The sequence below is a fragment of the Mustela putorius genome, unplaced genomic scaffold (genome assembly GCF_011764305.1).
Source record: "Mustela putorius furo isolate JIRA1106 unplaced genomic scaffold, ASM1176430v1.1 tig00000508_pilon_pilon_pilon, whole genome shotgun sequence".
NCBI classification, from domain to species: Eukaryota; Metazoa; Chordata; class Mammalia; order Carnivora; family Mustelidae; genus Mustela; species Mustela putorius.
The window spans coordinates 1,909,284-1,979,619 of NW_025421402.1; the positions used below are offsets into that span (position 1 = coordinate 1,909,284).

The 70,336-nt window shown below is 53.0% G+C and overlaps 1 protein-coding gene across 1 annotated transcript; it reads left to right on the forward strand.

The window, feature by feature from the left end:
- Positions 1 to 1,448: 1,448 nt before the first annotated feature.
- Positions 1,449 to 51,759, forward strand: PKP1 (plakophilin 1). Its single transcript, XM_045080994.1, has 14 exons — positions 1,449 to 2,010; positions 12,050 to 12,156; positions 32,193 to 32,587; positions 34,977 to 35,121; positions 36,026 to 36,233; positions 37,058 to 37,235; positions 38,512 to 38,626; positions 40,267 to 40,422; positions 41,249 to 41,425; positions 42,694 to 42,847; positions 43,225 to 43,411; positions 44,026 to 44,110; positions 47,559 to 47,665; positions 48,852 to 51,759. Exons 1-13 carry the CDS (start codon positions 1,809 to 1,811, stop codon positions 47,631 to 47,633), a joined length of 2,184 nt encoding a protein of 727 aa, XP_044936929.1. The 5' UTR covers positions 1,449 to 1,808; the 3' UTR covers positions 47,634 to 47,665; positions 48,852 to 51,759.
- The last annotated feature ends 18,577 nt before the right edge of the window (positions 51,760 to 70,336 follow it).

Here is a 70,336-nt window from a genome sequence, read left to right on the forward strand (position 1 = left end):
GAGAGCCTATGGCTGGAAGCAGAATCTTAAAATTTTAAGGGATGATAGAGGTGTAAAGGTGTTGAACCTTTGTATCTATGACATATTGTTGGTCACCTCTCTGACTGATTTGATGCTAAGTTCTTATGAACAACAAACCCTCAATTATAAAACTATTTCTATTGGAAACTATGATCTGCTTTACAACATTCTGCTCGGCACGTGGCTACCCCATGCATTATGGGGAGAAGGAGGGACTCCCTGCGTGTAACACCCACTTCCCAGGGAATGAGCAAGTGACCTTCATGAGGTCCCTGAGACTGTCAATCTAGCTTTGCGATCCTTCATCCCATAATTCCCAGGAAGCGTAGCCTCTGACCGCTCCCTCCTCTGCAGATCGGAGACAAACTAAAAAATGAAGTATGTAAGCCGTGAGTGGCAAATACAAAAGACAGCTCAAGGGACAGCTGTGAGAGGGTAACACCGCAGGAGGACTCCCCAAAACTAAGGAGCTGATGGGCTGCTCTGCTACACAGTTCAGAAATGATGTCCAGAAGGAGACTCCTGAGTCATTAAGAAGTGTGTGAATTCTGTGACTGTCTTTTGCTTAAGGAGGAAAGGCAGGGTATGATGTCTTTTAGGAAGCGTTCCATCAACGTGGTTTTTTAAATTCTCAACTCCTGGTGGGGCTACCTGCTTGCCTGGGACCTCGCTCTGTGAACGTCACTATACACGTGCTCCCAGGGGTTTGTGTGTCTAGGAGAATGCACACAGAAGTCCCAGAATAGTAAGTCCGCATAGTGGGGTAGTTTTATGGGCAGGCAGCCTTCCAGGTTTCCAGGAAGGATCTGAGTAGGATACAAGGTACTTAAATTTACCTTAAGTTGGCTAGCTCTCATTCATCCATTCAAAAGTACTTTTTATTGAGCTCCTAATGTGTGCCAGCACCATTTTACAGGCTAAGTCTGGAGTTTCAAAGAGGACCCACTGTTCACATGGCGTTTTCCTCTGGCATGCCCACGCATGACAGGTGTACTTCTGTGGTTTTCTATCTCCAGTCTGGTCCTTGGGATTACATGCCTCTGCCCCCACCCCTCCCACCCTCCACCCTACACACACACACACACACACACACACACACACACCATTCCTTCAGGTGGAAGCTGCCTAAGACTAGAATACCCCTTTGGACAGGGTCTGTACCTCATCCCTCGGCCTGGGAGTTCTCCCCACCCCAGGCCATGACCTCAGGACAGAAGAAGGTGGATTTCTGGCTCTCCCGGGGACCTGGTCAAGAAAGACTCCTTTTTCCTGGAGAGAAGTCTCCCTGGGTTCCTGAGCTGAGCACATACTTTCTCCATGAGCGAGCAGGGACAGGATAGAGGGGCGTCTCCCTGGGGGCCTCACCTCCTGCACGTCACAGGGGAGGGAAGCGAGAGAAAGGAGTGGAGGGCCCGGAGACGCCGAGGTTCCATAATCGGGACTCGCAGCCCTGCCCCTCAAGAGCGCTCGCTCCCGCAGCGGCAGCGCCCTGCAGCTCGGCCCCGGCGGCGGCGCGCAGCCAGTGGAGTGGGTGGTGCAGGGCAGGGGCGGTATATCCAGTCTGACCGAGGGCGGGCCTCGCCAGTGCCAGCAGAGGGACAAGCCGGGGCGGAGGCGCCAAGAGCCGCCGCCGGGAGCCTCACCAGGACCACTCACTCTATGGCCCTCGGGAGCCGCTGAGCGCAGCAGAGCCGCGCCGCCCGCTCGCCCGCCGCCCGCCTGCCGCCCGCCGCCCCTCGCCTCCCCTCTCGGCTCTCTCGCAGGCCCGGCCCGCGCCTCCCGACGCCATGAACCACTCGCCGCTCAAGACCGCCTTGGCGTACGAATGCTTCCCGGACCAGGACAACTCCACGCTGGCTTTGCCGTCGGACCAGAAGATGAAGACCGGCACGTCGGGCAGGCAGCGCGTGCAGGAGCAGGTGATGATGACCGTCAAGCGGCAGAAGTCCAAGTCTTCCCAGTCGTCCACCCTGAGCCACTCCAACCGAGGTAAAGGTTCGGCGCCCGCGCAACCTGGGCGCCCTGGCCCCGCACCCCGCGCCCGCGCGGCGGGGACCCAAGGTGGCGCGCCTCCCGGGACTGCCGGGAGGCGAGGGACCGCGGGGTCTGCGCGGCCGGTCCGACGGGGTGCGGCGGCGGCGGGGGCGGGCGAGCGGCTGGCGCAAGCCCCAGGCTGGGGGCGGGAAGGCGGTTCGCGCGGCGAGGGGAGGGTCACGGCCAAGGCCGTCTCTCCAGCGCGCCGAGGCTGAGGACGGCCTGCGGGCCGGTACACCCGGGCCCAGAGTCGGGGAGGCTTTCTTACCCCAGGCTGTTCCGGGAACAGCACCCCCCGCCCCTCAGCTCGGTCTCCCCCGACCCCTCACTCCCCGCCCCTCCTTTGCGCTTCGAGTTACGCGGCGCCATCGGCAGGTAGCCAGGTAGCCGGCGCCCGGGCCGGCAGGTCTCCCGTCCAGGTGGGACCAGTGCGTGGCCGCCGGTCCGGGCGAGGGAGTCACGGTGGCGGGAGCAGGGGCTCAGGAGAGCGCAGCGGGACGGGGAGGTGCCGCAGGGAGCGAGGACCAGCGCTAGGAACGCGCAGCGCGTTAGCGGGAGCCTCACGCCTGGAAGAGGCGAATCTGGTTCGAAGGTCACGTCAAGACTAGTGCGCTCCGGAGGCTCCCCGAGGCCCGGAAGGGTGGCTGCGGATGCCCTCTTTGCTCAGTAGCTAGTGCAGAGGCTTTCTTTCCCACCGGATTCTCCCTGCCTCACTTGGCTTAAGTAGAAAGGAACAAGTGTCTAGAGGAGGGTAGGAAATGAGGTTGGCCAGGCTGGAAATCCCAGAAGGCGCCCAGCGCTGAGACCTCATGGTGAGCGCTTTTCCAGTTCAGGTGCTCAGCCTGACCAGCCATCAATGCCCTGGTCCCCACTCTCGGTGGAGAGGTCCCCCACACCGGGAGGTTAGGAGAAAGGGATAGGACTCCTGAAACTCAAGGAGGAAGGTACAATATCTGGCAGGGAGGGTTGTGGAGAATTTATAGACCACATACGTTAATACAAAGGATTCCCATAAGAATTCCACTCAAACTAGCAAACTTTCTGCTTATTTGTGTGTTTAGGTAAATTTAGTAAATGCTAATAGAGATTCTACAGACTGCAAACCAGCACCGGTCAGCCAACACTTGTTTATGGAGCCAGGCCTCTAAGAGAGAGTAAGGGGAGTGGGGGGTAGTAAAGAGGAAGGAGGCAAAAGAGACAGACAGACCCCTGCCCATCCCTCACACACACACACACACACAAACACAAACCAGCTCACGTGTCCTACTCCGGCTTGGTCTCTCTTCCTCTCTCTCTCACTCCCGAGAGGCCCCTGTGTAAAGCTGAGGGAGAGAAAATGGCTGGCCAAGGATTTCCCTGCATCCCGAACCTAAAAGGTCTTTGCGGCTGTGTGTGCCCTTTGCCCTGGCCTGGACTCCTGGTTGCTCTCCTGCCACACTTCTGCTCAATGTCATCCAGACTCCGGAGTATTTGCTTCCTCTTTTAATTAGTGCTTTGGTAGCTGCTGACCAACCTTTTTTGGAAGTAGGTTTGGGATTAAAAAAAAAAAATGTCCCCATTTCTGGCCACAGCGCAGTCACAGCTCAAGACAACCTACTCTCTTCTTGGCACAAGACTTAGCTGTCCCTCTCCCACTCCCATGCCATCCCCCGCCACAGCTCCATAAAGATCTCAAAAATCCCGGATGCTCCAAACACCCCTTCTCCTTCCCACCTATGGGGATGCGGGGCGTGTGCTCTGTTTCTGACCTTGCCCTTTGATGGTAACACCTACTCGATGGGCTCTCCTTCTCACCATCCCAAGGTCCTCCAGGGGACTCCAGCCAGGTGAGCTTCGACTTCCTCAGCTAATGCCTCCCTCTCCAGAAACAGGCCTCTCCAAGGACTGACCCTGTAGGTGTGTCCCCTCTGCCCTCAGCTCTGGCGAGCTTCCCACAGGGGCAGTTTCCCCAGAGGCATCCTATGTGGAAGAGGCGGTTGGGTCACTTGGAGCTGGTGTTTCTGGTTTATCTGGCTTTGTTTTCATCAGATTTCCCTCCTCTCTTCATCAGAACCGCCCAGGCATTCCCTATTTGCTCAGTGGCCATTCCTGTTAACTTTTCTCTCTTTTTTTGTGTTGGTTTATTTAGCACGCATCTGCTCTGGTTGCTGGGAGGGGTGAGCTGGGAGTTGTGGAAGGACCATACCTGGGGGTCATTGCTTTAACCAACTCCCCAACCCCATCCCGGGCACACTAGAATTCTCCTTCAAGAGAGAAGAGTCTAATTCTCTAGGGGATTTGGTTCTCTTGGGACCCCAGAATCCCACCAGGGCTCCTCGGGTTGAGAACATCCACCCCGGAGAAGGCAAGTCACACCTCACAGGTTCCCTGGCAGGTTGAAACCTCTCCTTGTACCCCGTAAAGAACAGTAAGGAATCGGCCACTGGTGGTCCCAGCAATAGAACCTGCTTTTCTCCAGAGTCTGTCCCCAAGAGGGTTCTCTTCTGTCTTGTTGGCAAGACAGAAGTCCCCAAGTCCCAGTCCCCAAGGGCTGCGAGAGGAGCCCCTTGAAAGGAGCCTGACTCTCAACACCTATTTCCACCCATGCCTTCCCCAAAACCAGCAGATGTGATAAAGGCCTCGCCCTGGTCAGGACGTCCCCAGGGAGGGAGGAGGGGGCTCGGTTTGGGAGACCTGCAGAAGGAGGCTGTTCTGAACCTGCCTGCCCATCTGGGCCTTTTTCTGAACTGGCCGCTAAGTATTGCTGTCCTGTGTTTCCAGAGTGTCCTTGCGTCTGCACAGCAGGGCGTCTTCTCAGACTATGGGAGGCGGAGAAAACCCGAGGCGATGATGGAGCTGTTCAGCCAAAGATTTTTTTTGCTAGGGTTTTCCCTTTGCTAGGGAAGATTTTCCCTTTGCTAGGGAGACTTGACCAGCCTGGGACGGGAAAGTCCCCACAGGTGTTTATCCTGAGCTGCCCTGGTGGGGGGGGGGGGGGTCAAGGGTTAGTGCATCAGTTAGGCAACCCACACGGAAATATTTTCCCACATTCCGGTTCTTTAGAACATCACTCGGAACCTCTTCCTAAAGCTTAACCTGAATCTCACTTGGTCCAACTTCAGCGTCACCATGAATACACATCCCACAGACAGTCTAACGACACCGCCTTTCTTTTTTGTATCACTTCTTATTCCAAAGAAATCTCAACAGGAGCAGAGCAGAGTCATTGTCCTTGCTTGTTTCACTCCATGCTGAGACATCTGTGATTGCTCACTTTCAACCTTCTCCTTTCTTCTCTCTGACATGGCCAAACCTGTATTTCCCCCTCATCGGAGATAGGGTTGGGGCCACTCTGAGCCTATCCCCCACTTCGTCATGCTCCATCTGTCCCTCATAGGGCAGTTACTATTTAAGGCTGTCCTAGGGGGCAGGCTTGTGCTGGCTTGGTGGCCGTGGTGTGCACAGGTGAAGGTCCCTGCCTCGGGACCCGCCTTTGTTGGCCTTTCTGTATCCGCTTTTGGCTGTGTCTCGGCAGGAACCTCTGCCCGTGTGAGGTTCTGCTCATTCTACTGTCTTGAAAGTTGCCCGTTCCTGACCACAGACCATGAACGGACATCACTCCTGGGGTTGTTTTCTCGGGACCAAAGCTGGCATGGGAGAGGGTAAAGGGTGTCTGAGCTTTAACTTGTCCCAGCAGCGAAACGGCCTCATTAAACTGCAGATGAACCAATTCCTATTTCTTTACAATATATCTTGGCTCGAAGCTGAGGTTTTACCAGAATTTCCGTTCGCCTGTTACAACACATACAAAAATGCCAGGTATTCCAGAATGTTGTACAGCAAATGCTGTTTACCTGGACCCTGCTCCTTAGTTAAACTCATTGGCAGAAGTTTAAAAAAAAGAAAAAGAAAAAGAAACAAATGTTTCTCCCCATACGCCAGATTGTAAATATCAACAAGCCAATCATTTCAGGTCTACAAATCTGAAAACTATTTCTATCACGGGGATGGCCCCGAGAAGGTGTGTGATGTTTGGACAAAATAAGATGGAAGCATGTTAGCTATCCTCAGGTGATGTTCTTTGCAGATGCGCACTGCACATGCACACACACTTACATGCATATATACTCATAGCCATGCACATACGTGCATGTAGGCACATTCTTACACACACACAGACCCCACCTTGCAGTCTGTGCGAGGGCAGGAGTCCAGGCTGGTGTCAGGAAACCTGAGTTCTACCTGGACGGATTGCTAACTGGTGTTTGACCTTGGACAAGTCATTGCCTCTCTCTGGGTCTCTACAACTGTACGAGATCGGATTAGATCATCTCAAAAGTGTGCTATGATGGTAGCCATCTCTGGAAATAGATCCCATTACTCCCTCCCTTGGCAGACTGTGCCTCCACACTGTCTGTAGCTGTCCTACAAAAAAACTCGTCCCCTCAGTGATAATCCCATGGTTTCCTTCTTGTAAACATCCTAATATACCAGAAGCCATCCACTCTGCTGCTCTCAAACCTGACTATATGCTGAAACCATCTGGGAATTTTTAAAAAGGCAAATGCCTCCATCCCACCTCAGAGATTCTGATTTCACACACGTACACAGAGACAGGCATAAAGACGGATAGTCATCTAAGGTGGTGATTGCTGATGACCGTGTTTTAGTCTGGATCCCCAGCAGGGGAGCTGTGTCCTCTTCTGACCTTTGTCCACACGAATCCACCACCCTGCCCCCATGCCAGCCCTGTCCCCACGAGATGCTCCCACTCCCTGCCCAGGCCTTGGGTTTCGTGGTGGCCAGGAACAGAGGATCAGAAAGAGAAAGGGGGGCTGCAGCAGAGCTGGGCTCGAACACGTCCCAGCAGAGCTTGGGGGAGAGCCCTGTGGCAGCATCCCTCTTCCATACACGTGCCCAGGAGAAGGGCAAGAACCACACCAAAGTGCCTGGTGAGGTTGCGCTGAACTCCTTGCCCTTCTTAGGCGTGGAAGCTTCCAGACAGGAATGTCGACAACACTCCCAGCTGGCCTGAGCAGAAGGAAATGGGAGGACATCTGGCCATTCCCCTCCCTTGGGCACCTGAACATTCCCACGGGCACCCTTTGTGCCCAATCTTGAACCTCCCAGAGGTATATCCTCCCAGAAATGTCTTCAGGCAGCTCTTCCTAGTACCTCATTTAAATTCTTCTGGTGATGGGTTTAGCCTTACTGAGCACCATGAGTAGAAGAAATTTCCAGGGGTGAAATAAGAGCATTTTCAGCGCTGAAAGATAATGAGCTTCCTTTCCCAAGTGTTCTGCGTCGAGGAGCAGATGGGCTTTACATCAGCGTAGAAGCCAGAAGAGCTTATGGGACATGGGCCTTATGGGACACAGACCAAACAAGAGACTCACATGCAGTGCGGCCTGTGCTGTGGCAAGGCCACCTGACCAGCAAGGGAGAGGGATCAGGGGAAGGAGGAAGTGGAGGAAAGCGGTTTCAGATGAACTCTGTCCCTGTGGGCAGCCTGTTGGTCAGGCAGGCAGAAGTCACGAGTGCCTTGTCCAGGCAGACCCTGGTCCTGGGGTCAGGAGTAGGGGGCAAGCAGAAGATCTCTTGCTCCAGGGAGTTCTCAGCCTCCTTGCTTTCTGGGAGAAGGGCCCATAAGCACATGTGCATGTACACACACACACACACCTGTGTACAGAAACCACACTGAGGAACACACAGGCCAGCACAGAGTGAGTGGAGCAGCTGGCCAGAAAGCCGACCTGGTTACGCTAGAGGGTTTGGAGTGCCCAGAGCTGGGTGGGGTCACCTCTAGAAGAAGCTGATTTTGGTGCAGGGTGTTGAATGCAGGGAGAGGGTTTGGCTGAGAAGAAGAGAAAGAATGTTTCAGGTGCGGTGGGTGTGACCCATTTGAGGGCTTGGAAGGTAGAAGAGGATGAGTCATTCCTGCAAGGGTTGGCCCATCCCCGCCAGAGAGAGAAGCCCGTGTATCCCAAAAAAGAAGTGGCCTTCCGTAAAGCTTTGGTAGCCAAGAAAGCTTGCACTGCCCCCTGGGACACCAGAGAGAACCAGACCCTCGTCATAGGCAGCAAAGGCAAGCGGCATCCAGGGACACTGACGATCTGAGTGGTGGGTTTTTTGAGATGGCTTTTCACCCTGGAACGCTGACCCAGATGAGACAAGCTGTGTGGACAGAGCAGCTGGAACTGATGGTACGCTGGAGAAAGCAATACGTTCTCTGAGACCTTTGCTCTTTGACCTTGGGGTTCTGAGGGTAAGCAGATGCCTCCTAGGGTCAAGGCACAAGTTTGTCTGGCAGGCAGCTCCGCTGAGAAGCCGCCACCCTTTGCTTCTGGCGTGCGCACCCTTATGGAGGAAACAGTGGGAATGCGGGCGCTCGGCTACAAGAGTCCGGGGTGATTCTGTGGGGTGAGCTGGGTGCTGGGATCACCTCCCTTTACCCACCCCCCCCGACACCAAGACTCCTCCTCAAGGACGTAGATGTGCGTCTTCTCAGCTCCTCTCAGATCCTCCATCTTCCTGGATTACCCCACCCAGCAGGATGTCTTTGGGTGGGAGAAGGGCCTGATTGAGTAGCCTTCAAGGACCCCAGTCCCATGCTACAATCTGGGGGACATGGAGCCTCCAGGCATCAGGCACCGAAGCCCCTCGGCCATGAGGTGTGAACTGGTTGACAAAAAGGACCCACTTAGTCCAGGTTTGGCCCGGCCCCAGCCAGAGCCATGCCCTGTGCCCAAGATCCCAGGGAAAGGAGAGACATGATGCCTGCTTCAGTGAGTGCCCGAAGTACATGATGGTGGGTACTGTCACAGTCATGAGATGGAGAACCGACTACACCTGACAGTACCTCTGTTATAAGGAGGCGGTCAGCCAGGGGTGATGGGACCAGGTGGAGTTAATCTGGAAAGGCTACCTAGAAATGAGTTGTGAAGAAGTCAGCAGACTTGATAGAGAAGGAAATGCTGTCAGAGCTATTACCATCACTGTCATGGAGAACCCCCATGTTCTTGCTGTTGAACCTGAGTTTCCAAGGGTAATGTGTACCATGCAGACACCCTAGGGTCAGGAGAGGGGAGCAGCACTCTTATTAATAGAGCTTACCTCACCTCCTACCTGCATGTCTTTGGTCATCGGGCACAATGCAAAGTGTGAATCAAGTAGGTCACTTCTCTGGACTCCTCTTAGGCCTTACCAGAACCTTTGCCAGAGAAGCAGTGCTGGCTGGTGTGATGGCAGCCTCTTTATCACGAGGAAGCCAAGCAAAGCATCTTAAGGTGGTGATCTTACCCCCAGTTGCAGATGGATCTTAGGGATTGCCTTCAGAAGCCACGTGGAAGGGCCTGGAGGCCTTGGTCCCACCAGAAGTAAATGCCATAGCCCACACCTGTTATCACTAAAGTCACCACTCTGACACAAGGACTGGCTTTTGGAAGCATAGAGCATTCCAGAGGTCTTATTCACCCCTGCCTCCATGGCAGAGAACTCTCTGCCTCCCACATGGAGGAGCGAGGGAGGCGGGCAGGCACAGGGCATGGAGGAGGTACTTCATCTGATGACCAAGAGAGTCAGTGATGTCACTGCTGACAGATTCCCTTTTGAGAAGAAGTCGAGATCCCATGGGAGCCTGCCTTCCACTGAGCCTCCTGGGTTATGCCTCCCCTAGCAGAAGGCCTCCCTGGGGCTCCATAGAACTCTTTGTCTGTCACCATCCCGGATTTTCCTTCTAAAAGCTGCTGGCTGACCCGCAGCTGTCCTTGGGTGAGACATCCCTGCTCCCGGGCCAACAGCCAAGTGACCTCTGGCCCGTGAAACCCTGGAAGGGATGATAGAAGTAGGCTGTATGGAGGGGAGTCAGACAAGACCAGCTGTCAGCTGCCTCAGGGCCCGACTGTGCGTGCCTAGGGTCCTGCCTATAGCCCCTTCCCTGGAGTAAGCTGGGTCTGGATCTCAGCCCATGAGACTGCTTCTAGACTCCTCCTGACAAAGTGCAGCCTTTCCTGGGCGGGCAGCTTCCCAAGAAAGGAAGAGGAACCAGCTGCCTGCACTTAGTAGGGAGCTCGGATGAAGTCAGAGGCTCAGGGAGAGTCCCCTCAGGAGCCAGGCCTGGGCCCGCAGGATACCTCAGGGAGGACCCTGAGGCAGGCAGCAAAGGAAGTGGTGGTGTAGGCTTTGATGTCTCCTCATCCTCCTTGCAAGCTTCTATGGATGCCATGGGGCACGCACGGGTCCCTGTAATCACACAGCCATGGAACGCTGGCGCTGTATGGGGCCTTCGGGGCATAGAGAGGCCAACCCCTTCTTTCTACAGAAGCAGCTGAGGCCCAGAGAGAACAAGTGACTTGCCCAAATGTCAGAGCCAAGACCAATGTCAACAGCTCTGCGCTCCCAGGGCAAGTTATCTCTGCCACAGCCGATAACACTAATGGCCTGTTGATCCTCCATGATGGCAGGGGAGGGGATGGGAATCAGGGCCGCTCACCCCTCCTGTGTGCAATGGGGCAGTCCTCTAGGTGGCTTCAGACAGAAGAAATGGCACCGAGCAGAGACACCTGGCACATTCCAAAGCTGCCGCCCTCCCCACCCCTGGTATTCCTTCTCTCAGTACTACCCGCCCCCCCCCCCGCCACCCATTACCCTAAAAAGGCTTAGGAATCTGAGTGGGTGTGGCAGAAGGGAAGGAGCTAATTTGGCCAGGTAAGATCACTGTCAAACCCTTCCCACTAGACGGGGCTTCTGACCCTGGAGTCTGACCACCACTTCTGAAAAGAAGTGCCCATTCCCCTTAGGAATGGATCTCTGGATCCCACTTTCCGTTTTTCCCCAGAAAGCTCATCATGTAAAAAAGTGTAGGGCAAGCCTTGCTCTGGATGCCTAGGCCACAGAGCCCTGGCTTCCCCCTCATGCCGATCCCAGTGTAGGGAATGGTGGGACAGCAGGCAGGATGTGACTCAGGGTCCAGACAGCAGAGAAGGACGTGTTTAGAGGTAGAAGAGATCACCCTGGGCAAGGCTGGACAGAAGAGGCTTCCCCAAAGGGATGAGATCCCGAGCTTGGCCTTGGAAGATAGGTGAGATCTGAATGTTGTGGCCGAGAAGGGAAGGCAGACTCGGCCAGGGGCATGTGTGAGCAAAGTCATGGCTCTGTCCCAGTCAGCTGTGTTTCAAGGACAGTAAAGCAGCCAACAGACCAACTTTTGCAGAATTGGGGGACTGTCCTTTAGGGCCCACCTGGTGAAGGGGAGAAGGGAAGGCAGCCCCACCAGGAGCCCAAAACCCAGTTCGGATTTCTATGATTCAAAGCCATTTTGCCGCTAATAACCCTAATGACACTCTGTCCTCTTACTGAGCCTGTCATTTGTGGGTCTCCAAACACTCTGAAAACATTAATTAATCCTCACTGGGGCCTTTGAGGTTGGTGGCCACCCCCCTTCCCCATCTGGAGCATGTAGGAGATGAAGGAAGGGACAAGAGACCGTGTCATCACTAGCAGCGGTGGACTGAGATTTGGAACCAGAGTCTTGCCCTGAATTGGCTTCTCATCAGCTCTCACTGGTCTGTGGCTCTGACCCCAGAGCTCTGGACCTGGAATGCTGAGATCCTGCCAGTCCTCCCCCAGTGGGGAGCTTATCCTTGTGGAATGTGGATTCGTGATTCCCCAGAACCGAATGGCGGTGCTCCATGGCCCTCCCGGCCAACTCCTGGCTTGTAGGTGTCAACGACCCCCAGCAGCAAGGAGACATTCAGTCGGCCCAGGAAGGGCTCGGCCAAGATTTGCAGAGCTGTCCCTGCAACAGTCGGCCTGGGCCCTTTCTTGGCCCTGACCGTGGAGGAGGTAGAGTAGAGAGACAGAGACAGCAAGCAGATGATGTATTCGTTATTCTCTTCCTTCAGGAGCTCAGCCCTGGTCTCTTCCATGGGGCATGGTGGACCCAGATACTGTGGGGAGGAGAGGCGAGTGAAGAGCATGGCCACCCCTGTCCTAACCCCCTGCCTTTGTCCTCAAGGTTCCATGTACGATGGCTTGGCCGACAATTACAACAACTATGGGACCACCAGCCGGAGCAGCTACTACTCCAAGTTCCAGGCGGGGAATGGCTCATGGGGATATCCGGTAAGGAGCTACTTCCATTCAAAAAGACCCAGAATGTTCGTGGGGATGGTTTAGGGTTTGTGGCGGAGCAAACCTGTATTGGTTGCTGAGAAAAGTGACATGGGGTGGGAAGGGGCTGTGCTGGTCCCTGAGGTGAGGCCCAGCAGCCCCTACCAGGTCCGTTTGCTTGCCCATTACTTCGTGGATGGCTCTCAGTATAGTTTGCTGTTTGGGCTGATTGGATATTTCTAGATGTCTCTAATGGGAACATTTTAGAAAAAGCATTTTTAAAAGGGCATGTGTTTTAAGTCCATTTTCTAGAATGTCTGCTATGATATAGATTTGAGAGGGGTTTGAATTCTTAAGTTCCATTTATGGATTAACTTCGAGATCTTGAGGAAAATCCTAGAGGGGTCCTTCTGCTCAGTATGTGCCAATGACCAAGGACGCTGCTCTAGAAGTCCCCTGGAGCTGAGAGAGCTTGTCCCCTGTAGTACATGCTGGAGTGGAGTGTTGAGTTTGTAAGTTGGACAGGGGCACCTGGCCAGCTCAGTTGGTAGAACATGCAATGCTTAATCTCGGGGTCCTGAGTTTGAGCCCTATGTTGGAAAAATGAAATAATGTGCATGAAAAAAAAAATTGATGATCATCAGTCTTAAGGTTATTATTATTATTATTATTTTTAACTAACAAAGGTAGAGTTATTCTAGATCTTTTAATCCTGGCCCTGTCAGTTTCTTTCTGTGTGATTTCCAGCTACTATGCCCACCCATCCATTACTGAACAAATATTTATTTAGCCCTACCCCTGCACCAAGGTCAATGGTAAATGTTCTGGTTTAAATATACAAGCCACTGTAGGAGTTTTCCTCTTCTTCAATATCAGAGGTATTGGGCTAAATGACACCTTCTTTTTCTCTCTGTCTCCAAAATCTGTGACTTTCACTTATTTTGCTAATTCCAACATCAGCCTGTATTGTTCTTGGGAATTCTTTTGTGAGACGTTATGCAGATGGAGCAAAAGGCTGCTTTTCCATAGGAATCTGGGGCACTGTCTTCTTGGGGCTCCAGGCTTCAGTGGCATTTGCTTTGAGTTCACATTGTTTACAAGTGTCACCCCTGAGTTTTGGGGTCCTGAGCAAGGGAGAGGGTGGGTGGTTTAGGAGTCAAGGGTTCTTTTTGTTGTCAATTTGATCCTTCCTTTCTAAGTTCTTGCTGGGGCTAATTGGGGAGTATTCGTTTTTCTTGTATGCTCCAGGTTAGGGACCAAGGGAAAGAGTTAACCGGGTTTCCTGCAAATTTATTTCCCTCCCATTTTTCTAATTTTTGATGTCAGTTGATATCCTCACTACAACATATAGACAGTTGGCTGAGCCCAGAAGCTGACAGATCAAGCACAGATGTAGATAAAGTGCTTTGACATCAAGAATGATGACCAGACCAAATCTGACTTAGAGAAAATGACTTAGTAGAAAGGCTTATATGAGACCCTGGACTGCACCAGCAGTATGAATGAATAATCCTGGATGGTACAGGTCTTTACATATATATTTCGTTACAAATCAGAGCCTCTAAAGCTTAGTTGGGTTAGTCCAGTTTCTACCACTCCATGGCTCTGTGACTTTAGATAAACTTCTTAACTTCTCTGAGTCTCAGTCTTCTCATCTGTAAAATGGGAATGAGGATATCTGTGTGTATACTTCACCCACAGGTTGATGTTACGTTAACAGGGAAGTGTTATCAGATGGGCAGTGTGAGGTCATTATACGTGGAAATTTGTAATCAAGAGCTGCAAAGGAATTCCTTCAGAGGTCTTTCTCTAGAAAAAAAATCTCCACATGATCCACGTTTGGCATTTCTTCTAGTTAATCAACTCTGTCTTCAATAATCTCAACAGCCTCTGATGCTCCCAAACTGCCCCCACCCCTCCCTGCGCCTGTTTTCTGACAATCCACGAAAATTCCTTCCCTTTCCCGCGCCCTAAGGCCCAGCCCTCCTTGCTCCTTCTTCGCTGGCGGGACTTCAGACATGACTCATGTCAGGGTAGCTGCTGAGGCACGTCCTGTCTCCTCTCAGCTCAGGAGAGGCTATGGGAACGGTGAAGAGCTGAGCACACACGAGGATTTGGCAGAGGGAGGGGGCGAGGTAGGGAGGAAATGGAATAATTGATATTGGAGCCAGGCATATAATCAGCCAAGGACGGGGCAAAACCAAGTGGGGCCAGGACTTAGGGAGAAGGAGAGGGGGACAAAAGGTAATAGAGCTCAGTGGCGGTGAGATAATCTACATCTGAGGGATTTTCCCATGGCTGGTACAACTGGTACAGGACCATTTCCTCCCCTCCCTTCTGGTGAAACCAATATGGCGGCACAAGTCAGGGAATGAGAGGAGCAGGCTGTGCTTCGTCTGCACAAGCCTCGTCAGCAGGTTTCAGAAGTTGCTGAAAGCTGCTGAAGAACCGTTTTCCCTCAGATACTTCACGTCCACGCCGTCAGCCAACTTGCATTGAGCAACTCCGGGGTAGGGCAGGGAGCGAGACGCGCACTGTGGACGCCCAGCTGAGGAGACTTGCTCTTTGCCCTCAGTGAACTTGTAGTCAAGTTGGGAGAAGCGTGGAGGTCGGAGGATAAGTCGAATGCAGGCAGGAGTTTCTCTCCTGGACTACTGCAGCAGTTCTGCAGTTGCTCAAAATATTTCCAGACCCTCTAAGAAAAAAATTTTTAAACACAACCATCAGTGTCATTTTAGGAGCCGTATAATATAAGAAAACCAGCCTCATTTCTTTACTGGCATGACCTGTGTTTCACCAGAAACAATATTAGCCACTTTGAGCCCCTCACTCCCCAGATTTAGCTCCAGTTCCAAATATCAAATGAACTTCAAATAACAAAGATCGGTCACCATGAAGTATATATGTTATTTAAATATGCAAAGGATCTGCGGGCAGTTCCCAAACAAAAGTTCTAAAAATCTTTAAAAAGTAATGGTGTTACCTTATGATTTGATCTTATATTTTATATCAGCAATAGTCTTCTAATTTAAATAGATGTATAACTTTACCTTTATAGTTGATGATCACTTATATCAAAAATTAAGAAAACTGAACAGAGAGAGTCTTTTTTTTTAAAGATTTTATTTATTTATTTGACAGAGATCACAAGTAGACAGAGAGGCAGGCAGAGAGAGAGGAAGTAGGCTCCCTGCTGAGCAGAGAGCCCAATGCAGGGCTTGATCCCTGGACCCTGAGATCATGACCCGAGCCGAAGGCAGAGGCTTTAACCCATTGAGTCACCCAGGTGCCCCAGAGAGAGTCTTATCATAAAATAAAACTTAAAGTTAGTCTGATACACAAAAAGCATCAAGGACTTTAAAGAAAGGGGAAGATTGATACAAAGAAAGTCATCGACCCAGTCAACTCTCTATCAGCCATTCCAACCTCCTCCTCCTTCAGAGACGTGACAGGAGCCCCAGGATGGCACAGACCTCAGGGAGAGGGAGGATTTAGGGGAGGTGGAGCAAAGGATGGGGCAGTTTTTTAACCCCGCTGCTCAGTATCTCGGATCAACAGACTGTGCCGTGCTCTGGTTCTCAGAACCAGACTAGTGAAATATTAGGGCCCCAGGGAAGCTGACACTTTACAGCGGAGGATATCCAGGTCCGGAGAGGGTATATTAGCAAGAGTCACATAGCCACTTAATAGGACAGCAGACTAGACCCCTGGCTTCCTAACTCCTAATCTAATGGAGTTTTGCTCTCATTACTCCAGACTTCCGATAGTCTCTTTATCTGAGGTTTTTGTTTTGGTTTGGTTTTGGTTTTCGCAACTCAATATTTTAATACCACAACCACGTTTTAGGGACCTACAAGAAACCTACAAGTTTAGATCCCTTCATTTCCTCCCTCTCCTGTCCCCCAGTCAAGCCTACTGTTTCCCTGAGCAGCCAGTCTCACTCAAAAGCAGGAGAGCAGCCATTTTTAGCTTCCTAAACTCAAGCTGGAATCACTCAGCTCTAGGGCCTAATGGGGGTCAGGGCAGAGGCGCCAAATAAAATGCAATAAAATACAATACTTGGGACATATTTACACTAAAATGTTACTTGTTGTTTACCTGAAATTCAGATCTGGTATTTTTATTTGCCAAATCTGGCAACCCTAGGTCAGGGTATCTTCCCACACATCCCCCATATTAAAAACAGGACTTCCTTAAGTGGTCCTCTCCTAGGCCAGAGACGCAAACAGAATTACTTCAGGCCATAGCCACTGGTGAGAAAGTAGAAGCTGTTTGACTCCTATTAGGGGATCTTGTAATGGATCCCTTGAATACCTTCCTCTGGGTCAGCTGAGACCAAGTTGAGGGGAGTAGAGAGCTCGAGGCCCTGGAAGGCATAGCCCTTCCATTCCAAAGCTGAAAGTGGGTTCCTACAACAGGGCTTTGTCCTAGCTGAGGCAAGTGGACAATTTTGATTTACAGGGAATGTTTCTGGATTAAGATAATTATCTCCTTTCCTACCATCTCCAGCTTGAAAAGGTTTTCCTACTTACAAATCAGGCATTCAGGTCTTCTGGGAGGTCACATCAAGTAAAATGTTCTCCGGTTAGGAACTGAACTAGCCCCTCCCGCCCAGGACCTGATTTCTAGGAGAGGGAACCCATGTGGGCATCGTCAGCCGGGAGGTCTGGACTAGGGCACACCTGGGGTGCTGCCATATTGAACCATTCATCCATGCTCAGTTACATTCAGCCCCATGCTCCTCAGGGTGAGAAACCCCAGGAGTATAACCAGGGAAAATTCTGCTTTTGTCCTGTTTATGGTCCCTATTACTCTACTTTAATCCAGGATTCACTGGCAGATCTTTCTCCTGAACCATTCTTAACTGAACTTGCCTAACTGACGTGCCAGTATTTGATGATCTACCCATGACAGCGTTTTGTGGACATGTTAGAGACCCTGACCCTGAGAAGAAGTGATCCTGCCCAACCCATACCTAAAGCCACCTGGGTGACCCGCTTTTACAGACAGAGGGTTGAAACTGCATGAAGCTTCCATAGGGGATGGGAAACCCAATCACAGTGTTCTCCAGTTAGCCATGTGGTTGGAGTGTCCACAAAAGCAGGGCCCTGAGCCAAGTACTCTTACAGAGGAGCTGCCAGAAAGAAACATGACAGGATCCTTGCCCTTGAAGTAGAAAAAGAGACCATCTTCACCAATCCACAGTTAACACGGTCTGTCCCCCACCCCCCCAAAAAAAAGCTTGGTGTAGAGGAATAAGCCTTGCCCTTTGGCTAGGAACTTCAGATCTAAATCTTGGCTTTGCCCCTTAACTAGCTATGTGGTCTGGGCCGGTTCTTAACCTGACTGAGACTCAGCTTGCCCATCTCTAAAATGGGTAGAAATTCCTGTTCCAAAAGGCAGCATGGGGATATGGCTCTGGCATGTCCGAACTTTAAGGGGAGGCCTAGATTCTCATCTCAGCTGGGCTGCGACCAGCTAAGGGATCTGGGGTGGTCTTCACCTCTCCAGACCCTGGCTTTCCCATCTAGGGAGGAAGGCACATTGGGATTAGATCCGAGACAAGGACGCATTCAGCTCCAGCTTCTCAGATGTGACTGGAGAGCTGAGTAGCCACAGGTCTCCATAGCCAAAGCCTACATGGAGGTCTCCCCGAGAGCAGGGGCAGGTCCTCCCGCTAAGACCCCCACCTCAGGCCCCTGGAAGGATACTGGCTTCTGCACTTCCTCCCCGCTTTCATCTGAGCATCTCCAAGCACCAGGAGAACAGCAGTTAATTAACCCTTGCAACAGGACGGAAAGGTGATAGGACCTCATTTACTTCAGCTTCACAGAGAGGAAACAGACACAGACAATGGCTCTACCTCATAAGGACCCTGATGTAAAACTCAGTCTCTACCTCCTCCCCTGCTCCCATTTCTCAGCTCTGAATGTCACCTGAGCCACCTGGGTTCCTTTGGCTGTGCCTGCCGGGCCTCTGTTCTTGAAAAGTCCAGGGGAAGAAAGATAGAGGGGATACAGTCTCCTTCTCCCAAGCGGGCATGGCTCCTGCCCCAAAAGGGAGTGATTGATGTGTTTGCCAACTCAGTGTCCCTGCTGCCAGCCCGTGACTCACTCCCACTCGGCCCTAGGAGATAGGAGGGTCCCACGGGGCCCCAGGCTCTCACCCAACAAGAAGAGACAATGATCCTACTTGCTGAGGGACAGAATGTGCCCGAGAGAATAAGGCGCGGGAGCAAGAGCGGGCAGGGCCGGATCCCGGGCCACCCCTCCCTGTGGAAAGCAGTAGCTTGGCTTGTAGTGTGTTTTCACAGACACCTTGCTGAGGCTAGAGACACTCCTATGGAAGAAGCCTGTGGCCCACACCTACATCTGGAGTGTCCCTCAGGGAGGGGCCCTCCTTCCTAAACTATAGTCTACCAGAAGGGCTCTGCTTTCCATGTGAGGAGTTCCGCTGCCTTGGAGTTGGAACTTAAAGGGAGGGGGAGGGGCAGAGGGAAGGAAGAAGCCCCAGCCTGGCCGTGGGCTTCTCAGAACATCACTGCCCTGGGGACTGTTGCTAAGATTCGGGGACTCCCTGGCCGGGCCTCAGGCTGACCGTCAGCAGACAGCATCTCTTCGCAGCTCTGATGTCACAGAGCCCATGGCCTTCCTTGGGAGAGAGGAATCGAGGAATGCCTCGCATGTACACACCATGGGCTTGCAAAGAGAGGGGACCGTGGTTCCAGCAAGTACATGCCAGCAGTGTCCAAGGGTGGGCTCCAAGTGGAGAAAACCAGGCCAGGCGCCAGAGGAGCTAAGCTGAGCTTGGAGTGGGTTGTGAAAGGAGAGGAGGGCTGCCCCTCACAGAGAGAATGTGGGCGGAGGACAAACTCTCCTAGGCCTGGGGCTCGGTCTGACAGTAGCGTCTGGGCCCTCTTTTCTGACTGACCGCCCCCAAGGAGGGCAGCTGTATGCATGTTGCCAGCTCCAGGGGTCTCGTAAGCCTCCCTGGCCTCCTGCCACCGATTCCTGGGGGTGTAGGAGCTGCCATGCCCCCTAAGCTCAGCAAGGCTGCTGCCCACCCCTGCCTTGTGCCCCTGAGGAGCACCAGACCCAGAATAAGGCAGTGAGGATCCTCATGGGGGACGGGAGGCCAGACAATTTGGCCAGAATGCTCAGGGACAGAGGTCAGGGTCAGGGTCAGGGACTCGGTGGGGCAGCCAAAGAGGTGGTGGGCAGCATCGGGCTTTGCCAGCCCTGGACACGGTCAGCCGCTGGCCCTCCTCAGACGGTGCCTCTCTCCTCAGGAGAGACGGCAGAGCCTGGTTTACATCTTCCTCCAGCTCAGTCTGTCAGCGAGCCCCCGGAAGTACTTCCATTCGGTTCACGGAGAGCTCTGAGGTGGGGGTGAGACGCCGCAGTGGGCACTGTGAGGCCCCTGACCCCCTGGCCCCGTAGAACGGAAATGGCTTCTCCGGAGAAGGAAAGCTGCATGAGTTGGTCACTATTCTCACCTTCCCTCTCACACTTAAAGGAGACCCTCTGGGACTTTAGAGGGAAGATCAGAAGAACCAAGGATAATTGTAAACTTCTTTATTTTTTTCCAGAAAAAAAAAAATTAGCAGAGTTTTGTTTGGGTCCTGGTGTTTTGTGTGGCTTGATTGGTTTTTTTTTTTTGTTTTGTTTTTTGTTTTTGTCCTGGCAAGAACTAATGTACTCAACCAACAACAAGTCTTTAAAGTCCTGACACTATAGTTAACAACAACTCAAGGAGGAAGCAAGAGCGTCAGAGAGGATAGCATTCAGAGTGAGCTTGAACCCCTGCAGGCCTGCATTCCCTCAGCTGGAAGTGGGTGGGGGTCTCCTTCCCCACCTCCAGCCCCTGCAAGATGGGGCCCCAGTCCCAGAAGGAGCAGGAGGTCTGGGCAGGACCCCCCCACCCAGGTTCTGGGGTGAGCGGGCAGGTGACACCTGGCCAGAAGGCCACCGGGCTCCCACCTTCATCTGCAGCCGACTCCCACAGGGAAGAACTCCGATCTCCAGCATCCCTGTCCTCACTAACCCCTTCAGTTGGTAAATCGAATTTACCCCCAGTGCTCCTGTGTTTACTTCCCCACTTGATTCCTCCGTCTTTGTGAGATCGGTAGGTGTTCTCCTTCTTCTGATGTTCTGTGCAGGGAAATCAAGCTGCAGAAAAGTGCAGGGACTTGCCCGGTACCCCACAGGCAGACTTGGCAGAACGGAGTCCAGAGCCCAGTGAGCTGGAGTGAGTGAGGATCTCCTCACCCGCCCGCCCGGGATGCTGCAGACGCTCCCAAGCCGGGAAACAGGGGGACCTGAGGGGGATCCACGAAAACTCAGCCCTGGGTAGATCTTCTGATGCCTCTTTTCTGGTTTGAGAGTTTTCCTTTTGTCACAGAGCTCAGCGAGACGAAGGCAGCGGCATTTCCCAAGTGGGTGGAAGAGCTCTCCCCACCTTTCTCGAGGGTGAGGCTCAGCATTCTCCCCCAGGGCCCTGGCAAGTCTCTACGGAGGCCTTCCTGCCCCAGGAGAGCCAGCTCAGCTGAAAAACAAAATCAAATCAGGTGGGGAGTGGAGGAGGGGAGGGGTTAGAGACGCAGCTGGGAGGAGAAGCAGCTCTGGGGCTCTAGACTTCCAGTCCTCTCTCCTTCTCCCCGGCAGGCCGCCCAAGGGTGTGGCGTGAAGGGGATAAAGGTGGGGTTTGTGGAGTTTGTTGAGAAGCGCTGAGCTAAGTTGGGAAGGAGGCTGTTTGTGACTTCAGTGGGGGCTGAATCCTAGAATGCTGAAGTCAGAAGAAGCCTTTATAGGGCCCTCTGCAGCTGAGGAAACAGAATCAGAAAGGTGTGGTGACTGCCCAAGGCTGCACAGCCCGACACGAAGAAACAGAACTGGGCCCCGGATCTCCCTTGGACTCTTGCCCAGAGCATCTTGTCACACTGTGGTCTCTGGGTACCCTTGCCACCATGGGCAACAGTGTTTCCCCAACCTGGGTCATTTGCAATCTGCTGTTACAATTTTTATGAAATCATTGACCAACTATGATTTATTGCTAATGTGCTTACTTTTAAATTTCAAAGGAAATTTTGAAAGGAAAATTTATATCACTAAAAAGTGGAAAAAAAAACACACAATATTCTTTGCCATAGATGGTTAACCATAACTTATAACCAATAATAATAAATAAAATAAAAACAAATTTATTTAATTCCTGCCAGAGAAAGCCTTTTTTTTTTTTTCCCCCTTTCTGCTCAGAAAAGGGAGGCTGGCAAGTATTAAAAAAACATGCTGGCACCAACCTAGACTTTCTCCTTGTGGTGATCAAATGGAAAAAGGAAGCGCTTTCCATGCGCTCTGATGTGGGTTATTGTGGTGCCTTAAATGCTCTGACGTCACCTCACAATCACCAGCAGTGCCTATCCCACCCTTGGGGAGATTCTGGGTCACAAACTCATCGTGCAGGATAATTTGCCTAAAGCTGGTCCAGCAGGTCAGGTAAAGCTGAGAGCCAAGGGAAAAAGCTACAGAGTACATCCCCCTCCCCAAGGTGACCAGCCTCATGCCAGACTGAACAGTTTGTTTTTAACGGAACATTTTAAAGATAATATATTTTTTTAACCTTTTGACCCGCCTTCACCCATTTCTCCAGCACCCCCCTTCCCAATTCTGGCAGCCACCAGTCTGTTCTCTGTATCTACAAGCTTGGTTTTTGTGTGTTTTTTTCTTGGGTTTTGGGGCCTGAGGGAGATGGATTTTAGATTCTACGTATAAGAGAGGTCATATGATAATTGTCTTTCTCTGTCTGACATAATTCACTTAACATAATATCCTCCAGGTCCATCCATGGTGTGGGGAATGACAAGATTTCATTCTTTTTATGGCTTCCTAATACTCCATTGTGTGTGTATATATATATATATATATATATATATATATATATATATACACGCCACAATTTCTTTATCCATTTATCCATTGATGGACACTTAGGTCATTCCCATGTCTTAGCCATCGTAAATTCTGCTTCAGCGAACACGGGAATGCACATATCTTTTCAAGTTAGTGTTCTCATTTTCTTTGGATAAATGCCCCAAAGTAGAATAACTGCATCACACAGTAGTTCTACTTTTAATTATTTAAGGAAACTCCATCCTGTTTTCCACGAGTATGCATTCCCACCAACAGAGCACAAGGGTCTCCTCTCTGCATCGTCACCAACATTTGTTATTTCTTATCTTTCTAGCCATTTTAACAGGTGTGAGGGGATATCTTGTTGTGGTTTTGATTAGTATTTCCCTAATGATGAGTGATGTTGGGTACCTTTTCATGTACCTTTTGGCCATTGGCATGTCTTCCTTCGAAAAATGTCTATTCATATCTGCCCATTTTAAAATCAGATTTGTGTTTGTCTTTTCCTGCTGATTTGTCTGAGTTCTTTATATATTTTGGGCATTAACTCCTTATCAGTTATATGATTTGCAAGTATTTTCTCCCATTCAGTAGGTTACCTTTTCATTTTGTTGATGGTTTCCTTTGCTGTGCAGAAGAGCTTAGTATAATGTTGTCCCACTTACCCATTTTTGCTTTTATTTCTTTTGCTATGATGTTAGATTCAAAAAACTATCACCAAGATCTATGTCAAGGAGGTTACTGTTTTCTTCTAGGAGTTTTACGATTTCAGGTAAAGATGATGATTCTTTTTTTATTTTAAAATTTTATTTATTTATTTGGGAGAGAGAGAGAGTGAGCCCAAGTCAGGGGAGAGATTCCCAAGCAGACTCCATGCTAAGTGCAGAGAATGACCTGGGGCTCAATCCCAGGACCCCAAGATCATGACCCAAGCCAAAATCAAGACTTGGACACTTAACATACTGAGCCACCCAGGCACCCCAAAGATGATGTTTCTGACTGAATGTTTACAGTTCTCTGAACTAATTGATGGCTTGGTCAGTGCTAAACTTTGTGGGATTGCTCCCTGGGGCCAGCCAGGAGAGGGTCCCTGGGAAATCCTGGGCCTCCTCCACATCTGCCTACAGCCCTAATCCTCTCTTAGAGGCCCCATGATGTTGGGACCAAAATGGGGGTGCTGTGAAAGGAAGCCTGGGAGAGTAGTGGGGCTCAGGGCTAGCGAATGGCCCAGCCCTCCCTTTTCCTTCCTGACTGCCCCTGAGGCTTGAAGCAGGATGGCCCAACTCCCTCAATGTGAAGAAGCTCAGTGAGATTTGGCTAATTCCAGGAACTCCAGGCCCAGCCACAGTCACCGGTCTTGACATGACCCCCTGCTTTCCCAGCCCAGTCTGTGTGTGCTCAGTGGTGCAAGGCTTAGTTGAAAGGGTATCAGTCACTTTTCTGCACCTTCACTCTTGTGGTCCTGGCCAAGACAGACCAGTTGTCATGACCCCAAGGTCTCCTGGCCCACTGGTGTCCCTTGGAACAGAGGGACGTCTAGCTCAGGTCTTTGGGCAGTAAGGTTGTGTCACACAGCTAAGGAGCTATACTCTTCCTAAATGTCTCTAAGGATCTCCCATAACAGGCCAAAAGCAGGCGGCGGAGACCTCCTATATATGCAGCCCCTGGGCAAGGAGCTTCCTAGGAGTTCAGGGCCAGCAACTAGCCAGAGATACAGGTGGCGTTCCTGCAGAGCACCCCCTAGCTGCAGGGGCTCTTGGCCATGTAGTCTTCCTTCATGTCACCAGGCTCTGACAGCTGAGTGGCTGGAAAACAAACACCAGGAGGGAGGTCGGAGACCTGAGTCTTGAGTCACGGTCTGCCACATCTTAGCTGTGTGGCCCTAGCCAAGCCTCGAGTTCTATGCACTTAATAAATGCTCACAGAGAACACGAGGATGTCGCCATCTGCCCTGACACTTCACTGGCAAGGCACAAGGCAGGAGTACTGTCCCACAGGGGTCTCCAACAAGATGATGAATGGGAAGCTCTTTGCATTTGATTGAAAGGGTATCAGTCACTTTTCTGCACTTTCAGTCTTGTGGTCCCGGCCAAGACAGAGCAGAGCGTCATGCCTGCTAAGGTGTTTTTACAATAAGTTCAGGAACTTCCAAAGATCTTCCCGACCACAATCCACTGCCAGCAAAGTGATGTGTGTCTGTGTAGGCGGGTGTGCATATGGGAGCACACACGGGCACACAGGCCCATCTTCCAGAGTGGAGCTCTACCACCCGAGCCTGGGGAGAGCCAGCCGCACTCTTCCTCCTGCCAGGTGAAATTCTTGGCCTTCTCAGCAGTGGGAGTAGTTTCCTTCCACTAGCAGGGTCTCCAGGGAGCTCTGTTTGGAGCCAAGTAAGCATCTGCCCCTGAGGATGTTCCCACCTCATGGCCTTTGGCCTCCTCTTCTTAGGTCTGGATGTACCCCGTGGCCTCATGTGTGGGAGGCAGTGGTTAAGAAGGCTACTGAGCATCCCCAGACCTTCCCCAGTGCTTGCATGGGGTGGGCGGGTGCCCAGCTTAGTGGGATCTTCCTGACTCTCAACTATGCTCTTCAAGGAGCTGATGTGTTCTCGCAGATTCCAGGAGTTATTTCACATTGAAACCTTATAGGGCTTCTCCCCAGGATGAACAGCTGCTAGGACGATGGGGTCAGCCCCTGGGTTCAAAAGGCAGAAGCTGTGGCCACAGAACAGGGGGCTCTTGGAGGGCAGGATAGTCATGCCTCAGACTTATCTGAGCATGAGTCTGTGAAAGAGAGGTGGCCAAGGTTCAGGGTTCCTCTGCCACGGGGCCTGTTCTCACTGGTAGTAAACACCTGCTGGGGATTTCTTTTTCCAAATATGACACAGAGTGTACACATGAAACATAAGTCCTTGTTCCCCAAACCCATCCTGGGAGTTCCAGGGCCTGAGAAAAACCCATTGCTCAGCTGTGAAGGGGGAGAGGTTCTGGAGAAGATTTTCAGAAAATCCACATTTCCCCCCAGGCTAGCAGTGAAGCAGGGAGCCGGGCGTGGAGACAGAGCTGGGTGGGGGGCACCACAGTGGTCTGTTTGGACAGCAGGTATCATGGAGCACCAGCTCTCTGCAAGGGGCTGGGTGCCCAAGCACACTCTGGGCCCAGTTGCCTGATAGCACCAGGAGCCTGGGTGGGCCTGACCCTCCCACCAGCCTGGGATGCAGACTTGGAGCCTGGAGCCCATCAGGACAGGACGCCTCTTTCACCAGAGCTGTGAGCTCCCTGGAGAGAGCAGCGCCATCTTGAAAGACCCACAAACCACAGCCTGGAGTTGGCGATTTTTAGGATCTTACCTAGTTGGGCTGCCGCTGTCCAGATACTTTAGAAAACTTGTTCTGAATCACCCACTAGTTTCATACTACCCCCCTGATCAATGCCAGCTCCCAGCTTCCACCTCTCAAGATGACAAGGGACACTAATCATTACTAAGCAGATCTCTGATGAATTCTGCACTCCCACCAAAACTTTCATGGGTTGGGGTTCTATATATACAGGATATATATTATAAAATATATATACGTATAGAAATATATATTTTTATATAATATATAAAAATTTATATAATATATAAAAATTTATATAATATATAAAAATAATTTTTATACAATTTATTATATTATATATAATAAATATATAATAAATATATATATATTATATAAATATTTTTAATATAATATTTTAATAATATTTATTTATATTATAAAATATAAATATTTTATATTTTTATATAAATATTATGTTTTATATATAAATATATAATAAATATATGTATTTATATATATAAATATAATTTATTATATTGTAATTTATATAATATATAAAAATATATAAAATATATATTTTTATATAATATATAAAAATATGTATTTTAAATATAATATATAGAAATATATTTTTAGTATTATATATTATATATATAAATATATATTTTAATATAATATATACAGTATATATTAAAATTCAGGTGGTAGAAGCTGCCCAACACCTGACATCAGGCTGTTTCCAATTCCCGTTGTGCCTCGACTGAGTAGACACCCACCAGCCCCTGTCCTTCAGTTTGCAACTGGAGTTCCTTCCTGAGTAGGCACTGCAGGACTCAGGATGCTGGGGATGGAATCATGGGAGAGCTCCTCCCCGCCCCGAAGGGCTCCCCAGCAGGGACCCACCCACCACCACAGCCTCCAAACAGAACAGGTCTGCTCTTTGCCTGGATGTCAGGGTTTTGTGAGTGGTGCGCAGCTCTGCTCTCCACATGCTGCACAAAGCCACGTGCCAAAGAAAGAAAGGAGGACTAGCCCAGGGTAGGACCCGCTGCTCCCCGCCAGAGAGGGAGCAGAGCTCAGGAGGAGACAGGGAACGGCATTCCTCCTGCCCAAGTCCCACCTTTGGTGACTCAGGCCCAGCAGCTCTCTGCTCTCGATGCCTCCAGCTGCTGAGTAAGCAGCCATCTCTGCCCACACCCTCTCCCCCCAACCTCCTGTGCCCTGGGGCCTGAATGCCCCCTCCTGGGCAGCCCTTGCTGAGAGAGGACCTGTGCTCTCCAGTCCCCCCAGAAGAAGAGGAGCAGAGCTGCCACACGCATTGTGAAGCTCCCTCTCCTCCCCGCCACCCCCATCCCCCCGCCCCTCTGTGACTGGCCAGCTGTGCCCAGTCCTGACCAAAATCCCAGGAAGATGGAAGAGAGCATGTCTACTGCACCAGGGCCCGCAAATGGGCACTGAGGGGGGACCAGTAGGTACAAGGGGAGTAGCAAATGGAATCTGTCCTCAAGGCATTTTCAGTGTGAGTCCCTTCTCAGGAGGGGCTTCCCCCGGCCCAGGAGACAGAGGACCCCATGCAGTTGTGTGTGCGCCCCGCGCTCTCATGAGCAGGGCGTTGGAGAGCGCACTGCTGACGGCTGCCCTGCTGGGCACTGCGCTGGGTGTGGGACTCAGAGGGAAGAGCAGGGTGTGTCCTGCCGGAGAGCCGGTTTGGCCAGCCCCACCTTGCTGGCAGAAGCTTGGTTTCAAAATGGGCTAATAGCTGGGGACACAGACACTCTTTTCATCTTGGTCTGCCCAGCACATGCCTGACTCCTTCTGTCTGGTCAGCCAGAGCTGGAAAGGAACTCTCTAGGCTTGGCCAACCAGCTAATAAGGCCTAGGTCAAGGAGCAAAGGGAAGAATCCTGGACCCGCATAGCCTGAAAAAGCCTCACTGGGCCATCCTCACTGACTGGCTTGCCTCATCCAGAACCCCTCTGCCTTCCTGGCAGCTTGTTTCATTGTCAAGGACCCCCCTGTGGCCCATGGAGGCTGTGGGAACCCCAGTGCCAACCAACGGCCCTGATTTCCGTCGCTGGCACAGATTCCCGTGGCAAGTCAAGGCCCTCCTTTGGGCACTTCTAGTGAGGCCAGCCCTGCTTGAGGGCCCTAGGCACAGTGAAGGGTGTCTTTTCCCTGGAGAGCTTGGGGAAGATGACAGAAAGCATTAGCGACTAAAGAACACATAAGGTCACAATCAGTGGGGGTGTGCAGTTGAAGAAGTCTGGCTCTGGGCATGACAGAAATCTGAAGAAGGGGCCTTGGTTGAGTCAGAGCAGGCTCTGTGCAGATGACTGGGGAAGAGGTCTTCGAGAAACATAGCATTTGGGAGGAGGGGCAAGGAAAGCTATGCAGGATGGAAAAGAGGCTGGGCAGAAGCAGGATGTGGTCAATATCACCAGACGGCATAAAGGGATGTATTGGGGAGGGAAGAGGTGACTGGACAGGCAAGGGGACCAAGCTGATGAGTTCTTCTTGCAAGAAGCAGAGAGAGGAGCACCTGGGTGGCTCAGTGGGTTAAAGCCTCTGCCTTCGGCTCAGGTCATGTATCCCAGGGTCCTGGGATCAAGCCCTGTATCAGGCCCTCTGTTTGGCAAGGAGCCTGCTTCCCTTCCTCTCTCTGCCTGCCTCTCTGCCTACTTGTGGTCTCTGTCTGTCAAATAAATAAATAAAATCTTAAAAAAGAAGAAGAAGAAGAAGAAGCAGAGAGATACTGTGGACTTGTAAAGCACAGAAAGCTTTGTCTGAAGAAGGTCAAGTGGATGGCACCAGGGCCCCAAGGGCTGGGTTGGAGGCTGGCGGGAGGCGCTGGAATTGTCCAATAGTGACCTGAGGCTTACTGGGGCCACAGTCTGGGCAATGGGAGTGGGAAGGGAGGAGTCAGAAAGGAGTCTCAGTTGGAAGGACAGAAGCATGCCATCTCTTCCTAAATGACTGGTCACTGTCATGTCCCATGATCTTGGGCCAACAGGAGCTCCTCCAGTTTCGGGGCCTCTTCAGACTGAATGAGACTTTCAAGGGGAAACTGACTATGTTCAGTTCTTTGAGGCCCTGGGTCTTCGGCTGTGTTAGTTTAGTCACCTTCCAGGACTCAGTTTCCTTGCCTGCAAAATGAGGGGGTAGGCCTCTGAGCACTTCCTGACATGACAAGGAACAGGAATATGGTCTAGGGAGCATTCAGCAGGACATAAAATGCCACAGTTTTCCAAGAACAAAGGGAAGGAGAGAAAATAGGTGAATTACAAGACCTAAGTCATTAGAGAAGGGAAAGCAGAACAGGGCCTGGCTAAGAGAGTCTCCTCGCTCAGGGCAGATCTCTCTGTGCCACCTGGAAGGTAGTTCCAACTGTTGACCTCCTGAAGAGCCTCACTTGTCTTCCAGGTGGAGTAACATGTCTCCCTGGACACACCCTGGGCCCCCCCACCCCCAGCTGTCCAGCCCAGCCTACTCTCTGGTTGAGGGTCATCTCTGGCCCCAACAATAGTCAACTTTCTAGCCTCTGGAATGTTCTGATGTGTGATGCATGGACCATACCACACAAGGCTAGAGTTTCCCAAGGAAGCATGAGCTAACCAGACAAGGGGCGTGTGTTTGTGTCTCACTGTCCTTTGTATTCAAAGCAGAGGATGCTGCCAGCAGATCACTATCTGGGTATGGGGGTGTGCCTGGGAGACCCGGCACTGGCAGTGAAGCTTTCCCACCTGCTGTGGGCACCTGGGTGCTCACTCCCCTCGTGTTTTCCGCTCCGGCTGCAGCTGCTCGCTCAGGACCTGGAAGGGAGGGTTTGGAAATGTGTGGGGGCATTCTTGCTAGTCATGATGACTGCAAGGCACGCTAGCATTAGGGCTCGGGGGCCAGAGGCAGCGCAACATCCTGTCGCGCTTGGGGGAGCCTGCACAATGAAGAATTGTCCAGCCCCAAATGCCGACAGTGCCCACGTAGAGAAACACCACGTCATTCCATTCCGTCATGGAGCCGTACAGGAGGGCCTCACTCCTCTTTCTGAAACCTTCTGAGGCAGGTTCTGTGGCCATTGGGTGAGACTAGTGTGGGGCTCTGAATACCCGTTTCCTGGACTGGCCTGGACTCCCAGGTCCGTCCCCGTCAAGTGTCAACCTGGTGGCTCCTTAGGTCTGGCTGTGGTGAAAGGCCACCCACGGTCGGATCCCAGGGATACAGATATCCGAGGGATACAGATGTGCCTACTAAACAAACATTTAGGTCACGCACTGTCCTACAAACATTCATTCACTGGACTCTCCCCATACTGGGTACAATTATAATCCCAGTTTTACAGATTTAAAAAAAAAAAAAAGGAACTGAGGTGTGTTGTGTTCAAGTGAGTTGGCCAAGGCCCCCCCATCGGGCCGTTGACATAGTCAGGGCTCGGCCTCGGCAGTGTAGCTCCAGAGCCCGTGTCCTTGACCACTGAGTCTGCCTCTGCCCAGGGAGCTGGACGAATGGCCTGGAGTCCCAAACCTTCAGCCTGATGGACAGCAAAGGGGAAAGGTCACAGGCAAGGAGGCTGGTGACGGCCTGCTTTGTCTAAGCTTTGGAGGGAAACCCTGACCCCCGGACTAGGACAGGGAAGGGCCTGGCAAAGAGGAAGTGTGGTCCCCACTTGTCCAAGTAACAGTAAAGTGACGGGAGTCACCCAAGGCTCTCCTCAGCCTCCAGCAGCCATAACACAAGGAGCTGGGGTGGGGCTCCCGGGAATGGGTGATGCCACTAAGATGCGGCTGTGCGGGGAGGGCAGGAAATGCAGTCCCACAGGGTCAGCCCTGCCTTCTCCACCACACCTGCTCCCCGGCGGGTGCAGCCGGCGCCCTTCCCCGAGGCAGCCCACCCTCGCGGAGACTTGGCAGGATGGCCCATTGCTCCTTTTCCCAGCACAGGAGCGGCCCAAAGCCTCTGTCAGTCTTCATCAGCATGATCACACGGTCGCTGGGTTGGGTCCAGGATGAGCGTTTGTACTCCTCATCAGGTGTCTGGGCTGACGTCAGGAGTGTCATTTACTGAGAACAAGAGAGTTCCTTGTTGCATTTCCATTTAAGGCTTAGCCCGCCATGGGAGTGCTCAGCCTGCCCTGCTATCATCACCTTCCCCCACCTTCCCCCACCCCAAGAGGATGGAGGGCTGAGGCGTGTGGCCATGGGCCTGAAGCAGGGGAGGCCTAATCGCACATTTTGTGCAAGGTGCACATTCCGTGTCAAAAATGCTCAGAAAATTGCCTCCCTCCCTCCCCTCTGCCTGTTGCTGTTCATTTCTGCCTCCCCAAACACCTGCACACCTGTTCCCTTTGGGGTGGGCTGGTTGGACCCAGTTTAGGGAAGAAAACTGTGCCCCCCCCGAATGCCCAGCTGAGCATGTAGGTAGAGGAGATGAGAGCGCCATTGTCAAGGTGAACAGTTTGTGGCTTCTGACTTTTGGATGCCACTTCTGACTGGGACCTTGACCCATGGGTGGTTTCCTGCTAAGACTCTCCCGGAGCGGGTGCTGAAAGGGGATGGGCCAAGAGAAGGCCCTCCCCAGCCTTGGGTGGCTCGATCTGGTGTGGAGGAGAATAACCCAGTTGTCTAACCACCTCCCTCCCCCCTCAACACACACACAGGGGGTGAGGCAGGCAGCCTCTGGGCGGCTAGGCTTGGCCCTGGCTCATCCCAGCATAGGTGAGGTCCAAGTCAGCCCCTGTGTGGAGACACTTCATCTCCACAGGCCCAGTGTTACCCTCTAGTCTGAGGACAAGTCAGAGCAGGCAGACCCACCACCAGCCTGGGAGCTCCTGGGAAAGTCCCCCTTCGACAGATCCGTTCCGAGCTCCTTCCCACAGAATCTCCAGCTTTGTAGGCTCTTCCCAGGGAGGCTGCATCCCCAGGTGAGCTCTCACAGAGCCCCTGGGGGTTGCCTCATTTCCGTATGTTTTCCTGTCAGACTGAACCTCTGCCTAGCCTCTCCCTCCTGCAAGCCTGACTAAAAACCCAGGAAGCCCCCCTCACACCCAACTCTAAGCCCCTGGGCCTAACTCCATGCACACCGGGGCTCTTGCCATAGAAGGCCCAGGAGCAGAAGCATTTTTTTTCCCTCTGGCCTGCGAGGGGTTCCCCTGGAGGGCCTGTTACCCTTTGCTTCTTGCCCAGCACAGGGGAGGCAACACGAGGAGTTCAGCAGGGAAATAACAGTGGTGAACAGTCCTGGCCAGAAAAAGAGACGTTTCTCTCACTCTGAGTACAAGTGGACAAGGAAGGTGGGCCATGTTGGAAGCTGCCGGTATCTGGGAATGGCACAGCGCCACAGGGCAAGGACTTGGGGACGCAGGGGCAGGTCCGGTGTCACCCTTCCCTCCTGAGTTAGAAGTCCCCGTCTTCTCTGGGCCTCCGAATCCCCACCTGGCCAGGGCCATCCACGTAGGACTGGATGAGTTCCTGCACCCCCATAGTAAGAAATGTGTTTTCCAGCCCAGCCCAGCCCACAACACAGCACGCGTCTCTACCTCACGCCTTGCACTCTGAGGGCTTCCGTTCCAGCATCTACCACGCTGTCCTGGTTTTTTAAGCGAGAGTCACAAATCGGCTAAATGGATTTCACAATCCATAATGGGTCACAACCTGCGGTTTGAAAAAATAATATGTCAGATGATGAGGCCAAGAGGCCTTCCACTCTGAACGTCCTGGGGTTCCATGAACGTTATTACGGAGGCCAGGGAGGATGGGGTCCCGTGGCCAGCTGGATCCAGAAGCCCCGGTCAGGAATCCCCACTGAGCCTTCCCTCCTTTCTCTGACCAGATCTACAACGGGACCCTCAAGCGGGAGAATGACAACAGGCGTTTCAGCTCCTACAGCCAGATGGAGAACTGGGGCCGGCACTACCAGCGGGGCCCCTGTCCCACGACCGGCGCGGGCAGTGACATCTGCTTCATGCAGAAGATCAAGGCGAGCCGCAGCGAGCCTGACCTCTACTGTGACCCCCGGGGCACCCTGCGCAAGGGCACGCTGAGCAACAGGGGCCAGAAGACCACCCAGAACCGCTACAGCTTCTACAGCACCTGCAGCGGCCAGAAGGCCGTCAAGAAGTGCCCTGTGCGCCCACCCTCCTGCACCTCCAAACAGGAACCCGTGTATGTCCCGCCCATGTCCTGCAACAAGGACCTGTCCTTTGGCCACTCAAGGGCCAGCTCCAAGTAAGTGCTGCCCGGCTGGGCAGGGGGCCAGGGTGGGGGGTCAGGGTGGGGGCAGACTGTCCGCCTGGCTGCACACTGATGATAGAAAGGACCACCTTGGTCCCCAGAGTTCCCTTGTTCCTGCCTGGGGGCATTCCTGGAATGGACTGAGGAAGTCTTCAGTGTGAAGGGGGAGACAGAGTCCAGACATTAACACAAATGCTTGGGGTATGTAGGTTCTAAAGGGTCACAGGTTATGAACAGAGTGGGGCTAATTAGAGAAGGTTAGCTAGACCAGTGGTGCTCCAAGCGTGTGCCTCAAAATAGTAGTGACAGCATCACCTGGGAACATTTTTGCGTTGTCCCCAGACCTACTGACTTGGAAACTCAGGGAAAGGCCTGGCAACGTGTGTTCTAGCAAGCCCTCCAGGGGACGGAGAGTTTGTGACCTTAGGCATGCAAGTCTCTGTCTGTGTTCTGGAAGAGCAAAGGAGTGTCCCCAGATGTGGCCAGTGGGCAAGGGGGCCATGTTCCACCTTATAGGACAACAGACAACCAGGACAGACAGACATCGAAACTGAGGAACTGGATCTAGAGCTGAAGAACAGAGGATCTCTCTTGTCCCTCGACCCTGAAGGCCCAGGGAGAATGAAGGAAATGAAGCACGTGTCCTGTAAAGATCCACAGGCCAGGGTGGCTTGGGGATGGGACAGGGTTCTAGGGGTCATTGGGCCTGCCCTCCAGGGCTCAGAGCTCCATAGACCTCTAAACTGTTCCTTATCACCACCTAATGGTCATTTATTCATTTATTTGGCAAACATTTACTAAGCATCTACTATGTTTCAGGGTGTGTGGTAAGTGTAGGAGACACAGCCAGGAACACACAGCCCAGAGCTATCCTAGAGCCACACACTCACCTGATAAACTTCTCTTTAGAGCTCCAGGAGCTTTGCTTCGTCTCTAAACCTCATAGTCCCTTCTAGACAGGTGCAGGAACTCCCAAGGAGGAAACAAGGCACAGAGACGTTAACTCACCTGCCCAAGGTCACACAGCTGCTGCAGCACCCTGTGTTCTTCCCCAGTCTGTCGCACTGTTTCGATAATAAGCTGAACTCCATTGTAAAGTTGGACCTCTTCTAACTACTCGGAGGCCATCAGGGATATTTAGGATGAGTTGGAGAAGGACTAAGAAACCCTTTCCTATGGAGCAGGACTCGGGGCGGCAACAGGCCCTGGCTTATTGCCCCAAACCAGAGGCCCTGAGAGGACAAGGTCTGGGCAAGACACGGAAGGGGATGTATGATGAGCCATTTCGAGCTGACGTTTGACTGGCAAATGAGACATTTTCTCAACGCGGGGCAGGAGGGCTGCTGATAGAAAACCAGAGAGCTCTGCTCCATGGGAGATTTTTCCCAAAATGGAGTTAGGATGCCACGCTAAAGCCACGAATATTTAGTGAGCATTTACTGGCAGGACTGAGCCCGGTACCCATGAGAAGGCACCTCTAGAAGTGCTGAGGAGATTCCTGGTGGGGTGGGGCTGGCTGCCCCAGGAAGGACTGCCCCCCGGAACTCTCCCCCGCTGTTGGGAACCAGGACACAGGCAGGTGGAAAGGGCAGCCCGAGAGTTGACATCACAGGAGCTGGAGAGGTTCCTAGAAGAGAGGTGTCCTTTCCCTGGAATGTTCAGGGAAGCGGGACTTCAGCGAGGCACATGTGTTATGAAGGGAAGGGACACGGCCACACCTGAGAGCCATGTGGGTGCTCAGTGGAAAGATGAGTCTTGCTGGAGCCGACCTCATGAGGGGCTGGAGCGTGGGCCAGAGGGCAGAGCAGAGCCAAACGATTAGATTGAAACGTGAAATTTTTTTTGTGGCTCAAAAAGGTTGACTATCAGCCATTTCATACGGTCCAGCTTAACCCGTGCCCTTGGATATTAGTCTAAGCAGTCTGCACTTGAACCTGCAGGATGGAGAAGGCACTGATGGGAACAACTCAGCAAACTAGGTTTTAGGAGTGCTAGTCTGGTAAAAGGGAGGAAATTTTTGGATGGGGGAGCTTGGAGAAGAGAGCCAGTTGTGGGGGTGTCTTGCTGTAGTTCCAGTGAGAGTGATTATGGCCAGAAGGAAGGCAGTGGCTGTGAGGGTGGGAAGAAGGAGCAGATGTGAGAATTGTTATGTAAGAAAATTAGCTGGACTTGGGGAGAGATGGAGGCATTGATGGTTGGATAGAGAGAAAGGGAAAATGGAGGAAGGATGGATGGATGGATGGATGGATGGATGGATGGATGGACAGGCGGATGAAGGGGTGAGTGGGTGGTTGGATGGACAGGCTGTGGCAGCTTGGGCACATGGGGGGAATTCTGAGCCCCAGTCTACCCTGGAGCCCACCCCACTGCCCATTGCCCACAGGATCTGCAGCGAGGATATTGAGTGCAGTGGGCTGACCATCCCCAAGGCTGTGCAGTACCTGAGCTCCCAGGATGAGAAGTACCAGGCCATCGGGGCCTATTACATCCAGCACACCTGTTTCCAGGATGAATCGGCCAAACAACAGGTAGCTGGCTGCACACCTTCCTCCCCCTGGAGGCCTGGGCAGGAACTGGGCGTGTCAGCCTGACCCCATTTAGAGATGGGTGGGGGCATTTGCGCTCGCTCCTTCTCACCCGGCCTGGCTGCCCGGGGCGAGGAGCGTGCTTGGCATCGCCTAAGATCACAGCTGAGCATCTTAACCCTCTAGTGAGTGGACATTAGTCAAGCGTGTCTCCCCTACTGGTCACATGGAAGAAATAGTCATGGGTTCAACAGACATGCCCTTTCTCAGATGCCACTAGAAAACATGACTGCTTTCCATCCTTCAACTCCCCTCCCCACCGTCTGTCTGTCTGTCTCTGCCTCCCTGCCTCTCAGTCTCCATCTCTCTCCCCCTCTCATAGCTGATCCTCTTTCTCACCACGCGTTGTTCTTGCCTCCTGAGCCTGGCTGGTGGGAAGGACGCCTCTGGGGCTCTGCAGCTCAGCCCAAGGGTGTAGTGCCCTAAACAAACGGGTTTTCCAAAAATTCCATGATCCACCCGCATCCAAATTCCTGCCAGAGGAGAAGGAGTTCCCCTGGGAGGGTCTCTCTTACGTCTGTCCTGGTTTAGGATTTTGAAGTATATTTTTATCTGTCTCCTCCTCTGGTCCTCACTGCTCTATTTCAGAGGAGGAAAGTGGGGCTCAGAGCAGAGGGGCGCTTTCCTGAGGGTCTCCTGGCGAGGAGGTGGGGGAGCTTGCCTCTGAATCCATCTTGGCTCCTGGTCTGGCCCATTGCTATGATTCCAACCTGCTCATTCATGTTGGTTGGCTTGAGTATTTCTGAACTGACAGTAGACTTTGGGTCTGAGAAGACTCACCTTGAGCAGAGCCATGAGATCAGCCTCACCTCCCTAACTGGGCAAGACGGCCCCCTTATCCCGACAGGTCTATCAGCTGGGAGGCATCTGCAAGCTGGTGGACCTCCTCCGGAGCCCCAACCAGAACGTCCAGCAGGCTGCGGCCGGGGCCCTGCGTAACCTGGTGTTCCGAAGCGTCACCAACAAGCTGGAGACCCGGAGGCAGAATGGGATCCGAGAGGCTGTCAGCCTCCTGAGGAGAACTGGGAGCACTGAGATCCAGAAACAACTGACCGGTAGGGAGCCCCTGCTGTGGAGAGCTCGGGGCTGGGGTTGGCAGGACTGCTGGCTGCAGTCCCAAGATGGGGTGTGGGGCAGCCCCTCCAGGCTGGCTCAGAGCACAGCCATGCAGACTTGACCTCAGGCTGAGGTCTTGGGAGCCTCCATGGTACTGACCTTGGCCAGATTAGTGGTGTCCAGATGGTGCATACCTGCAAGGGGTCAAAGTCTTTCTGAAGATAGAATGCAAAGCATGGAAGGCTAGTGCCCAGACAAGACCCTTGTTCAGCAGAGGCTGGGATCTGTAGGTGACAGGGAGAAAGGGAAGTCAATGAAAGCAGGAACTAACAGTTCTTAACCATCTTCCTGTGTCCAGACAATATGGTAAGCACTCAGGTCAGGGGCACAAGAGACAGAAGAAACTATGAAACCCTCAGACTGGATGGGGAAGATGAGGCCAGGCACAGAGTAACCAAGATCAGTATTTCTGGAATAACTTTTAGGAAGAAAATAGAATTAGAAGACTCTGCATGCTAACATTTATATAAAAAACCATGAATCAATCCAGTGTTTCTGATCACCTTCCCTATTCATAATTTTGACCTAGATAAAGAACTCTAGATGCTCCCTGCTCTCACAGAACCTGCAGTCTTGTTGAGACGCTGGGAAGTGGGCTCAGGAAACAATCAGACACTAAGTGAAATAAACCAGGCCTACTTAGAAGGTGACCTTTTACTAGGATTCATTTGCCAAAGCAGGCTGGAGGCTGGAGGGTGGTCCCCTGTTGCCTGGAGTCTTCCTTGGCCTGGCATGTGTTGAGTTGACTGTCCCCGACCTCTAGGGCTGCTCTGGAACCTGTCCTCCACTGATGAGCTGAAGGAGGAGCTCATCGCCGATGCCCTGCCCGTGCTGGCGGACCGGGTCATCATTCCCTTCTCCGGCTGGTGTGATGGCAACAGCAACATGAGCCGGGAAATGGTGGACCCTGAAGTCTTCTTCAATGCCACAGGCTGCTTGAGGTGAGAGAAGAGTATGCCCATGGAGTCTTTTGGCCCCAGCCCTGGGCTTTGCCCAGGCAGCCCCATCTCGGGCAGGACCAGCCAGGGAAGAGAACATAGAATGCAGTCTGCCTGGCACTGGTCTTCACGGGCAGACTCCAAGAAACGGAGCCCCAGTATTTCTGATGTCCCTGCACCCAGATAAGGATCGGGACTCCATGACCTCCTTTAAGGGACCGCAAATGACTTCTTAGAAATCTAAGAGTGGAAGTGCCAGATCTGAATACCCAAACTGCTTCAACCATTTCCCTCTCCTCTGTTTCCCAAAAATCCATTTCTGGTACTATCTTGAAGAGTGTGCTTTTAGACAAAAGGCGGCTGATGGGCTCCTAATGAGTCATTTCCCAGCCATGGTGCTAACTGCCACATTCATCGGCATGAAGATGGCACGGCTCTGCCCAGAGTCTCCTGCATCCCCCCTTGGCAGGGAGGAGGGATGCGGGTACGCTCGCTCCAGGAGTGCAGTTACAGGCTGGGTTGTGGGTGCTGGTATGGAGGTGAAGCCGTAGAACGGATCTCCTTTGAGGATCATACCCTGCTCTGATGGCGTCTGTCTCCTCCAGCTCCTGGATGCTGCAGAGTGAGGGGTGCGGTGTTTCAGCTGGGGCTCCTCCCTGTCAGCCTCCAGCAGTGGGCTCCAGTGAGCAAAACTGGGGTGTTAGGGACCTGATGGGCTGCAGGGCTATTGGTGGCAACAGGAACCACACTTGGCAGGCACCAGGCAAACAGGCCCGGAAGGAGCCCGCTGCTGGGGCAGAACACAGCTTCCACAGGGACGGGGCATGTGGCCCCAGCCGAGCACCCCTCAGCTCCTTTCCCAGATCTAGCCCCTGGCCCCACAGAGAAACCGGGCAGGGGAAGCTTCCAGCCCCCGTTAACAGGTGCCCACTAGTGGTAGCGCATGTGTCTTGGGGTGCTAGCTGCATTAGAGCCCTCGACGGTCATAAAAGTTACAGGCCTGGGGCCCAGGTGGGCGGAAGGAGGGGTGGAAAGAGCTCAGTGCAGATGAGAGCCCGACCAGCCTCCGCCACGATGGGGCGGAATGGCCTGAATTATCTTTCCTTACTTCTTCCTCGTGCCTTTTGCTCTGCTCTCGTCCTACCAAACCTCCAACCTTATCCCCATCCCCTCGGGCCCCCTTCTGCCACCTGCTCTCCTCCCTGCGTGCCCCCCAACCGCTCTCCACCCCTACCCCTCCTCCCCTGCCTCCTCACCCCCCCTCGGCTCTCTCCCGCAGGAACCTGAGCTCTGCCGATGCGGGCCGCCAGACCATGCGAAACTACACGGGGCTCATTGATTCCCTCATGGCCTATGTCCAGAACTGCGTGGCCGCCAGCCGCTGTGATGACAAGGTGAGCGCACCCAGGCAGCGCCCCACTCCGGCCCTGGACCCCAGTCCTCCTCTCGGTACAGCACTCCAAGGCCCAGGGCCTCCCCAGAATCAGTGAGGGCAGCTCCTTGGGCTCTAGGTCCTGGCATTTTTCTCTCCCAGGCTCCACGAGGCAGGTCTGCCCTTGAGGTGGCCTTTAAGGTATGGTCCAGTGACAGGACAGAGGCCCAGAGAAGGGCCGGTGAAGGGGACGGCTGGCTGCAGAGTGCTCTGCTTGCCGGGGAGAGTGGTTACAGGGCAGCTCCCCGTCCCTCAATTAGAGGCTGTGTGAATGGGGACACTTGGTGACATCTCTGTTCCTCAGTGTGCACTTTATTCCAATGGAGATGATCATATCCTGTCTGCCTCCTGGGTTGGTTTAAGGCTCAGTTAGTTCATAAGCAAGACTCAAAGTGGGCCTGTGGCCAAGAGAGCGCCCCGTGAGCCATTACTGTCACTAGTGCCAAGCCCAGCAGACGGCCCCGAGGAGCCCCACTGATACCCCAGGGATCCTACCTGCACCAAGGCTCCCTCTGCTACACTGGTTTCCCACTGCCCCCCAGTGAGGCCACTGGCCAGACTGCCCTCCTGTCCCCTTTGAGCTTTGGGACACACTAGCACACATAGACAGGGAAAATCATGGAGGGAAGAGGAACTGAAGGCTGGATGTTTCCATCACGGCAGGACAGCAACTTGGGAGAATAGTGAGTTCCCACAGTCCCCAGGTGACCAGGGGACTCTCTGCACACCATGGGCTCTGGGTCTGGCATACAGTTTCCCAGCGGCCTGCTCCTCCCCTGAAAGTAACAACAGGGCCTCAGGAGAGAGACAGTCCCGTGGAGGCTCAGCCAGGTCCCAGGGGTCGTCATGTTTTCTTTTGCTGCGGATGCAGCATCCCCTCTACCTGTGTGACCCAGACCCAGTGACTCAGAGTCCCTTAAATCCTAGCAGGGCCATTGGACGGTCAGTCTGCTGGCCCAAACAGCAGCCTGTTAACTGAGGACAAAGGCAAAGGCCTAGGAGAAGCTGCCACAGCCAAGTCCCAGGTGCGGGTCTCACTGCCTGTGTGGACTTGGGATGGTTCAGCATCTCTGCTGCTGGAAGCTGAGGACGAGCCAGCTACAACACAGGGCAGGCGTAGGGCTTTGGAACCTAGATAAGTCCAGCGGCTCCCGAGGGAGAATGTGTGAGAACAGAGGTGTGTTCTTCAATAGCCCAGCCCGACCACTGGTACCGTGGCTGTCACGCAGAAGCGGTGCCGCTCTCTGTCGTATCCTCCTGTGTGGGGGGCCCTGTGACAGGTACTTCCGGGTAGGCCTTCCCAGGAGCCCTGTGAAGCAGGTGACTTCAGTCCCATTTTGCCACTGAGAAAACCGGGGCCTGGAAGGTAAAGCAAGCCCCTCCAGTTCACGCAGCTAGGAAGCAACAGACCTGGGTTCGAGTCCAGACCCCAGGGAGCATGACAGTGGGAGGGAGATTTTCACGCAGGCCCGTGTTCCTCTGTCCTGAAGCCACTGAGGGGCTGTCTCTCTCTCGTGAGCAAGGGCGGTGGGGGAGCCCGGGATGCCATCGGGGTGTTGGGGAGGCCCGGGCTCAGGTGCCACACTTCTGCTTGGCCCCCAGTCCGTGGAGAACTGCATGTGTATCCTGCACAACCTGTCCTACCGCCTGGACGCCGAGGTGCCCACCCGCTACCGTCAGCTGGAGTACAACGCGCGCAACGCCTATACCGAGAAGTCCTCCACGGGCTGCTTCAGCAACAAGAGCGACAAGACAATGGTGAGTGATGGTGATGACAGAGTCAGGGCCTGCTCCCCACCAGGCAGCCCGCTGGACTCAGCTGCCCGGCGCCTGCTTTCCTCTCTCCCTCAAGCCTGAAACCAGCAAGAAGGGCCAAGCCCAGGCCGAAGCCCTGGTCTCAGGCTGGTGTCGCGCTCCAGAAGCTGAGTAGAGGGCATTCGTCTGGTCTTCAGAGGGGATCTGTGTACTTGAGACTGTAAGACCTCAGACTACCCGGAGGTCAAAAGCTCCCGCCCTCCATTGGCAGAGCTTATCCTCTCTTACCTGTGATTGATAAGCTTGACCCCATCTTGTCCATTTCCCTGGAAGGTTTGGAGGAGCCAGGACTCTAAGCCCTCTCTGGCCTGGTTCCCACCAGATCCCAGGCCTCCCAGGTCCCCCAGAAGCAGGAGGGTGCTGTGGAGGGAGGGTCAGTCTTCCCCACTGGGTACAACTATGGAAACTGGGCTCTGGGCCACACCTGCTGGCCCAGGGTGGGTCCGGCTCGGAGTCTGACTCTGGGAGGGGAGGAAGGATCATGGTGTGAGACCCAAAAGCAGCTGGAAAGTTTGGGCAGAAGGTGGCCAGCAGCACACTCCCCGGGATCCCAAAATTGTCCTCTGCCTCCCTCGGAGACCGCCCGAAGGAGCAGGTCCCCTGTCCTACCTCACTTCTGCGGAGCTGCCGTAGTGAGAAAAGGGACACCAGGAAGGTGCTTCCCCGGTCCCTCCTATCAGGACCCAGGACCCTAGAGCTGGGAGGCACACAGAAGGCTTGGGTTGGCTCCCTTCCCAAGGCTCCCTGCTGACCTACCCTTTGTCCTCAGAACAACAACTACGACTGCCCCCTCCCGGAGGAGGAGACCAGCCCCAAGGGCAGCAGCTGGCTGTACCATTCAGATGCCATCCGCACCTACCTGAACCTCATGGGCAAGAGCAAGAAAGATGCCACCTTGGAGGCCTGCGCGGGGGCCCTGCAGAACCTGACCGCCAGCAAGGGGCTGGTGAGGAGTGGCCCCCGCCCCACCCCCATTCCTCCAACTCAGGGCAGGCTCGGCTCCCTTCCCTGTTCTCCCATGAGCACGTCCCCGGTCTGAGTCCTAGCAAACACCTGTGGCCTGCAGAGCTCGGTTCTGCCTGCACGAATAGAGACAACGTCCTATGTGATATGGGGGAGATGAGGGAGGAGAAATAGCCCCGCCCTCTGGGAACTCCCAGGCCGTGGCAAAGCAAACCCACTCCTGCAGGATTCTGTCTGTACCCACAGAGCCCCCTTAGCGTTGTGATTCCTGCCCCCACGCTGGCCCTGTCTGGGGTGGAGGACAGGGATGAAGGGTATGTTTGTGGTGGGAAGAGTCTCTTAGGTGTTGAACTGGCAGAGGGAAAAATAGAGGGTTTGGAGCATGAACAGATCTAGAGGGAAATGTGGCAAGATCAGCAGAGATTTTAAAACCAAATATAGTTTGGAGGACACGACGGAATGGCCCTGAGCCATAGGAGGCCTGTTGCAATCAACAAGCATTTAGATGGGGAGGCAGCCAACAATCCTTCATCTTTACTTAGGACAAAAGAGAATCAGTTGGAAGCAGGACCAGGGTGAATTGAGGTAAGGAAGGAACTTTCTTGACTATGAGAGGATGGGTCTAGGGGTCTTCAAGAACTCCAGACCAGCCGGGACCAGATTACAGCCAGGATGGCTTTGTTGCTAGAGCTGGCCTACTTCTAGGGGCCCCTAGATGGTATCTCCAGGTGGGCATGGACCCTCTCCTACCCATCTTTGTCCTAGGCAAGTACCCAACAAATATGCGTTGGTTTCCCCGGAGGTAGAAAAGTTGGAAGGTGGTTCGATGCGTCTTTAATTGACAAATATCACTGACCACGAGGTTTCACGCGAGCAGACACAGCTGGGACATGTCAGGAAGGCAGAGCTGAGACCCACAGCTGAGCAGGGGTATCTGACCCTTCTGTTAGACTGGGAGCCGATTCAGGGCCCCGGGGAGCAAGGGGTCTGAGACTACCCTCTCATCACCCATCTTGCCTCCAGGCTGATCCGGGAGTAGAGCTCAAGGTCAGGAGAGGTCGGGGTGCATTTCTGCCTGGGTGCTCTGTCTGTTGCCGGCGCATGAGCAAATTTGTGTCTCTCTTTGTCCGCACTTCCAACACGGAAGAGAAAAGATTCTGGGTTTTTTTTCATTTGGGATTACCTGGCTTGCTTCCACCACAGTGCCTGGGAAGCCACAGGCTAGGTCCTCACTCGGCCCTTCTTCCTCAGATGTCCAGTGGCATGAGCCAGTTGATTGGGCTCAAGGAAAAAGGCCTGCCCCAAATCGCTCGCCTCCTGCAATCTGGCAACTCTGATGTGGTGAGGTCCGGAGCCTCCCTCCTGAGCAACATGTCCCGCCACCCTGTGCTGCACTGCGCGATGGGTAAGCACCCTCCACAGCATCTGGTCAGCCCTCTCCCCGGGGCCACCAGCTAGGACTTGGCAGAACCCCGCTTTCCAGAGCCTGCTGGAAGGTCCCCCTCTAAATTTTCCCTCACATTCCAAGAGGGGAAACTGGCCCACGAGGGGCATGGAGGTAGGAAAGGGCAGGTCCCCTGGAGATGGGGGTCTGGGGTGCAGGTGCGCAGAGGTCCCATCTGGGTCCTAACCCCTTACTTGGAGCTAGAATGGAGGCTTGAGGGGTCACCTGTCTAGGAATCTGGTTGAGGGCAGCCGGGACTCTGGCCTCAGGAGGGAGCCCCTCAGCGCCTCTCTCCCTCAGTCATCTGAGCCCCTGCCTTCCAATGCTTTCTCTCTCAGGGAACCAAGTATTCCCAGAGGTGACCAGGCTCCTCACCAGTCACACTGGGAACACCAGCAACTCAGAAGACATCCTGTCCTCAGCCTGCTACACTGTGAGGAACCTGATGGCATCCCAGCCGCAGATGGCCAAGCAGTACTTCACCAGCAGCATGGTCAACAACGTCATCAACTTGTGCCGTAGCAGGTGGGCGGGGCAGCGGGCGGTCTCCTCCCCAGCCCCCCACACCCCCTCACCATTCACCCCACGCAGGCCGTCCTATGACTCCCTGCAAAGTCTCAGAGGCAAGGCGGAAGCAGTAGCTAGAATAGACAGGAGAGCCAGGGTGGGGTGGGGGCGGGGGGAAGCTTGGGTGCAGAGAAGTTCCAGAAGCCAGGAGCACTGTGGGGCTGAGTCCAGCAGGCAGGTCCTGGGGCTGCACAAAGGGGACAGAGGCAGTGCGTTCTCCACTGCGGGTCACCAGAGGACACTGGATCCTTAGAGCATCAGCAGGAGGCATGGAGCAGCAGACCCTACATGGGGGAACTTTATTCTGCTCCAGGGGATTTTCTCCTCCCCGGACAAGGGCTGGGGGACCTTCCCCCTTACAGCCCGCAAGGAAAATCCTAGGATACCTCTAAGTGGGCAGGGCCGTGGGGTCCTGCCCACTGCGCAGAGCGAGCCTGATGGGGCTCCTTTCTCAGGCACCTCTGGGGCCTCCCACGTCTCTAAGACCTGAAGGGGAGGGAAGGAGGGAGGAGGGGGCTCATTCTCACGCCTCCCTGAGTCTCACCTCACAAATGAACTTCCTGCCTGCCCAGTGCCTCACCCAAGGCTGCAGAAGCTGCCCGCCTCCTCCTGTCTGACATGTGGTCCAGCAAGGAACTTCAGGGAGTCCTCAGACAGGTAAGGGCCCACACTGTTGACCCCTCCCCAGGAGACCCTCCTGCACTGCCCCTGCACGGAATCAAGTCCGAGTGGGGCAAGGAGAGAGAGGCAGAATGGTCCGCCCCACCCCATGGGGGAGAGGGAGCTATACTCCAGACAGAGAGAACCAGAGCTAAGAGACCAATGTGTGTGACGATGAACTTGATCACACTCCGAACAAACCCCTAGGCTAGAATTCTGGGAGAATGCCTAGTGCCCAGAGGGCAGAGGGAATTGAGAAAATGTGATGTGCTCTGTGGCTGCAGAGGGGTTTGATTACAAACCCCTTGAATCTCTGTGAGAGTTTGCCCTTAGCACTGGGGAGCCATTGAGGATTTTAGGTAGAGAGTGTCATGATTAAAGCAACATTTGGCAATCTCCCTCATTGCCAGGGGCAGGGCAGAGGGGACCGAAAGATGCTGGGGCAGTTGGATTTGTCCAGTGGTGACCCTCACTCCTCTCTGTTCTCAACGCCTCCCAACCTCATCAAACACAAAGTCCTACCTTGGGTCTTAGTTCACCAAACCTCTCCACACCGGCCTCTCCCACTCCTGTGTCACCATTCTTTAGACAGAGACGTCAACAGTGCTGAGGCCAGAACAAGGACAGGATGCAGAAGAGACAGACTGGCCAGACTGACCATGCTCGAGTGCAAGCCTGGAGAGCCTGTGGTCACATGCGCAGAAAGAGATCGGTTGGGGAGAGGCCAAGTAGGCTTTGTGGGGAGAGGAAGAGCAGTTCCAATTTTAAGAGGTCAAGTCTGAGGGGATTGGACTGGGGTGCGGGGGTGGGACCTGAGGAGAGAGGCCAGGCTCCCACCAAACAGGAGCACAGGGCAGGTGGAAGCCCCAAGAGCAGGCAGGACCATCATGGGGCACAGGTGTGTGGGTGAGCCTTGGAGAATAAGGGCAGAAGCTTGGAGAAGACCTTCACCTAGGGGACAAAGATAGCGAAAGACCAGGAGCCAGGAGGAGCTGTACCACCTAGCCAGGAGGGGGCTGCAGCCCATGTGGGAGGAGAAAGTCCAGGAGCGGGAGCAGGTGAGTGGCAGTTCCGAGGACCACTGAGGCAGCTGGCAGGATGGAAACCAGGGAGGCCCCTGAATGCGGCGATCTCAAGTCCCAGGCCACAGTAAGAGCACTGTTGGCAAAGCAGGGGAAGCCCTTGGGGCCCCTGCCATGGGCACGGAGGGATGGGGAAGGGGAGAGGTGGAGGTGGGCAGAGGGGAGAACCGCTCTCCTCAGTGTGGCCCAGAAAGGGGAGAGAAAAGGCATGGGTAAAAGGCCCCTGTTTAATGACAGAGGGGACCCAAGCATCTCTGTCATGAGATGAAGAATGGGCAGAGCAGGAGACAGTGAAGGGGCAGGAGGATGAGGAAGACCACAGAACAGAGAGGCCACAGAGGGTCAGGGATGGCCTGATCATGTAGGAGAGGAGATGGGAGGACACCTGCCCTGGGGCAGAAGGAGGAACTAACCCTTTCTCCAGCAGGGCAGGGAGACAGGAAGGACCAGGTGGTCAAGGTCGACTGGGGAAGTCTGAAGGCCACAGCCAGTGGTGGTCCATGTCCTCTGTTGGACAACCCAGTGCTCTTTCCTGGCAACACCACGGTGTGGGCAGGCTTGGCCATATGACAGCTGCCAGAGAGACTCCATAGAAGGGAGGCAGGTAAAGAGACTGGGTGAGAACTTCCTCAAGCTGTTCCGTAGTGGTCCAGAAAGTTCAGCTCACCCAGAAATACTGACACGACACCCACCCTAAGGCCCCCAGAGAGTCCCCTTGCCAGCATGCTTGTGTTCAGTGTCAGTGGGAACCAGCCTCGTCATCCAGTCCCTGTGGCTCCCTCTAGCCATGCTTCACAGCAGCTTGGACATGACAAGGGTCGTGTTTCTGTCCCCAGAGCTCCTGCACTTGCACTGCCCCCTGGGTCCTTGCAACCACAGTGAAGCCAACCGTGGGGCTTGGTTGCACCCCACAGAATGGGAGTTTGCCTTGATGCTGTGGGTCAGGGCAGGAGCAGGGCTGGGACCCAGGAATTCCCACTCTTGGGCTCTTTCCACCAAATCCAGCCAAGCTCAACAGGAACGAGCAAGCCGATCTGTAGGGGAAAAACCAACGTCATATGATTCAGGCCCAGACCAAGTAGGCCTCGGGCTTTGAACCACCTGGTGTCTGGATCTCTCATGTTCCCACAGGCCAGTGAGAGCTGACAGACTCTCAGAGCCCTTCTCAAGGACGTCTGGGCCCTGTCTGCTATCCCCATGCACTCCAAAGCATTTATTGAGCACCTGCAGTATGCTGGGAGACATAACAGAAACAAGATTCTGTCACTCCCCAGCAGGAGCTCAGGGACTGGTGGGGCTGCAGGTGGGAGAGCAGACAGGTAACCCGAGCCCATGGCACGGCGCCTCCTCGCTACCAGCACCAGACGCCTCTCTGGTGGACATGTCCTCGTTGCCGAGAGCTCGGTCAAGACTTGGGGGAAAAGAAAAAAAAAGAACAGGGACAGTCAGAGGGAGGAAAAACAAACAGCTTTTCTTTTGTTTTTTTAAAAAAATATTTTATTTTTATTTACTTGACAGAGAGAGATCACAAGCAGGCAGAGAGGCAGGCAGAGAGAGGAAGGGAAGCAGGCTCCCTGCTGAGCAAAGAGCCCGATTCGGGGCTCAATCCCAGGACCCTGAGATCATGACCTGAGCTGAAGGCAGAGGCTTTAACCCACTGAGCCACTCAGGCGCCCCACAAACAGCTTTTCTAATCTGACTTTGGTTATCATTCTGTGTAGAGAGTAATGAATAAGAGCTTAAATCCTTATGCCTTAATTCAGATTTCTGAGGATCTGCCTAGGATATTCAGAAGCGCTGGTGGGAGCCCAGACACCAAGACAGTTCACTGACCCATGGATGTCAATGGCCTTATGTTTGGTTGCACATTTAATCGGGCCAGGTTTAGCCCAGACACACATATCTAATGAATCCAGAGGGCTCTGGCTCAAGGCCAAGGACACTCTGGGAGGGCCTTGTCTGGCTCAAGGTCAAGGACACTCTGGGAAGGCAGTGTCTGGTTCAAGGTCAAGGACACTCTGGGAGGGCAGTGTCTGGTTCAAGGTGAAGGACACTCTGGGAGGGCAGTGTCTGGCTCAAGGCCAAGGACATTCTGGGAGGGCCTTGTCTGGCTCAAGGTCAAGGACACTCTGGGAGGGCAGTGTCTGGTTCAAGGTCAAGGATACTCTGGGAAGGCAGTGTCTGGTTCAAGGTCAAGGACACTCTGGGAGGGCAGTGTCTGGCTCAAGGTCAAGGACACTCTGGGAGGGCAGTGTCTGGTTCAAGGTCAAGGACACTCTGGAAGGGCAGTGTCTGGCCCCATGGGAAGTCACATACTCTCACCCTAGAGTGTTTCACGCAGTCGCCGTTTCTTTCCCCTGCAGCAAGGCTTGGATAGGAACATGCTGGGAAGCTTAGCCGGACCCAACAGCCTCAGGAACTTCACCTCCCGATTCTAAGAAGGGGCTGCCCCAGCAAGTACAGATCGCAGGTAAGGATCGGCTTCCCCAGGGCAGAGGCACATCCAGGATGCCTGCAGCAGCCTCAGCTGGTCTCAGAGGGAGAGGCCAGGCCTGTGCTCCCCAGGGGCACAGAAGAATCCTTTGATCTGACAGATAGCCTAACTGTGGCCAACACAAGGCCTATGATGACAGCTGTATAGCTACTCGGTCAGGGCGCCGTGGGCTGTCCCATCACAGTACATTAGGGATATATGATGTCCTGATAACATCAGCAGGCCAGAGGTCTGGGCAGAACTTCTAGGTAAGGCTGTGTAGGTTACACACTGCACAACCTAGGTGGTGCCCTACACGTGGATATGGTATGAATGCCCCCCGCCCTGCAGTGATACAATATGTCAGTCTGGGTTTGCACAGCTACAGCTCACTTTGTTATCCTTTTCATAATTCACTTTCCAGTCTGCACGTGCCTAATGTGGATAAGCTTATTTCCAGCTGTTGATTCCAGGGACCAAAAACTCAGAACCAGTATCTATGACAAAGGCCTGCAAGCCTTAGCTTCCAGTGGCATCACCTGGTGCTTCCTAAAACACACACTCCTGGCCCCAATCCCAGCAGTTCTGACTCTGGAAAGTACATTACTAAACAATCATCCCAGGAGTTTCTGAGGCAGGTGACATCACCAACATTCCCTAGAGGGTCACCAGAGATGGCCTTGGTGGGGAGCCATCGCAGAGAGTCGGGGGCGAGGACAGGGCCTCCTGACCTGAAGGGAACTTCTCAGCACCCTGGCTCTGTGCCGGCATGCCATCACCTGAGAAGTGTCCTGGTGGGGGAGGTGGCTGTGACTGTGGTCCAGGCGAAAGTAAATACATCAGACACCTTCTCCTGGCAGAAGAGCTTCAACAACATGAGGATGAGAAAAGAGAGAAGAAAAAAGTCAATAGATTCTCAGCGAGGGAAGTCTGGACCCTCAGCGCTGTGCGGGGCCCAGTGCTGGCCCAACAGGGTGGGCGTGGTGGGAAGGCACAAAGCCGACACACTTCTGGTTATCAAGAGCAACCTACAGATGTGTCAAGGGCGACTGGGAATGCCCTGGCTGGCCTGGGGGCATATCCTGGTGGATGTGGGTGAAAAGGGGGGGGCAACATTGGCTAGACCTACTGGTGTGGGGGTGTCTCCCTGGAAATGCTGACCGGATGACCTCTCCTTTTCCAGAAATGATACAACCCAGTGGAGACGACCTCAGGCCTTGCTGGAAGGGTGATTCTTCGCACCCTGTGCAGTTTTGGAAAAGTTCCACTGCAATTGAAAGCAAACCTCAAAACTGTGGCTGATGGAAATATTTTTAGATTTTTTTTTTCCTTGGGGGAACTGGCAGGCAAGGGGGGTTGGGAAGGGTGGGCGGGGGGACTTTCCTTGACTTAAAGGGGCTTATGTTTCATGTCAATACTTCTTTCGCTGAGAAATGGTATGTATATATATATGTATAATGTAAGTGTGTGTGTGTGCACGCGCGCATGCTTGTGCGTGAGTGCCTAAAAGCACGACCACAAACTTCAAGGAGCTAAGTAAGCCGCTTCTGCCGCTGATGAGGTGGCCAAAAGGACTCTCACTCTCCCACATTTCTTCCACGACTTGTGCTCTTGGTTGAGCTGTCCGTAGTTCCCAAAATGTGTCATGCCAGGGCAAGGGGCTCGTACCAGGGTCGGGTCCACGAGAAGCCTCGAGGGAACCATCCCTGGGGCAAGGGGAGGTGGGAGGGGGGCGTAACTGGGGCCGGGGTCCTGCCGGGAGGGTGGTTGGCAGGGTTGTTCAAGTTCAGCTCATAGGAAACTTTAGTTGTCTGATCACGCCTCCCTTCCCGTAGGGCCACAGGACCTGGGGCTGGATGGGGTTGGGGCTCCAGGGGACGGGCAAGGACAGTCACGCTTGCTTTGCTATCTGAAGTCTGCTCTGGGGGCGTAGGAGCCAGAGGGATGGGACTGGCCACGGTCTTGGGCTGCACACCTGTCAGAGGGGGCTCAGCCTACAAAGCCCCAGCCTTCGGGGGCTTGTCATCTGTTTGTTTCGGGAGAAAGAAGGCAAAATGGTGCTCAAAGCCAAAGAGCTATTTGGAGAATGGCTGTTAGGTCTTCATATCCCTGGTGGGGAGGGGGACAGGCTGTGTTGGACAGGCAGCCGTGCCAGGCTCCTGTGGGACAGCTGGCGGCTTGGAAGTTAACCAGGAGCTGACTTCCCTGCTGAGACCCAAGAGAGGGAGTGTTCTGGGTCTCAGGACACTTGGAAGGTGGAAATTTGGATAGACCAGGAAAGGAAGCTGTCACTTCAGGGCACCAACAAGCCCCAGCCCAAGGCTGATCCTACCTTCCCCTGAACCCCAGCCTTCCCATCTCCACTGTCTTGGGGAAAAGCACAGAGGATGTGATAGAAGAAGCTTGTCAGGGGCACCTGCCACCCCAACGCCCCAGACTCTTGTGCATTTCAGAGAAGTAGTAATAGAAGGACCTCCCAACTCCCTAAGGGAAAGCTCGCTGTCAGCAGCCCTCGGTGTACGCTATAGGGTAGAGCAGAACATGGGTTCCCAAGGCTTCCTGACGTCTGCCTCCATCTCCCGTACTAACACTGTTGGTGTCAGCTAGGAATTAGCTGCCTGGTCCACAGCCTTCTCTAGAAGAATAAAAGGTGCTTCTCACTCTTCTTTCCTCCTCATCAGCCTCCCAGGCCCCCTGCTCCCCACCAGGCTCTACCCCCCATCCAACCCCGCTTCTTACCCCAGCAGTCAAAACTGAAAAGTACCCTTCTGGACGAAGGATGTGCCTGCTAAGGCATGTAACACACTGCGGCCAGACCTGTGATAACGGGCCGTTTAATCAGTGTCCCCTGCTGCTGTGGGTCCACGATGCCCTCCCCCCTTTTTGCTCATGATGGAAGGCCTCCTCCTGACTCCATCTCTCTCAGGGGCCACATGGGAGTGTGGTCCCACCAGGCCGTCCTGGGCGTAGGTTCTAGGATGACTCCTCTGGTGACCAGGGCTCAGAGGAAGTCATTTCTTTAAAAAAAAAAAATACATACAGAGCACCAAGATATGCCAGGCAGTGTTGTAAGCCCTCAGCATACATCCATGAACAAACAGACCACAGCCCCGTTTTCGTGCAGCTTACATTCTCAGAGAGGAAGGAGGACACATGGGGTACTTGACTGTGGGGATCCCCCTCCCAGTGTGAGTGGATTGTCCAGTCAGGGCGTGAGGGAAAGAGCCCACGACCAGTGAGTCTGTGGTGAGTGGCCCCCAGGGAAGTGCCCCTTCCCTTAGCGCTGCCCTCACTTCCTGCCACTCCGATCCTCGGCTGGAGTGGAGTGGGCCAGCTGGGCCCAGCCCTCTGCCTTGGGGAGCAGCGGGCTAAGATGAACAGTTAGGCCAGACCTGATTTTGTATTCTCTCTCGTGCTTTCTCTGGCTGGCCAGCTGGACCCGACACCTGGGCCTCTGACCCGTGGCTGTCCCTTTGGAAGAGACAGCACTGAGAGAGTCCTGAGGCTGCATTTCCTAAAGTCAGGGAGGAGGGGTTTGCCCAGGGATGGCTTGGTATCTTCCGCCCACACTGGCCTCACGCTAGCAGGGCTGACACCCCAAGCAAGGCATTCTAATTTGGGGCCAATGAGGAAGGGCATAGATCACTCCGTCTCTGCCTGTCCTGGCCCTGACCCCAGGATCTCCTGTGCTTCAGATAGATCTGGTCATTGACTGCCAGCAGCCTCTCCAGGGGGGCGGCCAGACCAGCGTCGCAGACCCCATGCTTTCCCTCATGATGCAGTGAAAGGTTTTCTCCAGATATGGAGACAGTGATAGTCTCTCTTGTCCACCCCCAGAGCCTGGCTGAAAGGTGGGATGGCCAGGAGGAGGAAGGCTGGGAGGATGGCATGGGCAGGGGGAGATGGGCAGAGGGAAGCCCGAGGGGTGATGCTGGAGGTATCCTGGAACCCATCTAGAGCCCAGCCTTCCCTTTGCCCCATGTTTGTATAAGGACCTCACGCTGGCCAGGCCCAGTTTCCCTGTGTGATGCACTATGTATTTGCTTTTGTGGAAATATAGGAAATCAATAAATTGCTGGCATTTCTTTGAACTTCTTCAAGCAGTGGATTATTTGGGGGTGCCGTTGAGGAAAGAAGAGCTGCTTACTCACTCCCAGGCTCTACTCTCACTGAGCCTGTGCCAGGCTAGGACTGAGCACCACCTGAGGGAGACGGGGACCACCACGAAAAGGTGCCTGCCCCATGTCCGCACATCTGAGCCCCACAGGGGCTCCATGACACCAGCACCCTCCCTCCAGTGGGAGAGAGTACGCCCATATCACAGAGCTTGGAGAGGGGAAAGGCGCCCCACCCATGAACGCACCAGGCAGAGCAGCTGCAGGGAAAGGAACTTCAAGGGCATTAGAAGAACCCAAGTTTATTGAAAGTGCATCCTACCTGCGTCCCGTATGGGGTGCTTGGAGCATCACAAAAGCAGAGGATGCAGTGGGCCTCGGCCACAAGAGGGCCATACACCATAGACCATACACCATAGACACACATGGGGAACTTTCTAAGACACAGCTGGTAAATTCCAAGTGGTGGTCTGGACATAACCACTGTAGGCCATCACTGAGTGTCAGGGCCCTCTGGGTGGGGAAGGCTGAGAAAGCTGAGAAAAGTGTTAAAGAGGAGCTCTTCCCAGCCCAGGAAGAGCCCAGCTCTTCCTGTGGTTCCTGGCATGGGCTCTCTAGAGATCCATGACCCTGACTTTCTGGGCCATCTCTGGGCTCCGTAATGGTCAGGGCAACCAGGAAGGAGAGTCTGCACCTCAGCGCAGGGAGAGGAAGGTGGCCTGTCTATGGCCTAGATTGTTAATACACTCAGTCTGAGGCCCTGGAAAATGCCTTGAGACCTGAAGACATGTATTGGCTCTGAGGTGTGAGCTCCAATTACAAATTCAAAATCAAGGAATGTCAGATGGTTAAGCTTTCCCTCCAATAGTGCACACACACAAACACACAAATTACATGTGTGCTGCTCTCCGAATCTTTGCAAACTAACACCCCATGCAACCAACACCCAGATCAAGAACGAAACGTTACCAGCACCCGAAGTCCCCACTATCCGGACTTGTAACACCGAAGAGTCATTTTGCCTTTTTGGCGTTCTGTATGAATGGAGTCGGGCTGTAGCTTGCTGTGACCAGCTTCCCTAGCTCATGGGCATCAGGTTCATCCATTACTATCATATGTCACCTTCACAGCTGTGAACTTGGGAGTCCAACGCAGGACAACGCTGCAACGCAACATACGGTCTGACAGCACCATCATGGTTATATATAGGATTTCTAAGCATCTGGAAGTAATGTACGGATTAGCCATCTCCCTTCCCCCACCTCCCTTCCCCCAAAGTTCCCACATGTGGCGTGATCACTGGGAAATTAAAACTAACAGCAAAGAAGTTTCACTTGATGTGGGTGTGGGTGCATCTAATGTGTTGGCATTGCAAAGGGCTCCAAAGGTCCTGCATTGGCCATCCCTGGCCAAGAGAGTGACAGACCCCTTGCTGGCCCCTCAGGCGACTAGCCTATGAACAAGGGAGGGCCCTGCGGTCCAGGAGCAGAGGGCAGGACAAAACTGGGGAGCCACCGGGAGCAACTGGAAGCTTAGATGGTGCCAAGGGAAGAGTCCCAGGGTCCTAGAGAAAGACTCTCCCAGACCCCCATGGGCAGGCTGCAGACGGCTCTCTGTCCCTGAGCATTGAAGTCATTTCCTCCTGTCCCTTTGCGGATGGCCTGGCCCACGGCCCAGATCCCCTCGGTAGTCCCAGCTACTCTGGAGACAAAGCAATCTTTGTGCCTCACTTCTCAAAATGCAGGTCATTCTGTTGCCTCAAAGAAAGAATGAAAGAAGTTGTTAAAAAACAATAGTCTTTTTAATTAAGGGGCCAAAAAATCACCCCGTTAACCTTAAGGTATTCATTTTCTGTTTTGAGCTTTGCCTCATTCTAGTGAGACAAGCAGAGCTCTGAGTATTACATTCCAATGTGTAGATTAAGAGAAAAATTGTCTTACCCAGACTCACGTTGTTAAGTGTGTGGCAGAACCAAAAGCATCCTCTGTCCCAGCCCAGGCGTGTGCTCTGATCGACTCCCGTGAGCCTTCCCAACTGTTGGGGGCTTAGGACAGGATAAGACCCCGATACAAATACAGGACTGTGCACATTTCAGCCCAGTGGCCCAGAAGCTTACGCCACCTTGAGGCACGCTAAGACTGCTCGTCGTATGAGCATGGGTTGCTATGCAGACGTTCTGATGAGTAGAAAGTTCTGGTTTGTGGCATATCAGGTACCTGAAACCACGGTGGCGATCATCTAGTCTGGGGCCACCTGGTTTGGTAGGTCAGCATATGGGGCCAATGAACCCCAGCAGGCCTGCCCTACCCTAACCGGTCATCCTTCAGACACCTGTGTCTTCATCAGCAAAGTACAAATGTCACCAAGTAGTACGTCTACCCTCGCCTCAAAGGCGATGAACCCCACAGATGGCAGATCAGCAGACACATTCCATGTAAGAAAGGGCTGCCTGCTCCCAATGTTCCAGGCCCATGAGTCAACCATTAAGAAGTTTCATGACCGGAGAATTTTAAAAATTTTCCATATTAATCAAGGCTCAAATCTCTGGGCTGTAATCCTACGCCCTCTACACAAAACCATTAAAATACTGCTCTCGATACCTCACTCAGAAAGGAAGCTTCCACCAGCTCTCCAAGGCCGAATGCAGCCCTGGTGGGTCATTCTGGATCCTCCCAAGCTCACATTCCTGCATTCTAGGACCCAAAGTTTTCCTGGGGGACAGCTGGGCTGTGGGGCACAGGTGTAGACCTAGAGAGGAGTAACCTCATATTAATTATGCCATTATGTTTCGTCTTCATAGCGATGCCACAAAGCAGGTTTGACCATCCCCATTTCACAGATAATGAAACTCGGGTTCAGAGAGGCCTAGTTATTTGTTCAGGGTCACACAGCTAGTACGTGATGGACTCAGAATTCGAACCAAGTCTGAGGCCGTCACCGCTCTTCTCCCCCGTTCACTATAACCGCATTTATTTATTATTTTTTAAAGATTTTTATTTATTTATTTGACAGATCACAAGTAGGCAGAGAGGCAGGCAGAGAGAGAGAGGAGGAAGCAGGCTCCCCACTGAGCAGAGAGCCCAATGCGGGGCTCGATCCCAGGACCCGGGGATCCCTCTCAGGACTGTCCTTTGACCGTAGTTCCTGCTCTGAGCCTCCGTAACCTGGGTCAGAGGCTAGAGCAAGCACCTACCTGTGCCCTGGACACACACTGCTCACTTTTTCTTTTTTTAATTCAAGAAACTCCTGGGTAAAAAAATTCTTGTCCTCCAAAAAGACTCTTGAGACAAAACTACGAGTCAAACCCTACCCCCGCCCCCTGCGACCTCACTGGCTCCTCCAAGCTGATAAAAAGCCATTTCGCAGACAAGTGGCCAGTTCTGACTCTGAGAGAAGCCCTTCTTGTCCAAAGTCGCCATCTGTTTTTCCTTTGCCAGCCCAGAGCTGGCCCTCCCGGGACCCTGGGCCTGCCTGAGTTTGGGGCCCCCTTGGGGCAGAGCCTTTACTCTGGATCTCAACAAACCAGAGCTCCTGGATGGCTGGACAGTCCGGCAGAGGGGGAGCTGTAGCCCCCCCGAGCCAGGGGCTGGAAGGCAGGCTGGCAGGGAGCGGGACTCAGGGGACACCCCGGCGTCACCATCCAGCAGCTGGGACCCACCCTTTGGAACTGGCCCTTATCAGAGTCTCAGACTGTCAGAGTTGGGGGGGACCTCAGGATTCCCCTTGTCAGGTGATTTTCACATAGTTTTCAGCCACAGAACCCTTTCGGTGAGTTACATCCTACATGGAAGCCTGAAGCCCCCAACAGCTAAGACCTAAGCAGCCTTTTTGAAGGAGCTCCAACTGCCCACCCCTGTCTTCCTGGGAGGGGGAATCTTCAGAACCCCAGGCTCCAAGGAGCTGTTGGAAAATCTCTGGTCTAGTCCAGCTCCTGGTTTTGCAGGTAAGGAAATGGAGATACAGGTGGGGTCACACAGAAGCTCTGGTAGCAGAACCAGGTCTAGAGCTCGGGTCTCAAATAGCAGGCCAGATCCTTTCTCCTACACTGCCCTCGCCTCCCCCACTGGACCACATGTACCTTCTGGTGCTCACGCCGACCCCCCAGTGCTCTGCTGGAACATAGCATGACACCCACCCTGGGTAACTGTAGCAGCCCATCGTCTCCTCCTGCACTAGACTGTGAGCTCCTCGAGCGCGGTGATCCCCAGCACAGAGAAGAGGCTAGACAGTGCGCGCATACACACACATACACACACACACACACACACACACACACGGCCGCATGCTGATTGGAGCATCTGTGACAGCACCTGGCACCACGTGGGCACAGAGCAGAGTCTTTGGTGTTTTTGCCACTATATGATTAAGGAGGACCTTTCTTTTAGTCCCAGCATTGGTGACCAGGACACAGCAGGGGACAAATTGATGCCAGGTGTCCCATATCTTAAAGAGAATGTAGAATAACTGGAACCAGACACCAGACATTTTGAGGAAAGATGTGAGAGCTTTTAAACCATAAGACAAGGGGCACTTCGGTGGCTCTGCTGATTAGACATCTGCCTTCGGCTCAGGTTATGGTCCCAGAGTCCTGGTGTCTTTTTTCTCTCATCACTTTAAAGATGCTGTTCCAGGGCACCTGGGTGGCTCAGTCCATTAAGTGGCTGCCTTCGGCTCAGGGCATGATCCCAGGGTCCTGGGATAGAGCCCCACATCAGGCTCCCTGCTCAACAGAGAGCCTGCTTCTCCTTCTCCCTCTGCCTGCCGCTCTGCCTACTGTGCTTTCTCTCTGTGTATCAAATAAATAAATAAAATCTTTCAAAAGTGAAAAATAAATAAAGATGCTGTTCCACTATCTTCTGGCCTCCATTATATCTGCTGAGACTCCAGCAGTCACACATATTACTGTTCCTTGTATATATCATATCATTTTCCTTGGTCTTGCTTTCCAGAATTTCTCTTATCTTTGTGGCTTTGGGTGATTTGACTATAATGTGCCTAAGGATGATTTTCTTTGCATATATCTTGCTTGGGGTGTGCTAAGCCTAATCTTTCACCTTGTTTAGGGAAATTGGGGCCATTATTTCTTCAGTTATTTTTATGTTTCTGTTTTCTCTGTCCTATCAGACAGAGAGGACAATTACCTGTATATTAGTAGGCCTTTATATATTTTCCCACAGATCATTGTCTGTTTATTTCTATTCTCTGTTCTTCAGATTAGTTCATTTTTAGTGACCTATCTTCAAGTCCACTGACAATGTTTTCCATCATTGTAAATGTGCTGTTGAGTTCATCCAGTGAGTTTTTATTTTACATACTATATTTTCCAGTCTTAGAATTTCTATTGGGTGCTATTTAATACTCTATATTTCTTTGATAATATTTTCTACTAATTTCTATTTATTTATTATTTACAAGTATTTTTTCCTTTATATCTTTGAGCAAAGTTATAATCTTTACTTTAAAATCTTTGATTTTAAAGATTTTTTATTTTAAAGATATTTTAAAAGATTAAAAAATTAATTCCACAATAAAAAGATAATGCAGTATCAGAGCGGGGTAACAAATAAAAAAAAACAAAATAAAATAAAATCTCTGTCTGCTGGGGTACCTGGGTGTCTCAGTCGGTTGAGCATCCAACTTTGATTTTGGCTCAGGTTGTGATCTTAGGATCATGAGACTGGGCTCCATATCAGGCTCCACATTCAGTGAGGAGTCGGCTTGGCATTATTTCTCTCTCTCTCCCTCCACCCCCTCCCCCCAAAATAAAAAAACAAATAAATCTTTTTTAAAAATTAAAAAATTAGGGGCGCCAGGGTGGCTCAGTGGGTTAAGCCTCTGCCTTCGGCTTGGGTCATGATCTCAGGGTCCTGGGATGGAGCCCCACATCGGGCTCTGTGCTTGGCAGGGAACCTGCATCCCTAACCCCTCTCTACCTGCCTCTCTGCCTACTTGTGATCTTTCTCTCTGTCAAATAAATAAATAAATAAATAAAGTCTTTTAAAAAATTAAAAAATTAAATCTTTATCCACATTCATGATCAGTCTCCATTTGTTGCCTTTTCTTTCAAGTACAGGTTACAGTTTCTTACTTCTTATTCTGTTAGTAAATTTGGGTTGCATTCTGGATTTTATGAATGATAAATTGTATACCTTCTGGATTGTGTTATATTCCCTTGAAGAGTATTAATTTTTTTTTTAAACAGGAAATTAACTGGCTGGACTCAAATTCCCTTTGTGGTGAGCAGCAGCTAAAATCTCTGTTCAATTCATTTAGTTTTGTTGGGCTGTTTGGATTCTTTTCCACACATACATAATTCAAAGGTCACCTAGAGGTTTGGGCAGAGTTTACATTCAGAATTTGTGGAACTCTCTCTGTGACTCTCCTTTCAATTTTTCCCTCCTCTGCTTTCCAACTCCATCAAATTTTTGCCTCTAATTCTTCTATCCAGTAAGACTATGAGCTTCTACTCAAGCTTCTGACAGCCTGAATGGAGCCAACTACAGCCGACCATTGGGAGGAAAACTATAAAAAGAGAAAACTTACTCAATGCATTGTTATTCTTCTTAGTGTTAACTCCCCTGCATTTTCTGACTGCTTTTTTGGCCATGCTTTAATACCCTCATGTAGTTGTTACTTATCATATTTTGGGCAGTTTTAAGCCATTACCTGCAAGAAAGATGATTTGATAGGCTCTACTCCACCATCACTGCAAATGGAACCTTCTGACCATCAAATTTAGTGACATGAAAGCCATTGGTGCCTCGATAGGAGCAATTTTGGTTACATGGTAAGAGCAGAAACTTGACTAGAGTGGATTCTTGAGAAAATGGGGAAAATGAAATTATGGAGAGTAAATATTTACAGTTTCATGAATGGTTTTGTTGTAGAGGGAGAGAGAAACCAAGTCATTTCCAGAGGTGGATGTGGTGTCAAGAGAGGCCATTTTGTAAGATAAAAGCATGTCTTCTGTGTTGATGACAATAATCCAGCAGAGAAGGAAAAGTTGATGATACAGAAAAAGAGGGAAGAATTGCTGGCACGATGTTCTTGAACAGATGAGAGAAGATAGGACCTGTATAATGGCCTTGGATAGATTATGGACAGTTTGTCTACACACGCAGTGGCAGGTGGATGGGTAGATGTGGGGGAGCAGGCCAGTTGGAGTTCCCTTTGTTTCATTTCCATGTTCTCAGCAAGATAGGAAGCCCAATTATTATCTGAGAGTGAGGATCGAGGGGGATGTATTAGATACTTGGGAGACGGGGAGGAGGCATGAAAGAGTTTTCTAGGAAAGTAGAAGAACTAAGGAACTAACAAAATATAGTAGGAATGCTGAGTAGTGCTAAGAACCCTCTTGAGGTCAATGTCATGAATTTGAAAAGAGTCAGCGTAGGCCTGGATTTTCTACACCCACATTTTGCTACCACACAGCTGCTAGTGTAGAATAGGTGAAGAGTATTTAACCAGAGATTTTTCCAAGAAAGTACAATGAGGCAAAAGAGGAGTAAGGGAGTTAAGGCTGCATATAAAGGAGTGACTAGAGATGGCCTGAGAACTTTAACCTGGGCAAGTAAGAAGAAAACATGAGGGCTTTGAGAGTTGATTAAAGTTAAGGAAGTAGAATGAATGGATTATGGGGTCTGAAGAATTATGGGAGTCAGAGGACTTGAGGAGTGAGCTGAAAGGTAGGAAGTCATAGAGCATATTGCTTGAAGTGGAAAAGATGCAAAGTGTCATCATTGGTAACAATTAGACGAGCTGACCGTGAGAGTGCGTAGCTAAGACAGTACAGAGGAAGAATCACCAGTGGACAGGAGATCAAGGAATCAAGAGGCCAGGATATTGGAAAGATCATACTCCCGGACATTGAAATCACCAAGAATTTAAACAGAACTCATATTGAGAAAGTGATGGTGGACTGGAACTAAAGTCTTCGGGGGAATGAGGGAAATGGCCTGGGGGTCTCTACGTGACTGCGCCAGTGGATAGTAGCTGCACAGGTTGATAGTGTTTAACGAAACTGAAGTCAAAGTCCAAGGCAGCCCCAGACTTTCTTCTCTCCTGGATTCTACCTATAGTAGTGTCTAGTCAATGCACAAGTATCTTCTGGTGATAAAGATGAGCTCTTCCCCAAATTCTCTAAGAAAACAACTTAGAGCCACTAAGAACAAACCACTGTTTGAGATTACAGTGAGAAGGGATCCATACTTCACTGCTGGTGGTTCTGAGCCCTGTGGGTCCAAGTGCCCAGCTGGTGGGCAAGCTAACTCCCAGCAAGGCCACGGGCAGGGGCCAGTGCAGGGAGCCCAGCAAACACACTTCATTGTCAGTCCACCTGTTTATCTTGAGAAGAGAGCTGTGGAGTTTGGCAGAGGGGTGTGGAGTGCACCAGGCGAGAGAGAGGGAGGCAGAGGAGAAGGTCTGGGGCTTTGCTAGAAAGCCAGGACATTGCATCTGCTTCTGCTGCACATTCAGAGAAAATGAGGCACCAAGAGGAGAGAGCCCAGAGAGCAAACCTCAGACCTTTCATGGCTGCCCTGAGAGCTTCTTCCCAGCTTGCCGGCACCTCCCTAGGCCTTCCTTTCTCTACTCAGAGCTCCACCAAGCTTAAAACCAGCTTGAACCACACATATTTTGGGGTGTTTGCTTTTGAGAAACAAAAGACAAAGGCTAATGAAATCACCACCTACCCACTCATCCGAGCAAGAAACGCTAGCCTCATCTTTAATACTTCCTTTCCCATCTGGGCACCAAGCCCGTGACGGCGCTGAGATGTCACCTCCTCTCCATACCCACCACTGCTGTCCTAAACTGGGCCCCTCGCAAGCCTGGTCTTGACCATTTCAAGACACCTGCTCCTCCAATCGGCCCCTCCAATTCTTGCTCCCCTCACCGACCTCCCAGCCACCAGAGCGCGCCGCCATGAGCCCAATCACTAAAAGCAATGCTGAAGAAATCCTTCCTCTGTGTAAAAACATCTGCCCGCTCCCAATTTTCTGCAACTAGAATTCTTAGCCTGTCACCCCAGGCTTTCCCTGGCTGGTCCCCATCCACCCTGTCTGTCTCTGGCTCCCTCCCATCCACTTACTCTCTCCACTCCGCCCATGCAAGGCATCTCCCCGAACACGACATGCCTGTTTAATCCCACTGTCCTTGTGTGTGTCTCCTGCCCAGTGCACCCTCCGCCTAGCTCTGCCTGTCAAAATCCAGTTTATCCTTTGAGGCCCAACTCACATGTCCTTCTCTCTGCGGGGCCTGCGTGTTTGCACCTGCGCGGAGGCCCCGATCGGGTCTTGACTTGCACACGGTTCTATTTTTGCCCTCTGTGGAACGCGGAGTTCCTTTGTGGGCAGCAACAGTGACTTACTCATTTTTATGTCCTTACTCCACACCTAGCCCAGTGTCCAGCAGGGAGCATGGGCTCTGGCCTGCATAGACGCGGAATCAAAGAGGATTCTGGGTTCATCTCGCGTTGCACGGGTCTTAAAAGCTTCCCAGGCCTTCCTCCCCTCTATCTGATTTCAAAGGTCCACACTGATAGCCTCCAAGTTGGCCAAGCGCCCTCTGATCCTCTCCAGAGAAAGTCCCCTCAAAGCTGTCCTGGCTGTTAGAGGTGTCCCTCCCATGGCTTGCCCTCGCTGGTCCTTGGCTTCCCTCCCTGGGGCCTCCAGGCAGTTCTCTCAATATCTGAGCGCTGCCATCCTGTGCCTCTGCGTGGTCTCATACCCATCCTACGACTTCTTCAGGCTCTTCAGACTTTGCTTATCAGGCATGGGTTAGCTTCCCTTCACTGTCTGGGTCGCCCTCCTGGATACATTTCCCATTATCATCATCCCTGTTAAGAACTGGGGCTATGAATGGGGTCTAGGACACCGGATGTGGCCTGAGTGGTACCAGGACCGGTGGAATGGGACCTCTCTAATATGAGGCTCACATGTCTAGTCTACCTAGTCATCCAGCCCTGAAATCCCAGGGTTCCTGGCCTCTCTGAGCTCTGGTCCCTTGGAAACTCCCGCAGAGGTCTTTCTTGACTGCAGGGGGCCCAGACCTGTGGTGGATCCTATTCTGAGTTTCCTCAGGGAGCTGGGACTCATAAGAAGCCAGGAAACTGGGCATGTGTTTGCTGGTATTTGGAAATGGGATTCTCCAGTGTGGACGGATCCAGCTTTGGAATAAATTTATTCTCAGGTAATTTAGTTCCAGCTGGGGAAGTGATCAGAAGCCACAAAACATGGTGTCTCAGTATAATCACCAGGAAATCCCAGCTCTGCCACAGAGTCACTGGATGGCCTTGGGAAAGCCTCCTCACCCATTTCCTCTCCACTAAAATGGGGTGTCTAGGGTCCTGTGCACTTCTGCCTCTCTGGGCTTATACCTGATGATTCTCAAAGCATCAGGGTTCTCCAAGACTCCTTTCCCCAGGCTCCCCGATTCCCCCAAGGTCTCCACGAACTCCAGACTGTGGTCCCAGCCTTCCCCAGCTCCACGGCAGGGGCCACGGAACCCACACTCTGGCATTGCTGTACAGATCCCCACACCGGCCCCACCTCGGCCTCCTCAGCCACACTGTGCCGGTTGCAAGAGGCGGGAGGCCGAAGAAGCTGGTGAGTCAGGCTGTCAGAACTGGCCCTGCCAGTTCCACGTTCCATCTAACCACGGTGTCAGCAGAAGCCCAGGCCAGGTTTGGGCTAGAAACCTCTTCCAGCCGCTGCCACACATTCTCCAGGTGGGCAAGGCATAGAGCTTTCCTGCAGAAGCCCAGGTCAGCTGCTGGATTTGCGAAAGCTCTTCCCTCCCTCCCTCTCCCTCAGGAGGGAGTCACACCTTCTTTTATAATGGCCATCGGGCCCATGGGAACAGCATTTTCCCTGCTGGTGGGGACAGCACGCCAGCTCCAGACGAGGCTGGTAGACTTGGGGGACACCAGCAGTTGCGATCCGGAACAAAAGCTGGTGAGAACAACGGGCCCCATGGACTCTGGGCTAATTGACACTGCCTACACCCACTGGGGCCGGCCGGACCCCCCACAAGACCCTCCCCTTAGCCACCATACTCAGTTTCTCACCACAGAAAATGGAGGCAAGGGACTCCTTAGCACCAGAGAGCCTCACATCAAGATTTCAGTGTTTGTGTATCTGTGCGTGTGCGTGTGTGTGTGCAAGTGTGCGTGTAGAAGGGAATTAGGCTAGCATTTCCCAAAGGTATTACCACGGGACATTTATAGATGTCAAGTGACAGAATAAGTCTACATTTTAGACACTCTGGGATAAATGAAGTTAAACAGTTTTGTTTTACTCCTATTTCCCAGAAACTTTAAGGTGCTGATGTGCGTCCCAGCAGAGAGAGGACAGGAGAAAGAGAGAGAAAGTGGGGGTGACCGGAAGTCCTTCCTGAACTTGTTTCATGGAGGAACACTTCTTGGCAGAATAGTTGTGTTCCAGAGAGCCGGTCTGGGGCACACTCAGACTGGCTAAGCTTACTTTCCAAAAAGGGAGATTCTGGAATCCTGGGCAGAGGTCCTTCTCGAACAGTAAATGGCCAACCGATGAGACCTTTCTTGCAGCTGACCAAGGGTCGGGGTAATTCTGGTGTGCCCGGCCTTCAGCCAGCTGGGGGGTGGGGGGGGGGTTGCTGGTGGGAAGGCCATTCAAAAATCAGATGCAGGGATGGTAGAGCAGAGCAGGGACCATATCGTCATTTACAGGATGAAATTCTCTCTTCTGTCTCCAGCCGGCCTGATACCAGCTGACCCAGAGTCCCAGCGTCTCCATCTTCTCAGGGATTGGAAGAGCAAGAGTCACCTAGCTCCATGACTCTGAAACTGTATTGCACCTGCGGATCCCTGGGGGCCGTGTTACAATGCAGATTCTGAGATGAGGCGTTTCTGGGAGCCCCTAGGTGGACATTGTTGCTACCAGGCGTCCATCCACGGACCACCTGTTGAGTAGATAGGTCCCAGCCAGAGTAGGAAGTCTTTCTGGAAGAGAAGGCCTACAGTAAGAAGGGAGACTTGAGGGAAGAGTTACCAGAGAGCTGGGCTGGGGCTGCGGAATCCTGAGAGAATGGGGAGAGACGGAAGTTGAGACAGGATGGTGGGAAAAAGGAAGCCAAGGTCTGGGGCTCAGATTTTAAAGCTAGGCATGGGCCAAGAGGCACAGACGAGGGCTGGAGGATGGACAGCAAGGTTGAGCAGCTAGCAAATTCCACCCAATCCCACCCCTGTGGCCACACAAGTGAGGTTGACAATAATTCTGGGGCAGGGCCTAGGGACCTGAGTGATAATCCCTCAGAAGGAGACTGTGGCCGCGTGAGCTCCATGTCTCCCCATTCTACGGAAGAGATCTCTGATGTCCTGGCAGGAGATGGGAATATCCTCAGCCTCTTCCCCGGGCTTCCCGTCCCTGGTGGCTGCGGGCGAGGCGAGATGGGCTGACTCACCAGCCAGGCCCATCTTCCCATGACCAGCGGGGCCCAGGCTCGGCTCAGGGAAGAAGAGGGCGGGAAGGAAGGGCTGGCCAAGGCCTGCCCAAAGTCTCCTAAACTGGGGGGCCTACACTGGGGGAATCTGAGAGGAGGGAGAAGGGGGAGTAGACACTGCAGGGAGGGAAAAGGACAAAGGAGACACACTGGGGGGAGGGAAGTCTTTGGATCTCCACGACATCCCAGTGGTAACAGCAAACACCCATAGGCTTATGCCACATGCTAGGCACCGTTCTGAGCAACTTATATTTATAGAAGCTCGTTTCATCCTCCAAAACCCAACGAGGCAGTTGCTCATATCATCCCCACCTTATAGATTAAACGAAACGGACGGAGACCGTAGCTTGGCCAAGGTCATGCAGTGACTACACCGTAGAATGGGGAATGACGCCAGGGAGTTTGGTGCCCTTAAGCACTCTCTAGAAGACAACAGATTCTGGGGCACATAAGACTTCTCTTCCACCCTCCGCCCCACCGTCTGCTCAACTGGGAGGCAGAATGGCTTGTTGGTGGCCGGCCACCAGTACCAATCCATCAGGTGTGGCAAGGCAGCCTGATTTCTTGGGGAAAAACTCCTTTCCAACTGGTGTTTCCCCAGCATCCACTCCCCACCCCGGTCATTCATTGAGGGCATTGAAGCCCTGGCCTCTTCATCTCCACGAGCTTAAAATTCTGCAAATGTTCAGAATGTCCATTTCTTCAGTGTCAAATATCCATGTCAAAGTGACCCTGCCCCAGAGCCTCCAAATCTCTCTGTTCACCTTTCCAAGCAAAAAGATTATCTCTGGGCTTTTTAGACAACCGTGTATACGTGACCTGTCCAGTGTCAGGTCTTGATTCCTTGGGGATACATGACAATTCCTTCCTTCATTCAGTAGCTACAGAGCGCCCCAGGTTCCAGGCACCTTCCCGGTGCTGGGGATTCAGCAGTGAACAAAAAACTCTGGGTCTTCCGGAGCTCATAGTAGACCAAAAACAAGATGGGGGGGTAGGGACCAGAGGTAGGGAATGGAAGGGAGCGTACAATAATCTTTGCCTTATGGCCAGGGGTGGACAGCACCTACAGCGGAGGCTGAATAAAGACCTGGTCGGAGGAGGCTTGATTACGAACTCTCATTGTTCTCTCCATAACTGCTACCACCTGGGCTCTGGTGGGTTCCAGTAAAGGTTCCAAAACTCAACAGCCACTTTTGATTCTTTCAACAGCCCCACTGTAGTTACTAAGGCTTCAACCTTATTGGCTTCAAATCCCAACTTCCCATTTGATTCACAGCTTCCCATCCCCCACTGGCCTGCAGGGACTAGACTTGGGGGAGGGGGCTGGGCTGAGCTCTCTCACACGCCCCTTGACCACACAGATCCCTCTCAGGCTGGGAAGGCACCAGGGAAAGCGAAGGCACCTGCTCTTCCTTGGTTCCTTCCCATGGGTGTCCCACTGTCGCCCGTGGAGGCTCCCGCTCTTCTGTCTTGCGGTCTGTTAACTCAGAGGGGCCCAGACGGGGCTCAAAAGGCCCCTCTGGGAATTCTCTCCTGAGCCACACCCATCAGGTTTGCCACTTCCCACGTTCCAGAGTATGTGCTCCATAAATACGTGTTACTTTTACGGAAGGACTGAACCGGTGAATGAACAAACCCTCAACAACGGACACGTTAGTCATCCAGCAGACTCCGTGCTAACACTGATTCACGTGAGTGAGGTAGACATCCAAACCTTTTAAGATCAGTTTTTCTTTTTCTGGTTTCCATTGTTTTGTTTTGACTTGCAGCGCTTTGACAACTATCAAAGACAATACAACCATAAGGCAACTGTTTCACCATAGTTTTCCTCTCCATCAATATTGGACAATCTAATGACTAAATACCATACAAGATCTGCTGAATGAGAATGATTTGCTCCTACATTCGTTCAACTGGTATGGAGGGGCTCTGGGACCTCAGGACGAACAAGCCAGGAGCCCCGCCCCCTGCCCATGCCCAGCCATCTAGACCTGGAGAGCAATGAGGAAATCAACAATGCAGCAGGCATTGTTGGGGGCTGGGGGGGGCGGGGGGGGATGGGAACCACCCCCACTTTGTTCATTAGCAAGTCATTTTATCTGAGCAAGAAACAGCCCTAAGATGAGTAAGATTGCACTCTCATCCTGGGCTGCCCCTGGGAGTGATCAAAAGTCTGCCATAGGCCAATCAGAGCATTCTTCCACAGAGTTTCCTTATAAGGATCAATGCACACATACTTTGCATTACATTGTCACAAACCCCTCAAATATTTGTTAGCTAAAATACAGAAATAATTTAAACTACGCTTTTCTTTGTTTCTATCAGATAACCAGTTTTATTTGGTGGAAAGTATACCGTGCAAATAAAAAAATCATAAGCAGGACAATTGGGATCCTGCCCTGTATGACCTTGGATGAGTCACTTAACTGCTTTGAGCCCCAGCATCCTCACCTGTAACGTGGAGCTCTCAGGGTCCTTCCTGTAACTGGAGAGTGCACGTAAACTGTGCTGCACCTTGCCTGGCACATAGTAGGTGCTGATAGGTAGAGGCTGATATCATTTATTAACATGATCATGAAGCCGGCTTATAAATTATGTCCAGTCTCTCCCAGTGAGGTCCACTGCTCACCACCACCCCTGGACCCCAGAATGCTGAGAGATGTGGGGCCAGAGGGGTCTCTGTGTCAAGTTCAGAGGGAAGACTCTGTGTGTGCATGACCCCCAAGCAACAACCTCCCCCTCCTTCATCCTCAGGGACCTGCACCCCAGGAGGCTGGCTTCTTTGGGGAATTGGCAGAGTAGGGGTGGGTGGGGATGAGGGAGGGGTAAGGCAGCTCCATGCTAAACAAGTCTCCCTGACACACCTTCCGCAAGCCCAGCACAATCTGAGCCCCAGAGCCAGCCTGGGAATCTCACCACCTCTCCCGGCCCGCCCTCCTCTTTCCTGAAGAGCAACCCCAGCCCCACCGCCTCCCGCAGATGTGCGTTGCCCAGGCCTGACTTTGCCGGGGAAACTGCTTCGGGTGTGCTGAAGGTGTGGCTGGTGTGGCCCACGTAGGGCCAGGGGGCAGGGCGACTCCCCCGGTGGGGGGGCGGGGGGGAGGGGGGCTTTGCACAAGGTGGAAACGTTTTTCTCCTGAGTTCTTCAGCTGAGAGCAGCTGAAATTCCTGTAGTTGTCGGGGTGGGGGCTGAGAACCGGGATGAGTAGGTGGGTGGGGCTGAAGCGGCCTCCAGGCGGGGAGGGCGGGGCGGGGCCGGGCAGCCCGACCTGGTTTCTGTGAATCACAAGCCCCGGGTGAATGGGCCTCAGTGTGGGGTTCTCAAGGCAGCAATGGGGGCATTGTCCTCAGGAGGAGGCCCCCTGACTTCTTGCAGAAACTGCCCCTGGAGCCCTAACCTGAGAGGTGGGGAAAGGTTGGGTAGGTGGAGAAGGAGCTAGGGCGTTCTAGTGTTAAGAAAGAGCATTTCGGAGGAGAGCATGGGCTATGGGGGGGGGGGGGCACAAAACTCCTAGCTCCCTCTGGCTGAGCAGTAGCACTGCAGGTAGACTAAGGGGGCAAGAGGATGTCTCTGGATCAGGCCCGCCTCGCCAACAGCAGCTGGACCAACACACTGCTTTTGTTTACAGGCCAAACCTCTATCCACCCTGGGTTCCCTCTCTTTGCAGGATTGAGGGGTGACCCATTGGCAAAGTAATGACAGGTGCTTCCATGATCCACTCATCCCCCTAAGCGCCCGTGGACACAGGCATGGGCTGTCATCAACCCCCAGAAGGAGGACGCTCACTGACTGTGCTCTTCCAACTCTGGACAAAGCCCCCTCTCATGCTGGATGTGCCCCTCTCCTCCCATCAGACCCCGGGGCTTCCTGTGGGGCAGAACAGCTAGCCTTGCTGGCTGATGGGCACAGGGCAGACAGGCTGCTGGGAGGAGCTGCTGTCTCCCTGGGCTGGGGGCTGATGGCAGGGGTGGGAATGGTGCTGGGGCAGAGAATGCTGAGCCTGGACCCACCTCCAGCGGCCCACAGGTGGCTCTGGGAGATCTGAGGTCTTGATCCACAAGGTTGTCCTGGCTCTGAAGCCATAAGCCCAGCTTCACCACTTACTGACTGAATGGCCCTTGACATGTTGCTCAAACCGTCAAACTTCAGTGTCCTCCTAAGACCGTGAGGACGAGACCTGAGGGCCATGGCAGTGGCAGGGGTGGGGAGGGGAGGGAGTTGGCCAAAGTGAGTATATGTCCAGTGGCCAACACAGGGCCTGGCGCAGGGGCCAGGGTGAGAAACACAGGAGGGGATGTTCTGTAGGAGAAAGGGTGGGTTACCACCCCAGCCAGCAGCATCGTCCCCCAATTCCCACTCAGTCTTTCTCCTGGTAGGGCCGACGGGGCAGGCAGGACTTTCTGAGGAGAAGCCAAGCCCAGAATGGCGATGACCCACAGCCGTCCTGTGGGGACACGGACGCCAGCATGGTCTGCCCTGCACTTCTGGCCAACCCCTGCCCCCCAGCCTGCGCTGACCCGAGAGCCTGGCCCTGGGGCTTGAGCCCAGCACAGAGGAGGGCCAGCCAGTCCCCCCCCCTCCCCACAAGGATGGGTGTTGCCCCACCCTTTCCTGAAACCGGGCCGCCGTGTCAGGGGTGGAACTCTACCTGGGAGTGAGTTCTGCACACCTCTGTCCAGCCAGTGCACAAACCTGGGACAGCCACGTGTCACGGCCACTGGGAAGGACCGTCAGCAGCAGCAGCAGCAGGCTCCGGCCACCCACCACCCCAGGCTCCCAGTGGTCTGGTCAGGCAGAAGACCTGACCCTGAAACACAGAAGGAAGAGAGGCTTCCAGGGGCTCCAGGAAACCCCACAGACAAGGACTAGCCAGCTCGGACCCAGCATGCCTGACTCGGCTTCCCCAAACCTTGAGCCCTTGAAAGGGGCTGGTGACAAGGTACCACTAAAATGGGCGCATCAATGGCTGAGGTGCGCTCCCCACTTACCATGCACCAAGCGCCCCTCCAGTTACCAGACACACTGTCTCATCAGCCTTCCTGACAATCCCTGTTTTTCACATAAGCGAACTCGGGCACAGAGAAGGGAGATAACTCACCCCGGGTTGCAGAGCTGGGAAGGGGTAGGGCGGGAATTAGACGAAAGAAAGTGAGACTCTAGCTTCGGAGCCTGGAGTCTCCCGCTGGAAGAGCTGGATGCCAAGGCAGGCAGCCCCTGGAGAATCCATCACCCTCTCCCGGCTTTTCCTCCTCAAAAGTGGGCTTATAGGGGCGCCTGGTTGGCTCAGTGGGTTAAGCCTCTGCCTTCTGCTCAGGTCATGATCCCAGGGTCCTGGGATCGAGCCCTGCATCGGGCTCTCTGCTCAGCAGGGAGCCTGCTTCCCTCTCTCTCTCTGCCTGCTGCTTTGCCTACTTGTGATCTCTGTCAAATAAATAAAATCTTAAAAAAAAAAAAAAAGTGGGCTTATCATGGGAATGTATTCATGACCTGAGCTTGTTTGGAGAGAAAATCTGATGATGGAGGACAGCGGGGGCACAGGGACCTTCATCTCTCTGACCCAGGGCCGAGCAGAACTTGGAGGTCATTTCCCTGAGCGTATACCCGGGGTGCCCAGAGATCGGCCCGGTGAGGGGTACACCCAGAGCAGAGGGAGGCGGGAATGTTGTGGAGACAGTGGTGCCCGGGGGATCACAGGGGACGATGCAGGGGGGAATCAGGCTGTCTGGTGGCACAGTCGTCCCGCTGCAGCCTCAGCCAGCTCCTGAGTGGTCAGGAGGCCCAGGACTACTCACTCCCTGAGTGTCTGGTTCGGGTCCCGCTGCATGGTGAGCACCGGAGTGAGAGACTCGTGACTGAACCAGCAGGGACACATGCATGCCTCTCGGCATCTTGCCACTCGCTCCTGAACCCATCACAGTGTGCTTCTGTGCACTTATCCGTGGTGCCCCCGTTCCCTAGGAACGTCATGGGGAAAGCACAGGCCAACGAGGTCCAGAGCCCTTGCCTGTTGGATTTGGAAGGGCCCCTGCCTTGGGCTGATTACCCAGGTGTGCCCCTGTACCCTGACCCTCATCT

Excerpts from the sequence above, each read along its gene's own strand:
- PKP1 (XM_045080994.1), top strand. The coding sequence starts at position 1,809 with ATGAACCACTCGCCGCTCAAGACCGCCTTGGCGTACGAATGCTTCCCG. Across the intron at positions 36,234-37,057 it reads GATCCAGAAACAACTGACCG|GGCTGCTCTGGAACCTGTCC; the intron begins GTAGGGAGCCCC and ends CCCGACCTCTAG. Across the intron at positions 38,627-40,266 it reads CCAGCCGCTGTGATGACAAG|TCCGTGGAGAACTGCATGTG; the intron begins GTGAGCGCACCC and ends CTTGGCCCCCAG.